Source organism: Dendrobates tinctorius, unplaced genomic scaffold (assembly GCF_039654945.1).
Source record: "Dendrobates tinctorius isolate UK_male_01 unplaced genomic scaffold, ASM3965494v1 ptg000388l, whole genome shotgun sequence".
Classification (NCBI taxonomy): Eukaryota; Metazoa; Chordata; class Amphibia; order Anura; family Dendrobatidae; genus Dendrobates; species Dendrobates tinctorius.
Window position 1 is genome coordinate 5,995,949 of NW_027362054.1, and position 72,089 is coordinate 6,068,037.

The window sequence follows — 72,089 nt, forward strand, 5'->3', positions numbered from 1 at the left end:
CACTGGAATACAGTGGATATGATCCCAGAAGGAAGAAAGCATGTTGAACCCTTCTTTGTGAATGAATGGGCTTGGGAGAGGCTCCTTGAGGCTGCTCAAGACACGGCTACTACCACCTCCTAGAGATCGTACTGTCCTTGGGGTTCCTCACTTCCAATGTATGAGCAGCCAATGATGCAGGAGACACAGGGGGCTGTTTCCCATTTCTAAAGGTCGGGGTCTCTGGCACTACCTGAAGCCAGGTAACTTACAGCCCTGGCACCTGGAAATATGGCTCCTGGAAATAAGCAGGTGGAGGCAGACCCTCAGCCTCAAGAGGGAGGAGAAGAAGTGGACAGCACACCAGAAAAGGATTATTGTATTACCCTGTATAGAATTTTTTCCTGGCTTCATGCTTTGTGCAAAGCCTTTATGAGTGTTGGAGTACAGCAAGTACACTTTTAAAATATTTGAATAATACCTGCCAATTCTTGCCTTTCAAACGTCTATGGATGACCCTCCTTATAAATTTTTTACTGGCTTCGCATTTTGTGCAAATCCTTTATGAGTGTATAAGTACATAAAGTACACTTTCAAAATATTTAAATTCTAATTCTTTTATGGATTCAATAAGTCATCTTTACAGTTTAACACGGTTATTAGTGATGGGTGAGCACTACCATGCTCGGGTGCACGTTGCTCGAGTCGAGCATATTGGAATGCTCAGATGAACAGCATAGGGAAGACCCCTGGAATTTGGTTATCCCATACTGTTTCTCTATGCAGTGAATGCAACACCTGCCCCAAATGAGGACACACCCCAATAACCATTTGAACAGACGTAAATGAGTGCCACCTGAAAGCAATGTTCCTATTATTAGGAAGTTGGAACTCCCATACTGTTTGCCCATGAAGTGAATGCAAGGCCTTCCACAAATTTAGACGCACCCCAAAAATCATTTGAACAGAAGTACAGGATGGCCACCTTAAAGCAATGTTCCCATCATTAGGAAGTTGATACTCCCATACTGTTTGCCTATGCAGTGAATGCAACACCTGCCCCAAATGTGGTCGCATCCCAATAACCCTTTGAACAGACGTAAATGAGTGCCACATGAAAGCAATGTTCCCATTATTAGGAAGTTGTACTCCCACAATGTTTGCAAATGAAGTGAATGCAAGGCCTGCCCTGGCCAAAATTTAGATGCACCCCAATAACCCTTTGAACAGACGTATATGAGTGCCACCTGAAAGCAACGTTCCCATTATTTGGAAGTTGATAGTCCCATTCTGTTTGCCCACGAAGTGAATGCAAGGTTGCACCCCAATAACCCTTTGAACAGACGTAAATGAGTGCCACCTGAAAGCAATGTTCCCATTTTTAGGAAGTTGGTACTCCCATACTGATTGCCCATGAAGTGAATGCAAGGCCTTCCACAAATTTAGACGCACCCCAAAAATCCCTTCAACAGATGTACAGGATGGCCACCTGAAAGCACTGTTAACATCATTAGGAAGTTGATACTCCCATACTGTTTGCCTATGCAGTGAATGCAACACCTGCCCCAAATGTGGTCGCATCCCAATAACCCTTTGAACAGACGTAAATGAGTGCCACCTGAAAGCAATGTTCCCATTATTAGGAAGTTGGTACTCCCACACTGTTTGCGCATGAAGTGAATGCAAGGCCTGCCCTGGCCAAAATTTAGATGCACCCCAATAACCCTTTGAACAGACGTATATGAGTGCCACCTGAAAGCAACGTTCCCATTATTTGGAAGTTGATAGTCCCATTCTGTTTGCCCATGAAGTGAATGCAAGGTCGCACCACAATAACCCTTTGAACAGACGTAAATGAGTGCCACCTGAAAGCAATGTTCTCATTTTTAGGAAGTTGGTACTCCCATACTGATTGCCCATGAAGTGAATGCAAGGCCTTCCACAAATTTAGACGCACCCCAAAAATCCTTTCAACAGATGTACAGGATGGCCACCTGAAAGCACTGTTCCCTTCATTAGGAAGTTGATACTCCCATACTGTTTGCCTATGCAGTGAATGCAACACCTGCCCCAAATGTGGTCGCATCCCAATAACCCTTTGAACAGACATACTGTAAATGAGTGCCACCTGAAAGCAATGTTCCAATTCTTAGGAAGTTGGTACTCCCACACTGTTTGCCCATGAAGTAAATGCAAGGCCTGCCCTGCCCAAATTTCGACAAACCCCAATAACACTTTGAACAGACGTACAGGATGGCCACTTGAAAGCAATGTTCCCATTATTAGGAAGTTGATACTCCCATACTGTTTGACTATGCAGTGAATTGCAGTGTTGAGGCTTAAGAACCTGCAGTGGAGAATTGCAGTGTTGAGGCTGAAGAACCTGCATTGGAGAATTGCAGTGTTTAGCCTGAAGAACCTGCACTGAAGAATTGCAATATTGAAGCTTAAGAACCTGCAGTGAATTGCAGTGTTGAGGCTGAAAAAGCTGCATTTTGAGAATTGCAGTGCTGAGGCTGAAGACCCGGCAGTGGAGTATTGCAGTGTTGAGCCTGAAGAACCCGCAGTGGAGAATTGCAGTGCTGAAGCTGAAGACCCGGCAGTGGAGAATTGCAATGTTGAGCCTGAAGAACCTATAGTGGAGAATTTCAGTATTGAGGCTGAAGACCCGGCAGTGGAGAATTGCAGTGTTGAGCCTGAAGAACCTGCAGTGGAGAATTGCAGTGTTCAGGCTGAAGACACGGTAGTGGAGAATTGCAGTGTTGAGCCTGAAGAACATGCATTTGGAGAATTGCAATATTGAAGCTGAAGAGCATGCAGTGAATTGCAGTGTTGAGGCTGAAGACCTGGCAGTGGAGAATTGCAGTGAGGAGCCTGAAAAACCTGCAGTGAAGAATTGCAGTGTTCAGGCTGAAGAACCTGTAGTGGAGAATTGTGGTATTCAGGCTGAAGACCCGGTAGTGGAAAACTGCAGTGTTGAGGCTGAAGAACCTGCATTTGGAGAATTGCAATATTGAAGCTGAAGAACTTACAGTGAATTGCAGTGTTGAAGCTAAAGACCCAGCAGTAGAGAATTGCAGTGTTGAACCTGAAGAACCTGCAGTGGAGAATTGCAGTGTTCAGGCAGAAGAACCTGCAGTGGAGAATTGCAGTGTTCAGGCTGAAGACCCGGTAGTGGAGAATTGCAGTGCTGAGCCTGAAGAACCTGCAGTGGAGAATTGTAGTGTTGAGGCTGAAGACCCCACAGTGGAGAAATGCAATATTGAAGCGGAAGAACCTGCAGTGAATTGCAGTGTTGAGGCTGAAGAACCGTCACTGGAGAATTGCAATATTGAAGCTGAAGAACCTGCAGTGAATTGCAGTGTTGAGGTTGAAGAACCTGCATTTGGAGAATTTCAGTGTTGAGGCTGAAGACTCGGGAGTGGATAATTGCAGTGTTGAGCCTGAAGAACCTGCAGTAGAGAATTGCAGTGTTGAGGCTGAAGACCCGGCATAGGATAATTGCAGTGTTGAGCCTGAAGAACCTATAGTGGAGAATTTCAGTGTTGAGGCTGAAGAGCCGGCATTGGATAATTGCAGTGTTGAGCCTGAAGAACCTATAGTGGAGAATTTCAGTGTTGAGCCAGAAGACCTGCCAATGGAGAATTGCAGTATTGAGCTTGAAGACCCGGCAGTGGAGAATTGCAGTGTTGAGCCTGAAGAACATGCAGTGAATTGCAGTGCTGAGGCTGAAGAACCTGCACTGAAGAATTGCAATATTGAGCCTGAAGAACCTGCAGTGGAAAATTGAAGTGTTGAGGCTTAATACCCAGCAGTGGAGAATTGCAGTGTTTAGCTTGAAGAACCTGCAGTGTTGAGGCTGAAGACCCAGCAGTGAAGAATTGCAGTATTGAAGCTGAAGAACCTGCAGTGAATTGCAGTGTTGAGGTAGAAAACACGGCATTGGAAAATTGCAGTGTTGAGCCTGAAGAACTTGCAGTGGAGAATTGCAGTGTTGAGGCTAAAGATCCGGCAGTGGAGAATTGCAGTGTTGAGCCTGAAGAACCTATAGTGGAGAATTTCAGTGTTGAGACTGAAGAACATGCACTGGAGAATTGCAGTGTTAAGACTGAATACCCCGCAGTGGAGAATTGCAGTGTTGAGGTTGAAGAACCTGCAGTGTATTGCAGTGTTGAGGCTGAATAACCTGCACTTGAGAATTGCAATATTGAAGCTGAAGAATCTGTAGTGCAGAATTGAACAGATGAAGGCTTTCCAGACATTGCTTGAAAGGGTCGCTGAGAGGGAGAAATTCCAGCCTGAGCAGTGGACAGAGGTATTGGCACCATACTTTGACGGGGGAACCCCAGAAAGCATACTATGCTTTAGCTTTGCAGGACGCCAAAGAGTATGGCAAGCTAAAAGCGAAGATTCTTGCATGCTTGGGGTAACAATGACTATCAGGGCACAGTGGGTTCACCATTGGGCGTATCACTGGGACAAACCACCACACTCCCAAATGTTTGACCTGTTGCACCTGGTCTTAGAAGTGGATGCAGCCAGAGTTCTCTATGCCTGCGCAGATGGTAGAACTGGTGGTGATGGACCGGTTTGCGCACTCCCTGCAGAGGATCATACACACTTGGGCTGCCCAGGGTGATCCCCGGAATACCAATGAACTGGTCGGACTGGTCAAGAGAAACCAAGAGATGGACGGTTCTGTAGGAAGGCAGCACACTCCATACTGGGGGTCCAACAGGGGGCAGAGGGCCAAAAGGGGGTGGGGCACCCATACTGTTTGCTTATGCAGTGAATGCAAGAGCTGCCACATATTTTGACACACGCTAAAACCCCTTAAAAGAGATGTGGAGGAGGGCCTGATAAAAAAGTTTGCCTAAGCAGTTAATACAAGGGTTGGCAAAAATTTTGAGCCACTCCAAAGCCTCTTTGAAGTGACGTAGAGGGGGGCCTCATGAAAAAAAAGTTTCACATTTTAAAGGAGCAGGTCTCCTATACTTATAATGCCCATACACTAAGTGGAAAAGTCTCAGCCCCCTTATACAAGATCTTTAACCAATTTACAAACCTCCCAGGCAGACCGTACTTCAAAAGGACAGACCAGAGGTACTCGTGATTCGTCTGGTCAAAGTCCTTCGCTTGGTCTAAGGACAGTATGTACCCCTTCCAGCGACCCACCCTGCCTGCTCCACTGCCTCCCGGACACCGAGTACAGTCCTAAAGTACTACGGCCTAGAACAGAGCATTGCTGGGCCCCCGAAAAGAGCCGGGTTGCAAACTTCCCCAACCGATTAAACAGCACCTTCGCCAGAACCTTTCGGTCCGTATCGAGAAGCGCTATGGGAGGCCAATTCTCATTACGGGACGTGTCCTTATCCTTTGATAGGATAATCAGGGCTAACCTCCTCATTGATCTGGGAAGAGAGCCTGAGGAAAGGCACTCGATAAACACCTCAGTCAAGAAGGGAACCTAGGAGTCCCTAAAGGTCTTGCAAAACTCGGATGTTAAGCCATCCGGACCTGGTGATTTTTTGGGTCGAAGCCCATCAATCCCCAGTCTAACTTCCTCTTCCCTGATTGCCTCTACCAAAACATGGAGAAGGGTCATTCCCTGGCTCAGGAATGGTCTCAGCCAAGAAAGCCGACATCCCATCTCGATCCAGATCCCTACTTCCTAAGAGGTGTGAGTAAAAGGATCTGACCACCAGGATCCCTGATTTGGATTGATCAGTCCTGTCACCACCTTACAACTCACTGACATTTTACAGTTTCTGTAGGGGTCAGGTGAGCGGTACCTCCCGAAGTCCCTCTCAAAAACTAAAGATGTGTGCCTATCACACTGACACCTTTTGAGTAAAGACTTCACCTTGGAGATTTCCTCACGGTCACCCCCAGTCGAGATGAGTTGCTCGAGTTTCCTTCTCAAAGCTTGATACAAGCGGTGCCTGTTCAGACTTCTGAGGATCGAGAGCTGACGGAAGAACCCCACCACCCTCTCCTTGAAAATCTCCCACCACCCAGACTGACTAGTACAAAGATCCAAGAGCGGTACCTGGCTCTGAAGAAAGGCCTCAAAGAATTGTCTCACCTCCGCTTCTTCTAGAAGGGATGAATTTAGCTTTCACAGCCCTTTCTCCATCTAGGGGGTCTCTGCAACATTCAGAGAAAAGAAAATCAAACAGTGATCGGAGAACTCTGCCTCAACGGCGGACACTGCAGAAAAGATGGCATCCTCCTTAAAAAAAAACTATATCCTAGACCTACTGCTACCTCTATGAAAGGTGAATCCCCTGTGACCTGGGGTGTGCCGGATGTGGACAACCACCAGGTGAGCTTCACTAGCTATGCTATTTAAGGCTAGCTGTCATAAGCCAGGCAGCCTCCGGAACCTCCCCTATCACGGGATCTCGTAATGGTGTTGAAATCCCCACCGAAGACCACCTGCTGGCTCATAAAAAGCAAGGGCTTGATCTTCATGAAGAGACACTTACGGTCCCACCTAGACTGTGGGCCATAGATGTTTATGAGCTGAAGCTCCTGTCCCCTCATGAAGATGTCTAACACCAGGCACCTCCCCATTTCTACCTCAATAACCCGTCGGCATTCCACCTCAACGGTTTTAAAAAGGACCACCACCCCGCTTTACGGCTCGGCCGCAAGAGACCAGTATAAGGGCCCACACCTCCACTCCCTCCTGGCTTTATGAATGGCCCCCGTCTCTGTTAGTCTGGTCTGCAATGACAAAATTTCAGCCTCAATTCGGGTGAAAAAAATCAAAGGCCGCAACTCTAGCCGCATCAGACTTTATACTGGCGACATTAATTGACGCCAGAGTCAACGGGTTGAGTTTCGCCATCATAGTTGATTAAGTTAGATGGCCTTCTTCTTCCCCACCCTGTCTTCCTTATTTTTCCCCTCCGAAAAGGGTCTGGCCCTTTCCTCTTTAAGGAAGATGTGGTATCCATTTTGATGGTCTCCTCGCCTCTGGGCTCCGGGTCAGTCCCTCACCCCCGGAGGAAACAGCACCCTCCGGGGGACAGACTCCTTCATCCCCTGAAAGCCCCCCAGGTGCTTCCCTGGCCCTTCACCCCCGACCTCCGTCTCAGCAGAGTCATCAAGGATTTGTAACCGGTTAGAGAGGATGAACAGAGTGGAGCCGGTGAGCTCTTCCGTTGGCATACTTACGGCCGGGGGAGGGGGTGGAGGCTTGGAAGGCTTACCAAACTTCTTCCTCCTCTTTGTCCTGGTACACTGAACACCCTTCTTTACTGTAGGCTGATCCATGACCTCCTCATCCACACTTTCATACTGGGAGGAGTTGTTGGAGTCAGCCATGTTTTCCTCCCTCTCCATCCTCCCGATCTCCTCGTACACCTCCTCCTCCCCCGGGGCCTCAGAGACACAGGCCACCGCCCTCGGGGGGGGGACAGACATCACCCCAGTTACCCAAGGCTCCCCCTGCCCCTCACCTCCATGGCGCCTTGCCTGCCTCCTTTGATAGGAGGCATTTTTGGCTTTGTCCTTCCTCACTGTCTCCTAAGCCCCTCTCCCGCCACCACCACCTGCCGCAGCAGAGGTGGCGCCACCAGGGGTCTCCCCCTACCTGGCCTGTAGCGGCAATGGTGAAGAAGCAAGGGCAGTGGCTGTATGGGTGACCTAGATCACCACACAGGTGGCAACGAATGTCCTTACAAGTAGCGGCGAGATGACCTACCCCACCACACAAGGCACATTTATGCACCTTGCAGCTTGCGCTGAAGTGGCGGGGATCACCACACTTGTGACAGACCTTCGGCTGCCCCTGTTAGAAGACCAGGATCCTGTCCCTCCCTAGGAACGCCAAGGAAGGGATGTGGGTGATGGTACCCCCTGAGACTTTCAACTTCATCATGAAGGTCCAGCCCCCCGACCAGATGGCAAATTCATCCCCTTTTTTTCGGGACGTCCTTGACCTCCCCATAACGGAAAAGCCACGTTAAGATGTCAACTCCAGAAAGTGACTCATTACAAGTCACAACGGTCACTTTCTTCACACCATTTTGGCGAGACACCGCCTGTACAGTGAAGTCTAGCCACCCGGGCTCCCCTTCACCAGCTCGCAATTTGACCAGAAGAGCTCATTGCCTCCCTGAGAGGAGTATTGCTGTGAACTACTGTTTAGTAAAAACTGTTAACCCTTCTCTGTCTCCGGTTACTCACTGCATCAGATGAACTGCTTTCTCCTCTTACACTGGGACCCTACCTATCACTCTCCTGGGGGTACTCTTGAAGGTAGAGAAGCTGAAGTATCTGACCTTACAATGCTCCTGTTAAACCCTGATCTGTCCCCTCCCTCACCCCATGAGGCATGGGACAAAAATGTAATGTAAACAAAACACAAAGACAAAATGGGGACAACAGAAAACCTATCATGCAAAAGCACTAACCAACAATAGGGAGGAGGATTGGGACAGGAAGGAATAAACTAAATGAGAACAGGGACCAGGAGATAAACACACATGCTCTACAGCAAACCACAGAACACTTCTACAACTCTACTCCAACCACTTAGCTTCAGCATACAGCACAGGATGATGAATCTATCACTGGCAGAGACAACAAGGTCTGACCAGTTTATATAGGAAAAGGTAATGACCAGATCAGAAGTAGCTGAAATGGAGCTGCATGTTTCTGACCAGCATAGAAAGGGTTGTTAACCTCATCCACACCAGAAGACACTAAATCCATTTAATATGGGACACAAATCACACCATATCTAAAGAAGACCTCCGATTCATTACCTGATGTGACCGTCTAATTCTAGGTTTTCCAGACAGATATTACACCCTTGTGACTCTTCTCCAGTGTTAGCTACCCCTTCTAGCTTTGCTTCATCTGCAAATTTGATTAGTATACCTTCAGTTCCCTTATCTAGATCATTTATAAAAATGTTGAACAACACTGGGTCCAAGACACAGCCTTGTGGTACCCCACTTTAAACACTCTTCCAGTTGGATGTGCAGCCATTATTATTATTTATTTATATAGCACATTGATTCCATGGTGCTGTACATGAGAAGGGGTTAAATACAAATTACAGATACCAATTACAGTAAACAAACTAACAATCACAGACTGATACAGAGGGAGATGACCCTGCCCTTGCGAGCTTACATTCTACAGGATGGTGGGGAAGGAGACAGTAGGTTGGGGGTTCCAGCAGCTCCCTTGTTGGTGAGGCAGTATCTCCGGTAGTGGTGAGGAGGCAGAGGGGTCATTGCAGGTTGTAAGCTTTCCTGAAGAGGTGGGTTTTCAGGTTCTGTCTGAAGGATCCGAATGTGGTTGATAGTCGGACGTGTTGGTGCAAAGAATTCCAGAAGATGGGGGATATTCGGGAGAAGTCTGGGAGGCGGTTGGGTTTGGAGCGAATAAGTGTGGAGGAGAAAAGGAGGTCTTGGGAGGACCAGAAATTACATGAGGGAAGATATCAGGAGATTAGTTCAGAGATATAAGGAGGAGACCGGTTATAGATGGCTTGTAGGGCAGCATTAGTAATTTGAACTGGATATGCTGAGGGAATGGGAGCCAGTGAAGCGATTTGCAGAGGGAAGAAGCAGAGGAGCAGTGAGGAGAAAGATGAATTAGTTGGGCAGCAGAGTTAAGGATGGACTGGAGAGGTGCGCGGGTGTTAGCAGGGAGGCCACAGAAAAGGATGTTGCAGTAGCCGAGGCGGGAGATAATGAAGGCATACAAAAGCATTTTAGTATATTGAGGGTGGAGGAAAGGACAGATTCTGAAAATATTTTTGAGCTGTAAGTGACAGGAGGTGGAAAGAGCTTGGGTGTGCAGTTTGAAGGACATGGCAGAGTCAAGAGTTACTCCGAGGCAGCGGACTTCCGGTACGGGGGAAAGCGTGATGTCATTAATTGTGATAGATCAGGTAAGGAAGATATGCGAGATGGAGGAAAGATGATGAGTTCAGATTTGTCTACATTGAGTTTGAGGAAGCAAGAGGAGAAGAAGGAGGATATGGCTGATAGACACTCCGGGATTCTGGACAGCAGAGAGGTGACGTCTGAAACAGAGACATAGATCTGAGTGTCATCAGCATAAAGGTGGTACTGGAATCCGTAGGACTTTGAGTTGCCCCAGGCCAAGTGTATAGATTAAGAAGAGTAGGGGTCCTAGAACAGAGACTTGGGGGACTCCAACAGAGAGAGGGTGGAATGAAGAGGTAGTGTTGGAGTGGGAGACATTGAATGTGCGGTTGGAAAGGTATGAGCAGATCCAGGATAGGGTGAGGTCTTTGATGCCAATGGAGGAGAGGATCTGTAGTAGGAGGCAGTGGTCAACTGTGTCGAAAGTAGAGGACAGGTCTAGAAGGAAGAGTATGGAGTATTGTCTGTTAGCTTTGGCTGTAAGTAGGTCATTAGTAATTTTGGTCAGGGCTGTCTCAGTGGAGAGATGAGGGTGGAAACCAGATTGTAGATTGTCAAAGAGCAAGCTAGATGAGAGGTGGGAGGAAAGTTCAGCGTGGAGGTGCTGCTCCAGGAGTTTGGAAGCGAATGGGAGCAGCGATGTTGGGCGATAGCTGGACATAGCAGTCAGGTCAAGGGTTGGCTTTTTAAGGATAGGCGTGATTGTGGCATGTTTGAAAGCAGAAGGAAAGGTACCAGAAGTTAGAGATAGGTTGAAGAGGTCGGTTAGGGATGGGATAAGTGTGGTGGAGAGTAGAGATGAGCGACTTTGCCTTTTTTCGGGTCGAGTCGGGTTTCATGAAACCCGGCTTTCGCAAAAGTCAGGTCGAACGAAATCGGCCAATTATCGTGAAAAGTCGAAGGCCGACGAAACCCAATGCAAGTCAATGGGGAAGAAAAGTCGGCAGTGAGTGGAGGACAGGAAACACACCTACAGTGCCCATTTTAATGCCAAAAACATCCATTCTTATTACTTAAGCATGTCAACCTTAATTTACTTTATAATAATAGCTAGGCATTGAACACTGGGGGTTATTTGGCTAAAGTTGGGGGGGGTAGGGCTGGCTTCAGATTTTCATGGGCCCAGGGCCAAAGAGTGTCAATGGGCTCCTTTAACATATGCCACAATTCATGATCCTCTGATACGGCAGAGAAATAGCGGTATGTATAGTACAATGAAAAATACTTCACTTCTTATATCACATGACTGATATCCATTTTAAATTCTCCAATATCTCCAAAAACGGATACTCCATACAGTATTATGGCCACCGCATAGTGCACTATACAGAGTAATGAGGCCCATATATTTCTCCATACAGAATCATTGGTCCCATATAATGTTCGATACAGTATATGATGAGCTCCACATAATGCTACAGTATATGTTGGTCCCCATGGATGAAGCTCCACTGTCTTATGGGCCCAAATAATGCTCCATATATAATGGGCCCCATTTCTAATGCTCCAGTGTATAATGGGCCCTGTAAATGCTGCTCCAGTGTCTGATGTCCACCTTTGGAATGCTCCAGTGTATGGTGGGCCCCCCCACCTGCTCAAGGAACCTGCACTTTCATCTGCACCTTCCTCTTTGTCATCGTGTAAGGTGATATAGTATGCGGGAAGGGGAACCTGAGTTTCATCAGGGTCACATTCTGGCTGTGTAGAGTGTGAGGGGAATGTAGTGGTCTGGGTCAATGTACCAGCAGAATCATCTAGCAGTGGCTGGGCATCAGTGCACTTGTGGCATCCCCAGGAGTACGGTTGCCACAGTGGCATTACCTTCCTCCTAGGTAGTGTGATGTCATGCTTGGGAGGAACGAAGGATCTCTCTAGCAGTTAAACCAACACACAACACAGTTCCCACTCCAGGCCAGCAGGGAGAGCTCTGAACCTGACTGCTGAGGAGCTGCTCTCTGTGGTCTGGAGGAGGGAAGTTAGGGCAGTCTGTGAAGGGAAGGGGAAGTGTGTGGACGTGAGAAGGGGAGCTGGAGGATGAGCAGAGTTAAGGCTCACTCCTAGCTGGAGCGCATGGTCCGGATTCCGGTCTCCGAGTTTGTAGGGACACTGACGGTCCTGCAGCAGAAATTGGAGGAAGTAGCAGCTGTAAATGCTCTGTTCCCAACTAAGGCTCGGAGGCCCCAGCAGCAACTTGTGTGAGCCAGAAGGAAAAGGCTATGGCTGCCTGCCGTACGAGAAAGTTTCAAAAGAGAGTTAACAGGGGGAACTTCAGTGAACTCAGTACTGCGAGTACCTCAGATAAGCGCTAGAACGGAGGCCACACTACCTATCTGCAGAGAGAGAATTCCTAATTTGCTTCCAGGCTGACCAACTCCTTCTCCATCTGTACTCTGGGTCCTGGACGGCACTTACCAAGTACAGGTAAAGGAACGACTGTGTCTGTCATCTTTCTACTGCGCCTAGCGCACGGCTCTGCTACATCCGGCACTGCACACCATCTACCAACTCTTTCATCTGCCCTGCGACTACGGCCATACCTGTGCAGGGCTTCTACATCTTAGCTGCACCACAACTTCTGTCCCAGAGAAACGACACTGCAGCGCTGGTCAATCTGATCAGAAACCACAGGTGGCGTCACGTATCATTCACCTATAAACGTTATTCACCCCTTTGCATGGACGCCCAGGCCCACGGACAGGGTCACCACCACCATGACACATCCCTCTGAGACACCGGACCGTACCGATTAGCCCCACTGCCCTGGCAGGCCACCCACACTCCATGTCAGATTCATCTTGGACTGGGGAATTCACGATTTGACTTGATAACCCAGGCATGGTATGTGAGAAAGAGCTACATGGACTAATGTGAAGTGTGGCCTGCAGCATCATTCACGATATAAGCCAAAACCAGTTCCTGATGCTCCAGTGTTATGATTGAGTCACCGGAGGAGGAAAAAACAAAAACACAAGCTAAGTCCAGAAAACCGGAGAGGTTGGTAGCTAGCGGATTGCAGACCCCTGATCCTATTCACCACAACTAACAGTAGCCGTGGGGGGTTCCTACGGTGCCCTAGACCCCTCGTCACAGCCGGAGAGCTAAATAAGCATAAAGAAAGAAAGGGGAAATCTAAACTGCCCCAGAGCAGACCCCAAAGCAATAGACAGCCCCCAACATGTATTGTCGGTGAAAAACAGATGAAAACACAAACACAGACAGAAAGACAGGCAGAGCAAATGATGGGGCCCAACTAACTAGATAGGGAAGGACAGAAAAGATGCTGGCTGCAATCACGCAAAAAACCCTGCCAAAAATAATGTCCAACACGTCTGATAGAAAAGGCCCTGAAGTCACTAGACTTCAAAATCACTATATCAGCACTCAGGTATATTCTGAAGACAGAGCAAAGAGAGCAACTGATCAGAGACAAAAATGAAGTTCAGCCCGTCCCAACCAGGGCAGGCTGAACACAAACACTAAGTAAACAGGCAAAATCTCATGAAAAAATAGCAGAGCAAAAACTTAGCTTTTAGTAGACAGAAACTAAACTGGATGCCAGAGCTCAGAGCAGAAAGGATCACCAGCAACCCTTGAGGGCGTTGGCTGCCTTATATCTACTCAGAAATTCTGGATGTCCAATCACACTCCACCTGTTCAGATGACAGGTTCTTCCCATCCAGATCAATTTCACTACCTCCTTTCACCAGCAGAGGGAGTTCATCAGACATCAGAGGTGAAGGGGAAAATGAACTCATAACACTCCGGCTTTAAAAGCAGTTAACCTACTCCCAGAAAAGGTAGCCTTCCAGGCGTTCCGGAGCCAGACCATGACGCAGGCTCAACACCTCCTGCCTTAGCTGCTATTGTGCTTTTGCCACTACCAGCAGATGCACCACCACCATCAGTACCAGCTGGCCCCCCCACGCCCACGTACGTGGCCTCTTCCACCATACTTCCAAATTTTGGAGAAAATGTACCCAAAATAACATCAGATATATGGTACTGTATCAGAAGCGTACAGCTCTATACAGTCAAAGGATAATTGTCAATCTCCCTATATATTTCATGAGACAGTCTAAGTGCACACGTACCGGAACTCTCGCAGAAATTACCGCGAGAATTCCGGAATTCCATTCCACGGGAAAATCACATTTTAAATTCCCGCGATTTTCCCGCGGAAAAACTAGCATTTTGCAAGCGTATTTAGCTTGCAAAATGCTAGCGTTCTCCAAGTGATCTGTAGCATCGCTTGGAGAACTGATTGACAGGTTGGTCACACTCGTCAAACATAGTGTTTGATGAGTGTGACCAACTTTTTACTACTGAGGCCGCCTATGCAGCATCAGTAGTAAAAGATAGAATGTAAAAAAAAATAAAAAATGGTGTTATTCTTACCTTCCGACGTCCCGCGCATCCGTTCCCAGTAATCCTTTGCGAAAATGCCCGCGATGACGTCCGTTCTCGCGGGATCGCGATGCCTTGCGGTTATTCGCGATGACGTCGCGCGAATGACCGCAAGACTTCGTGATCCCGCGAGAACGGACGCCATCGCAGGCATTTTCGCAAAGGCTTACTGGGAACGGGAGCGTGGAGAGAGGCGGGAATACTGTGCGGGACGCCGGAAGGTAAGAATAACAATATTTTTTATTTTAAATTCTATTTTTTACAGGGATATGGTACCCAAAGCCCGGAGGACAGTCTCCTCTCCTCCGGACCGTGGGTACCATCCGCAAATGTTCGGCTTACTTTCTGCATGGTGTGCACAGCCACATGCGGGAAGTAAGCGGAACAATGCATTCCTTTGGGTGCGGGATCGCCGCGATTCCGCAAATTAATGAGCATGCTGCGTTTTTTACCGCGAAGCGATTCCGCCGTGGTAAAAACCGCAGCATTAGCACAGCATTGCGGAATCCCATAGGAATGCATGGGATGCTTATTTTTCGCGTTTTCGTGGCAAAATCGCGCGGTTAAAACCGCCACGGAAATGCGAAAAAAACGCCACGTGTGAACTCACCCTCACACACAGAGACGCTCACAGGCTCAGTATGGATTAGACAAGAATATAAAAAGTAGAAAAAGGGTACAGTATCATCAGATACCAGGTATATATAGTATAGTTTAAACATTCTAAATCGCCGTATATATTTCAGGAGGCAGACACAGATGCTCTCAGGCTCAGTATGGATTACAACACAATATAAAAAGTTGTAAAACGGTAATGGATCTGAAGCGTACAGCTGTACACAGTGTAGGGGTCATTGTCAATCTCAGTCTTTATTTCCACAGTCAGAAACAGACTCTCACTTGGCCAGTTTGGATTAGACCAGAATATAAAAAGCAGTAAATGGGTAATGTATCACAAGCGTAGAGCTGTATACAGTGTTGGGGAAATTTTTAAACCTACATATAAATTGCAGGAGTAACCCACAGACTCTCACACGCTCAGGATGGATCACACCACAATATAAAAAGAAGATCCGCAAGAAATAATCACACATGTGGGCCAATGTTCCAGGTGTCAATGATACATTTAGAGTGGTGGGTGGAGGACTTCCTGGCAGAAAGGGTACAGTATCACCAGATACCAGGTATATATAGCATAGTTTAAACATTAAAAATGTATGTCTATATATCAGGAGTAGTGTTGAGTAGAGTTGAGCGAAACGGGTCGAAAAAATTCAAAAGTCGCCGACTTTTGGCAAAGTCGGGTTTCATGAAATGAAACCCGACCCTAGGATGAGGTCGGCCACGGGGTCGGCGACTTACGCGCCAAAGTCGCGTTTCAAAAGTTTGTTTTGCGCTCTTTTTCAGCCAATCAGGATCCACGGACACTGTGGGCAACGTGATGACATAGGCACGGGTCACCACCATCTTTCAGAAGGGCATGCAAGTGATTGGCTTGCTTTGGTGGGCGTCACAGGGGGTATAAAAGGGCGTGCACGCCGACCGCCATCTTACTTCTGCCGATCTTAGTATAGGGAGAGGTTGCTGCTGATTCTGTAGGGAGAGCGTTAGGCAGGGAAGAAGACAAAAAAACTGCTTCTGCTGCTAGCGATTTGGCCTGCACAACACACAAGTCACTGTGTGTGCAGTGCAAGGGGAGGCTATATTGTAGTGTATCAGTGGTGTTGGTTGTTGGGCTGCCTTTTAAGGCTTCCTGACACGCTGGCATTGCTGTTTACCCACTGCTCCGCAAACTGCTTTTTTAAAAGCAATCCAATCTCCCTTATCCTCTCGTCACTTTGGTCACAGGCAGCTGTGCCATCGAGCGTATCACATAGCGCTCAGATATCAGTGGGCCGCACACAATCCACAAGTGTCCACTGTCCACAAGTGTACGCAGAGATTCAAAATCTCCATTATCCTCTCGTCACTTTGGTCACAGGCAGCTGTGCCATCGAGCGTGTCACATAGCGCTCAGATATCAGTGGGCCGCACACAATCCACAAGTGTCCAGTGTCCAAAAGTGTACGCAGAGATTCAAAATCTTCATTATCCTCTCGTCACTTTGGTCACAGGCAGCTGTGCCATCGAGCGTGTCACATAGCGCTCAGATATCAGTGGGCCGCACACAATCCACAAGTGTCCACTGTCCACAAGTGTACGCAGAGATTCAAAATCTCCATTATCCTCTCGTCACTTTGGTCACAGGCAGCTGTGCCATCGAGCGTGTCACATAGCGCTCAGATATCAGTGGGCCGCACACAATCCACAAGTGTCCACTGTCCACAAGTGTACGCAGAGATTCAAAATCTCCATTATCCTCTTGTCACTTTGGTCACAGGCAGCTGTGCCATCGAGCGTGTCACATAGCGCTCAGATATCAGTGGGCCGCACACAATCCACAAGTGTCCAGTGTCCAAAAGTGTACGCAGAGATTCAAAATCTCCATTATCGTCTCGTCACTTTGGTCACAGGCAGCTGTGCCATCGAGCGTGTCACATAGCGCTCAGATATCAGTGGGCCGCACACAATCCACAAGTGTCCAGTGTCCAAAAGTGTACGCAGAGATTCAAAATCTCCATTATCCTCTCGCCACTTTGGTCACAGGCAGCTGTGCCATCGAGCGTGTCACATAGCGCTCAGATATCAGTGGGCCGCACACAATCCACAAGTGTCCACTGTCCACAAGTGTACGCAGAGATTCAAAATCTCCATTATCCTCTCGTCACTTTGGTCACAGGCAGCTGTGCCATCGAGCATGTCACATAGCGCTCAGATATCAGTGGGCCGCACACAATCCACAAGTGTCCACTATCCACAAGTGTACGCAGAGATTCAAAATCTCCATTATCCTCTCGTCACTTTGGTCACAGGCAGCTGTGCCATCGAGCGTGTCACATAGCGCTCAGATATCAGTGGGCCGCACACAATCCACAAGTGTCCAGTGTCCAAAAGTGTACGCAGAGATTCAAAATCTCCATTATCCTCTCGTCACTTTGGTCACAGGCAGCTGTGCCATCGAGCGTGTGACATAGCGCTCAGATATCAGTGGGCCGCACACAATCCACAAGTGTCCACTGTCCACAAGTGTACGCAGAGATTCAAAATCTCCATTATCCTCTCGTCACTTTGGTCACAGGCAGCTGTGCCATCGAGCGTGTCACATAGCGCTCAGATATCAGTGGGCCGCACACAATCCACAAGTGTCCAGTGTCCAAAAGTGTACGCAGAGATTCAAAATCTCCATTATCCTCTCGTCACTTTGGTCACAGGCAGCTGTGCCATCGAGCGTGTCACATAGCGCTCAGATATCAGTGGGCCGCACACAATCCACAAGTGTCCAGTGTCCAAAAGTGTACGCAGAGATTCAAAATCTCCATTATCCTCTCGTCAGTTTGGTCACAGGCAGCTGTGCCATCGAGCGTGTCACATAGCGCTCAGATATCAGTGGGCCGCACACAATCCACAAGTGTCCACTGTCCACAAGTGTACGCAGAGATTCAAAATCTCCATTATCCTCTCGTCACTTTGGTCACAGGCAGCTGTGCCATCGAGCGTGTCACATAGCGTACAGATATCAGTGGGCCGCACACAATCCACAAGTGTCCAGTGTCCACAAGTGTACGCAGAGATTCAAAATCTCCATTATCCTCTCGTCACTTTGGTCACAGGCAGCTGTGCCATCGAGCCTGTCACATAGCGCTCAGATATCAGTGGGCCGCACACAATCCACAAGTGTCTAGTGTCCAAAAGTGTACGCAGAGATTCAAAATCTCCATTATCCTCTCGTCACTTTGGTCACAGGCAGCTGTGCCATCGAGCGTGTCACATAGCGCTCAGATATCAGTGGGCCGCACACAATCCACAAGTGTCCAGTGTCCAAAAGTGTACGCAGAGATTCAAAATCTCCATTATCCTCTCGTCACTTTGGTCACAGGCAGCTGTGCCATCGAGCATGTCACATAGCGCTCAGATATCAGTGGGCCGCACACAATCCACAAGTGTCCACTGTCCACAAGTGTACGCAGAGATTCAAAATCTCCATTATCCTCTCGTCACTTTGGTCACAGGCAGCTGTGCCATCGAGCGTGTCACATAGCGCTCAGATATCAGTGGGCCGCACACAATCCACAAGTGTCCACTGTCCACAAGTGTACGCAGAGATTCAAAATCTCCATTATCCTCTCGTCACTTTGGTCACAGGCAGCTGTGCCATCGAGCGTGTCACATAGCGCTCAGATATCAGTGGGCCGCACACAATCCACAAGTGTCCACTGTCCACAAGTGTACGCAGAGATTCAAAATCTCCATTATCCTCTCGTCACTTTGGTCACAGGCAGCTGTGCCATCGAGCGTGTCACATACCGCTCAGATATCAGTGGGCCGCACACAATCCACAAGTGTCCAGTGCCCAAAAGTGTACGCAGAGATTCAAAATCTCCATTATCCTCTCGTCACTTTGGTCACAGGCAGCTGTGCCATCGAGCGTGTCACATAGCGCTCAGATATCAGTGGGCCGCACACAATCCACAAGTGTCCAGTGTCCAAAAGTGTACGCAGAGATTCAAAATCTCCATTATCCTCTCGTCACTTTGGTCACAGGCAGCTGTGCCATCGAGCGTGTCACATAGCGCTCAGATATCAGTGGGCCGCACACAATCCACAAGTGTCCAGTGTCCAAAAGTGTACGCAGAGATTCAAAATCTCCATTATCCTCTCGTCACTTTGGTCACAGGCAGCTGTGCCATCGAGCGTGTCACATAGCGCTCAGATATCAGTGGGCCGCACACAATCCACAAGTGTTCACTGTCCACAAGTGTACGCAGAGATTCAAAATCTCCATTATCCTCTCGTCACTTTGGTCACAGGCAGCTGTGCCATCGAGCGTGTGACATAGCGCTCAGATATCAGTGGGCCGCACACAATCCACAAGTGTCCACTGTCCACAAGTGTACGCAGAGATTCAAAATCTCCATTATCCTCTCGTCACTTTGGTCACAGGCAGCTGTGCCATCGAGCATGTCACATAGCGCTCAGATATCAGTGGGCCGCACACAATCCACAAGTGTCCAGTGTCCAAAAGTGTACGCAGAGATTCAAAATCTCCATTATCCTCTCGTCACTTTGGTCACAGGCAGCTGTGCCATCGAGCATGTGACATAGCGCTCAGATATCAGTGGGCCGCACACAATCCACAAGTGTCCACTGTCCACAAGTGTACGCAGAGATTCAAAATCTCCATTATCCTTTCGTCACTTTGGTCACAGGCAGCTGTGCCATCGAGCGTGTCACATAGCGCTCAGATATCATTGGGCCGCACACAATCCACAAGTGTCCAGTGTCCAAAAGTGTACACAGAGATTCAAAATCTCCATTATCCTCTCGTCACTTTGGTCACAGGCAGCTGTGCCATCGAGCGTGTCACATAGCGCTCAGATATCAGTGGGCCGCACACAATCCACAAGTGTCCAGTGTCCAAAAGTGTACGCAGAGATTCAAAATCTCCATTATCCTCTCGTCACTTTGGTCACAGGCAGCTGTGCCATCGAGCGTGTCACATAGCGCTCAGATATCAGTGGGCCGCACACAATCCACAAGTGTCCAGTGTCCAAAAGTGTACGCAGAGATTCAAAATCTCCATTATCCTCTCGTCACTTTGGTCACAGGCAGCTGTGCCATCGAGCATGTCACATAGCGCTCAGATATCAGTGGGCCGCACACAATCCACAAGTGTCCACTGTCCACAAGTGTACGCAGAGATGCAAAATCTCCATTATCCTCTCGTCACTTTGGTCACAGGCAGCTGTGCCATCGAGCGTGTCACATAGCGCTCAGATATCAGTGGGCCGCACACAATCCACAAGTGTCCACTGTCCACAAGTGTATGCAGAGATTCAAAATCTCCATTATCCTCTCGTCACTTTGGTCACAGGCAGCTGTGCCATCGAGCGTGTCACATAGCGCTCAGATATCAGTGGGCCGCACACAATCCACAAGTGTCCAGTGTCCAAAAGTGTACGCAGAGATTCAAAATCTCCATTATCCTCTCGTCACTTTGGTCACAGGCAGCTGTGCCATCGAGCGTGTCACATAGCGCTCAGATATCAGTGGGCCGCACACAATCCACAAGTGTCCAGTGTCCAAAAGTGTACGCAGAGATTCAAAATCTCCATTATCCTCTCGTCACTTTGGTCACAGGCAGCTGTGCCATCGAGCGTGTCACATAGCGCTCAGATATCAGTGGGCCGCACACAATCCACAAGTGTCCACTGTCCACAAGTGTACGCAGAGATTCAAAATCTCCATTATCCTCTCGTCACTTTGGTCACAGGCAGCTGTGCCATCGAGCGTGTCACATAGCGCTCAGATATCAGTGGGCCGCACACAATCCACAAGTGTCCACTGTCCACAAGTGTACACAGAGATTCAAAATCTCCATTATCCTCTCGTCACTTTGGTCACAGGCAGCTGTGCCATCGAGCGTGTCACATAGCGCTCAGATATCAGTGGGCCGCACACAATCCACAAGTGTCCAGTGTCCAAAAGTGTACGCAGAGATTCAAAATCTCCATTATCCTCTCGTCACTTTGGTCACAGGCAGCTGTGCCATCGAGCGTGTCACATAGCGCTCAGATATCAGTGGGCCGCACACAATCCACAAGTGTCCACTGTCCACAAGTGTACGCAGAGATTCAAAATCTCCATTATCCTCTCGTCACTTTGGTCACAGGCAGCTGTGCCATCGAGCGTGTCAAATAGCGCTCAGATATCAGTGGGCCGCACACAATCCACAAGTGTCCACTGTCCACAAGTGTGTGCAGAAATTCTAAAACTCCCCTGTCCTATAGACACCTTGTACCTTGTTTTACATTACTATATAGTTTGTTGGATTTTGTCTACATTTCTACCAAAAATGAGGAAGGCTGGTGGAAGAGGCCGTGGAATTGGGCGGGGGTTGGCAGCTGGTAATGATGGTGTTGGTGGTGGATCTGATGGTAGTGGCAAGAGCAAAATAGGACCGAATGCAGGAGGTGCTGACCCTGCGTCATCGTCTGGCTACATAAGGCCTCGAACGCTTAGTTTTCTAGGAGTTGGCAAACCGCTTTTAAAGGCAGAGCATCAGGAAAAAGTTTTGTCTTACATTGCTGACTCAGCCTCCAGCTCTATCGCCTCCTCTTCTTCAGTTGTAAAAAGTAAAAGCACTGAGTCGTCATTGGAGGCTCATGTTCATGAACCACACCTTTCCTTGTGTCCTTCACCCCAACCAAGATTGAAGGATGACGCAGGCCATACTACTGATTACTCCATGGAGCTGTTTTCACATACCATGCCTGGATTATCAAGTCAAATGGTGAATTACCCAGGCCAAGATGAATCTGACATGGAGTGCACTGATGCACAGCCGCTGATGGATGATTCTGCTGGTACATTCACTCAGAGCACTACATTGTCCTCGCAGTGTACAGAGCCAGATTTTGACCCTGATGAGACTCAGGTGCCCCTTCCCGCACACTATACCACCATACATGGTGACACAGAGAAAGGTGCACATGACATAGAAGAGGAGGTGATGGATGACCCAGTTGTTGACCCAGATTGGCATCCATTGGGGGAAGAGGGTGCTGCTTCCAATAGCTCAGATGAGGAGCATCCACAGCAGACATCGACATCGCAACAGCTGTTATCTGGCAGGCCCGGAGCACTCCAAAGACAGGTTCCAAACATCAAAAGAGTTGCTGGACAGCTTGTCCAGAGGGTCAAAAGATCACAGCGTGCTAGGCCGCAAAATGTCTGCCAAAGTAGGAAGAGTGCAGTGTGGCACTTTTTTGAACAAAATCCTCATGATCAGGCCAAGGTTATCTGTAAGAAGTGTGCAAAGACCTTTAGCCGAGGGAAAAATCTGAAAAATTTGAATACCAGTTGCATGCTTAGACATTTAACCAGCATGCACTTGCAAGCGTGGACACAACACCAAACCTCAAGTGCCACATGTGCAACTGATCACAACGAAGGTAGTCAGCAACGCTACATTGTTTCCCCCACTGTAAGCCCACCGGTTAGCACAGCAGCAAATGTTGAGGTGTCGTTGCAAGGCCACAGCAGTCAGGGAATCCCACTGTTATATCAACGAAAGACTGATTCTAGGCCATCAGAAAGAACACCAACTCCATCACAATCATCAACCCTCTCTCAGTCCGCCCTGTCCACCGCAACTTCCACCATATGCAGCTCTCAAGTCCAGCTCACCCTCCCAGACACTATGAGTAGGTCAAGAAAGTACTCAGTCTCTCATCCGCGTACACTGGGTTTGAACGCCCACATTGCCAAACTAATCTCGTTTGAGATGATGCCCTTTCGGTTGGTGGAAAGCACAGCTTTCCGCGAACTCATGGCCTATGCAGTACCACGCTATGACCTACCCAGTCGCCACTTCTTCTCTCGCAAAGCCATCCCAGCCCTCCACCATCATGTGAAAGACTGCATTGTCCATGCACTCAAGCAGTCAGTGAGCGGAAAGGTGCACCTCACAACTGATGCATGGTCCAGTCGGCATGGCCAGGGCCGTTACGTGTCCATCACTGCGCACTGGGTTAATGTGGTGGATGCAGGGTCCACAGGGGACAGCGGTGGTGGGACAGTGCTGCCTAGCCCACGGTATAGGAAACAGTTGGCTGTAGGCGTTCGACCCTCCTCCTCCTCCTCCTCCAGAAGCGACAGCTCGTCCACAGAGCGCAGTCGTACGAGCACTCCATCTGCAGCTGCCACTGTTGCACACGATGTGTCCCCCTATCGAGCAGCTAGTGGAAAGCGTCAGCAGGCTGTGTTGCAGATGATGTGTTTGGGCGACAGACACACCGCCGAGGTGCTGGCCGAGTACTTGAAGCGACAAACTGAGTCATGGCTGGGCAGTGTACATCTTGAGGCAGGCAAGGTAGTTAGTGATAACGGCCGTAATTTTGTGGCAGCCATAGCCCTTTCAAAACTCAGCCACATACCTTGCTTGGCTCACACCTTGAACCTGGTGGTGCAGTGCTTCCTCAAAAATTATCCGGAGTTAACAGCCCTGCTCCAGAAGGTGCGAAGACTGTGCGCGCACATCCGCCGGTCGCCTGTACACTCCGTTCGTATGCAGAAGCTGCAGCGATTGCTCCACCTTCCCAACCACCGCCTCATTATCGACATTGCAACAAGGTGGAACTCCACCCTGCACATGGTGGAGCGGCTGTGCGAGCAGAGGCAGGCCATAATGCATTTGTGGGAGGATACACGGCCAGGCACTTTGAGAGCAGATATGGAGTTGACAGGCGTGCAGTGGTCGAAGCTGAAAGACCTTTGTAAAGTCCTTCAGTGTTTTGAGGAATGCACACGGCTGGTAAGCGCAGATGACGCCATCCTAAGCATGAGCATCCCACTTATGCGTCTGCTCATGCAAACTTTGACGCACCTTAAGGAGCAGGCGTCTGCAGCCAATGTTGATGAGGAGGAAGAGGAGGAGGGAATCCTTGATGACATTCAGCCATTGTCTGCTCAGGGACCTCTCCTGGACGAGGTGGAGGAAGAAGAGGAGGAGGAGGAGGAGGATGATGGGGATGATTACTTAGGGGAGGAGGATGCATCTCGTGGGGCAAGTGAAAATGTTGGCGTGGCAAGGTCTGGTACAGGGTTTGTGCGTGACTGGAGGGATGTGGATTTGCCAGAAAGTGCTCCTCCACCCAGCACTCGCAGTGCATCATTGACACCGGGAACATTGGCCCACATGTCAGATTATGCCTTGCGGATCCTAAAAAGGGACCCCCGCATTGCCAAAATGATGAACGATGACGACTACTGGTTGGCCAGCATCCTGGATCCACGCTATAAAGGCAAATTACAAAACATCATGCCACAGGAGAACCTTGACCTAATATTGGCTAATAAACAAGCAACTCTGGTAAATCGGTTGCTTGAGGCATTCCCAGCACACAGCAGCGGTGATGGTTCTCACACGAGCCGTACGGGCCGGGGGCAGCTTGGCAGAGGTGTTCGTGGTGCACACAGCAGAAGTGGCGTTGGAGACAGTGGTTTCATGACAATGTTGTGGACTGATTTTTCAAGTACCGCTCACACAACTGGTAATACTGCATCGATGGAAAGTGACAGGAGACAGCAGTTGTCAACTATGGTTACAAACTACTTTTCCTCCCATATCGATGTTCTCCCACACAGGTCATCCCCCTTTGACTATTGGGCCGCTAAACTGGACACCTGGCCTGAATTGGCCCAATATGCCTTACAGGAGCTCGCTTGCCCAGCTGCAAGTGTGCTATCGGAAAGAGTCTTCAGTGCAGCTGGATCAATCCTGACAGAAAAAAGGACCCGTCTGTCAACCCAAAATGTGGATGATCTAACCTTCATTAAAATGAACCACGCATGGGTTTCCAAGGATTTTGTCCCACCTTCCCCTGATGACACATAGGGTGACAGAAAAATGGCTTGCTTTGGTCCACCTCTTCCTGGTACTTCACCTATTTCGCCTTTTGCATCAGTTGAATGTCCAACATCAACATATGCCACTTTCTAAAACTCCCTAACTGTGCTGCCTCCCCCCCCATGGCCGGGGTCACCACCTAGCGCACGACACCGTGCGAGTGCCGTTGCCCTGGACAGGTGGGTAGGCCGACTCTTGGGCGCGGGCACTGGCACAGGGTCCCTCATAGTGCAATCAAGTGTCTCTGACGGTGGTGGTGCACACCCGCCGTCAGACACACCGCTGTACTATGAGGGGCCCAGTGCCAGTACCGACGCCCACGAGTGGGCCCCCCTTGCTTGGCCAGGGCCCCAGCATTTGCAATCTTTACCTCTCCCTGCTCCTCCGCTGTGTAATCTGGGCCGTCAAATCCATACTGTGCCTGACACCGTCTGAGCCTGCCTCCTGAGACATATATTTTGAATGTGTACGCTATCCATACATGTTATCCGGGGATACGGTACCCCTTCTAACCTTTGTGCAATAACGTGCAATCCATACTGGGCCTAACACCGTCTGAGCCTGCCTCTTGCTGTATAGACATATATTTTGAATGTGTACGCTATCCATACATGTTATCCGGGGATACGGTACCCTTTCTAACCTTTGTGCAATGACGTGCAATCCATACTGGGCCTAACACCGTCTGAGCCTGCCTCATGCTGTATAGACATATATTTTGAATGTGTACGCTATCCATACATGTTATCCGGGGATACGGTACCCCTTCTAACCTTTGTGCAATGACGTGCAATCCATACTGGGCCTAACACCGTCTGAGCCTGCCTCATGCTGTATAGACATATATTTTGAATGTGTACGCTATCCATACATGTTATCCGGGGATACGGTACCCCTTCTAACCTTTGTGCAATGACGTGCAATCCATACTGGGCCTAACACCGTCTGAGCCTGCCTCATGCTGTATAGACTTATATTTTGAATGTGTACGCTATCCATACATGTTATCCGGGGATACGGTACCCTTTCTAACCTTTGTGCAATGACGTGCAATCCATACTGGGCCTAACACCGTCTGAGCCTGCCTCATGCTGTATAGACATATATTTTGAATGTGTACGCTATCCATACATGTTATCCGGGGATACGGTACCCCTTCTAACCTTTGTGCAATGACGTGCAATCCATACTGGGCCTAACACCGTCTGAGCCTTCCTCATGCTGTATAGACATATATTTTGAATGTGTACGCTATCCATACATGTTATCCGGGGATACGGTACCCTTTCTAACCTTTGTGCAATGACGTGCAATCCATACTGGGCCTAACACCGTCTGAGCCTGCCTCATGCTGTATAGACATATATTTTGAATGTGTACGCTATCCATACATGTTATCCGGGGATACGGTACCCCTTCTAACCTTTGTGCAATGACGTGCAATCCATACTGGGCCTAACACCGTCTGAGCCTGCCTCATGCTGTATAGACATATATTTTGAATGTGTACGCTATCCATACATGTTATCCGGGGATACGGTACCCCTTCTAACCTTTGTGCAATGACGTGCAATCCATACTGGGCCTAACACCGTCTGAGCCTGCCTCATGCTGTATAGACATATATTTTGAATGTGTACGCTATCCATACATGTTATCCGGGGATACGGTACCCCTTCTAACCTTTGCGCAATGACGTGCAATCCATACTGGGCCTAACACCGTCTGAGCCTGCCTCATGCTGTATAGACATATATTTTGAATGTGTACGCTATCCATACATGTTATCCGGGGATACGGTACCCCTTCTAACCTTTGTGCAATGACGTGCAATCCATACTGGGGCTAACACCGTCTGAGCCTGCCTCATGCTGTATAGACATATATTTTGAATGTGTACGCTATCCATACATGTTATCCGGGGATACGGTACCCCTTCTAACCTTTGTGCAATGACGTGCAATCCATACTGGGCCTAACTCCGTCTGAGCCTGCCTCATGCTGTATAGACATATTTTGAATGTGTACGCTATCCATACATGTTATCCGGGGATACGGTACCCCTTCTAACCTTTGTGCAATGACGTGCAATCCATACTGGGCCTAACACCGTCTGAGCCTGCCTCATGCTGTATAGACATATATTTTGAATGTGTACGCTATCCATACATGTTATCCGGGGATACGGTACCCTTCTAACCTTTGTGCAATGACGTGCAATCCATACTGGGCCTAACACCGTCTGAGCCTGCCTCATGCTGTATAGACATATATTTTGAATGTGTACGCTATCCATACATGTTATCCGGGGATACGGTACCCCTTCTAACCTTTGTGCAATGACGTGCAATCCATACTGGGCCTAACACCGTCTGAGCCTGCCTCATGCTGTATAGACATATATTTTGAATGTGTACGCTATCCATACATGTTATCCGGGGATACGGTACCCCTTCTAACCTTTGTGCAATGACGTGCAATCCATACTGGGCCTAACACCGTCTGAGCCTGCCTCATGCTGTATAGACATATATTTTGAATGTGTACGCTATCCATACATGTTATCCGGGGATACGGTACCCCTTCTAACCTTTGTGCAATGACGTGCAATCCATACTGGGCCTAACACCGTCTGAGCCTGCCTCATGCTGTATAGACATATATTTTGAATGTGTACGCTATCCATACATGTTATCCGGGGATACGGTACCCCTTCTAACCTTTGTGCAATGACGTGCAATCCATACTGGGCCTAACACCGTCTGAGCCTGCCTCATGCTGTATAGACATATATTTTGAATGTGTATGCTATCCATACATGTTATCCGGGGATACGGAACCCCTTCTAACCTTTGTGCAATGACGTGAAATCCATACTGGGCCTAACACCGTCTGAGCCTGCCTCATGCTGTATAGACATATATTTTGAATGTGTACGCTATCCATACATGTTATCCGGGGATACGGTACCCCTTCTAACCTTTGTGCAATGACGTGCAATCCATACTGGGCCTAACACCGTCTGAGCCTGCCTCATGCTGTATAGACATATTTTGAATGTGTACGCTATCCATACATGTTATCCAGGGATACGGTACCCTTTCTAACCTTTGTGCAATCACGTGCAATCCATACTGGGCGTGAGAACGGCTGGCGAGCTGTTAAGCAAGCTACAGCACCTGTCCAGACAAGTACAGGGATTCCCTAGCGAGGAGACTTATTTGATTGTTTTCTATGTTGGGACAGCAATTTTTGGGGAGCACTATACTCTGGAGAATGATAGATGGGGCCCACCATACACTGGAACATTCCAAAGGTGGACATCAGACACTGGAGCAGCATTTACAGGGCCCATTATACACTAGAGCAGTAGAAATGGGGCCCATTATGTTTGGAGCATTATTTGGGCCCATAAGACAGTGGAGCTTCATCCATGGGGACCAACATATACTGTAGCATTATGTGGAGCTCATCATATACTGTTTCAAACATTATATGGGACCAATGATTTTGTATGGAGAAATAGATGGGCCTCGTCATGAGATGTAAAAAGTGAGGTATTTTTCATTGTACTATACCGCTATTTCTCTGCCGTATCGGAGCATGATGAGTTGTGGTATGTGTTAAAGGGGCGCTCTTTCGCCCAGGGCACATGAAAACCTGCAGCCAGCCCTCCCCCCCCACAAATTTAGCCAAATAACCCCCATTTTTCAGTGCGTAACTTGTATTATGAAGTTAATTAAGGTTGACAAGCTTAAGTAAGAAGAATTGATGCTTTTGGCATTCAAATGGGCACTGTAGGTGTGTTTCCTGTCCTCCTCTCACTGCCGACTTTTATTCCCCATTGACTTACATTGGGTTTCGTGTTTCGGGACGACCCCGACTTTTCCCTATAATCGGACGATCTTGCTCGACCCGACTTTTGGAAAAGTCGGGTTTCACGAAACGAAACGCGACCCTAAAAAAGCAAAAGTCGCTCAACTCTAGTGTTGAGCCACCCCACTAGTGTTCGAGTTCGGTTCGGTTCGTCGAACAGGAGGCAAATTCGTCAAATGTTCATCGAACGTTCGACGAACACCGTCGAACCCCATTGAAAACAATGGCAGGCAAATACAAACACACACAAACACATAGAAAACAATTACAAAACACCTCAAAAGGTGTCCCAAAGCAGACAAAATGCTCAGAAGACAAAAATAACATAAGGAAAAGGGCAATTACATATAGAAAAGAGGGGGAGGAGTAAAAGGAGGAGGAGACACAGATAAAAGCATGTCATGCCCTTATAAAGTCAAGAAAGGCTGGACTAAAAATCTAAAATAAAAAAAATCTAAAATTCTAAAATCAAAGACGATCATATACCGTTGGACTTCCCACCATAAATTATGTCAACAGCCAATCAGGCGGCGTTATTCCCACGACCCTCCGAACAGCGTCCATGAAGGCAAAGTGTTTGGTTTCCGGGTGCAGTATGGTTGCAAAGCTGAACCTTAAAGGAATGTCCAAAAGGGCACCACCAGGAGTGGAGCCTGCGGCTTAATTGGACTCCACACGGGCAACCTCAACCATGCCAGCCACGGAAAAGATGGACAGATTGCAAGCTTTGTCGATTCTGTGGGTGGTGGTGCATGGCCATTTTTAGTTGTGCTAGCGATTTGTCAGCTTAATTCCGTTAACGAACGAGACTCTGGCATGTCCCCCGCAGTCCGCGTCCAGCTTACTAGAGGGACACGCGAGGCTCTGGCACGCGAGATCAAGCAATAACAGGTCTGTCATGCCCTTACATGTCTGGGGCTGCATGCGCGCTACACTGAAAGAACCAGCATGTGTCGCTTACAGGTGCGGATAACCCGCTGAACCCCGTTAGTGATGGGGATCTGGGATTCCAATTCTTCCCCGCAAACGAGGATTTCCCAGTAAGTGCAGGTCAACCGGAATTCCGGAATTAGGCCTAACCGACATTCCAGAAAGAATGTGAAAAAATTAAGTGTCCAAACCAGAGGTGCTGTAGCTTGCTTAACAGCTGGGCTCCTCTGCTGAGTAGCACGCAGTTCTTACATAAACAGGCGGCATAGCTTGGTTCACGGGTGGGCAACTCTGCTGAGTAGCAGACAGTGCTTACATAAACAGGCGGCATAGCTAGGTTCACGGGTGGGCTCCTCTGCTGAGCAGTAGACACAGGTACTAGGCCCAAAGTATTCACTGGGCTAAATGGAGTTAAAAAATGGTTCTTACATAAACAGGCGGCATAGCTAGGTTCACGGGTGGGCTCCTCTGCTGAGCAGTAGACACAGGTACTAGGCCCAAAGTATTCACTGGGCTAAATGCAGTCAAAAACTGGTTCTTTCATAAACAGGCAGCATAGCTAGGTTCACGGGTGGGCTCCTCTGCTGAGTAGCAGACAGTGCTACAAGGCCCAAAAGGATTTTCTGGACAAGATGCAGTAAAAAATTATTAGAAACACACACAGTGTAGCTCCTTGACAGGTGTACTACACCGCTGGCTACCAGACACCGCTACTATGTCATGAAACTGTCTATTAACATTGAAAACCATTATTAATGTGAAAATAAAGTTACGCTTTTGGTGAACGAACCGTTCTCGAATGGAACCTCGAACAGCCGAATTTTAAGCAAAGTTTTCAAGTTCGATGAACAGCTCGAACACCGTCCAAAACAGCTCGAATTTGAACTTGGCGAACAGGTCGATTCGAACACCGCTCATCTCTAATCAGGAGGCAGACTCAGACGGTCTCAGGCCCAGTATGGATTCGACAAGATTGTAGAAATGTGAAAAAGGGTACAGTATCACCAGATAACAGGTATATATGTAGCATAGTTTACACATTAAAAATCTATGTCTATATATCAGGAGGCAGACTCAGACGGTCTCAGGCCCAGTATGGATTCGACAAGATTGTAGAAAGTTGAGAAAGGGTACAGTATCACTGGATACCAGGTATATATAGCATAGTTTAAACATTAAAAATCTCCGTGTATATTTCCGGAGTCCGACAAAGACACTCACAGCCTCAGTATGGATTAGACAAGAATCTAAAAAGTAGAAAAAGGGTAATGTATTCGAAGCGTACACCAGTATACACTGTTGGGGTATTTTTCAATCTTCATATATATTTCAGTCTCAGTAAGACAGTCCAGACTCTTCGCAAGAGGAAACGAGATGGATACAAGTACAGACGGAAAGTCGAATGATTGCAGAAATTTTGGAATTACTAATCACGGGAAAACTCCCGGGAGAATTCTCAGAGGCAATGCTGACCCTCAATTACTTTGTCTGTGGAGACAGCAAAAACAGTTCTTGTGAAGAAAGGTTTGCTGTATGGCAGTACCATGGATCCCATCACAGTTACTCATCTCCATCAAATTGTGATCACAGGGAGAGATGTAGACATTGTCCTCACTGCCTATCATGATCTGTCAGGTAACTTTGGAGTGCAAAAGACAGAAGCCACAGGCCGTAGGCGATTCTATTGGATTGGCATGAGAGGACACATTTAAATATGTGGGCAGGAATGTCACACGTCTGTGAGTAGGAAAACCATGAAAGCTGATGGTAAGCCACCACTGCATCTCATTGTGAGTCGACGTCCATAACAAATGGAAGCCATTGATCATCTGAAGATAGAGCCCAGCAGGACAGGGCATAGCTACATCTTAACCATCATCTATCAGTTCACCAAATTTGTATTGGCAGTCTCAGTGAAGGATTTAACAGCCCAGACTACGCAGCGGTGGAGCAGGGAGAGATAAGTATTGCAAGTGCTGGTGCCCTGAGCAAGCAGGGGGGGCCACTCGCGGGCAGCAGTACTGGCACAGGGCCCCTCATAGTACGCCGGTGTGTCTGATGGCGGGTGTGCACCCCCACCGTCAGAGACACTTGATTGTACTATGAAGGACACTGTGCCAGTGCCGTCGCCCAAGAGTGGGCCTACCCACCTGTCCAGGGCAACGGCACTCACACGGGTGCGTGCACCAGGTGGTGACCCCGGCCCTCGGGGGGAGGCAGCCCAGTTAGGGAGGTTGAAAAAAATGGCATATGTTGATGTTGGACATTCAGCAGCTGCAAATGGAGGAATTGGAGAAGTCCGAGGAAGAGGAGGACAAAAGCGAGCCATTTTTCTGGCAACCTACGTGACAGCAGGGGAAGGTGGACAAAATCCTTTAAAACCCATGCATGGTTCATTTTAATGAGGGTTAGAGCATCAACATTTTGGGTCAACAGATGGGTCCTTTTTTCTGTCAGGATTGACCCAGCAGCACTGATGACTCTTTCGGATAGCACACTAGCAGCAGGGCAAGCGAGCTCCTGTATGGCAGGGGTCCCCAACCGCCGGTCCGCGGCCCAGCACCGGGCCGCTGCAGTGCCCTTGCCGGTCCATGGACACAAGGGGAGCCAGGGGCGGTCAGTGGCGTAGCGGGGGCTGGGGCGGCGCGCAGCAGTTCTTATCGGCGTGTGTAGCAGTGGCCAGGGAGCGATCCAAGCAGCTCTGCTGCCTGCAAGAGGGAATAGCAGGAGCGGAGCTGCAAGGACCCATCCACTGCGTCCAGCTTCCTGCCCGCCGCCCGCACTTCCTGTCTCTGACTGACACAGAGAGGAGCGCGCCGCTGCTGTGTCAGAGCGAGGAAGCGCGGGCGATGCTGCGACAGGTGAGAGGAGAGAGGTGGTGTCTGTGTATATATAATGTGTGTGTGTGTGTGTGTGTGTGTGTGTGTGTGTGTGTGTGTGTATATGTCTGTCTGTGTGTGTGTGTGTGTGTGTGTGTGTGTGTGTGTGTATGTGTGTAGCCTGGCCCTGGAGGAGATGGGGACATGAGGAGAAGGCCATGAGGGGAGTGATGGAGAGATGGCAGTGATGGGGTGAAGGCAATGATGGGGAGAGGGGAGTGATTGGGTGAAGGCAATGATGGGGAGAAGGCAGTGATGGGGTGAAGGCAATGATGGAGAGACAGCAGTGATGGGGTGAAGGCAATGATGGAGAGACAGCGATGGGGTGAAGGCAATGATGGAGAGACAGCAGTGATGGGGTGAAGGCAATGATGGAGAGAAGGCAGTGATGGGGTGAAGGCAATGATGGGGAGAGGGGAGTGATGGGGTGAAGGCAATGATGGGGAGAGGGGAGTGATGGGGTGAAGGCAATGATGGGGAGAAGGCAGTGATGGGGTGAAGGCAATGATGGGGAGAAGGCAGTGATGGGGTGAAGGCAATGATGGGGAGAGGGGAGTGATGGGGTGAAGGCAATGAAGGGGAGAAGGCAGTGATGGGGTGAAGGCAATGATGGGGAGACAGCAGTGATGGGGTGAAGGCAATGATGGGGAGAAGGGAGTGATGGGGTGAAGGCAATGATGGGGAGAAGGGAGTGATGGGGTGAAGGCAATGATGGAGAGAAGGCAGTGATGGGGTGAAGGCAATGATGGGGAGAAGGGGGTGATGGCAATGATGGGGAGACAGCAGTGATGGGGTGAAGGCAATGATGGGGAGAAGGCAGTGATGGGGTGAAGGCAATGATGGGGAGAGGGGAGTGATGGGGTGAAGGCAATGATGGGGAGAAGGGGGTGATGGCAATGATGGGGAGACAGCAGTGATGGGGTGAAAGCAATGATGGGGAGAAGGGAGTGATGGGGTGAAGGCAATGACGGAGAGAAGGCAGTGATGGGGTGAAGGCAATGATGGAGAGACAGCAGTGATGGGGTGAAGGCAATGATGGGGAGAAGGGAGTGATGGGGTGAAGGCAATGATGGAGAGAAGGCAGTGCTGGGGTGAAGGCAATGATGGGGAGAGGGGAGTGATGGGGTGAAGGCAATGATGGGGAGACAGCAGTGATGGGGTGAAGGCAATGATGGAGAGACGGCAGTGATGGGGTGAAGGCAATGATGGGGAGAAGGGAGTGATGGGGTGAAGGCAATGATGGGGAGACAGCAGTGATGGGGTGAAGGCAATGATGGAGAGATGGCAGTGATGGGGTGAAGGCAATGATGGGGAGAAGGGAATGATGGGGTGAAGGCAATGATAGGGAGAAGGGAGTGATGGGGTGAAGGCAATGATGGGGAGACAGCAGTGATGGGGTGAAGGCAATGATGGAGAGATGGCAGTGATGGGGTGAAGGCAATGATGGGGAGAAGGGAATGATGGGGTGAAGGCAATGATGGGGAGAAGGGAGTGATGGGGTGAAGGCAATGATGGGGAGAAGGGGGTGATGGAGCACTCATTCAAAACCTATGGTGAGTTGAGTCACATTATAAATGTTATTTAATTATAAGTATGCACTGCTACACTACAACCGTGTCCATAGCCCCACCCCTTATGACCAAAGCCCCGCCCCTGCCACACCTCCATCCCCGCCCTGCCGGGCCATGGAAGAATGGTCTTGCTTGAAACCGGACCCTGGTGCAAAAAAGGTTGGGGACCACTGCTGTAAGGCCGGTTTCACATTAGCGCTTTTTAAGCGCACGCACGGCCAGGGGTAGCTCCGCCCCCGAGCCGGCTCTCTGCCCGGCGTGCCCGCCCCTTGCTTGTAGCGCCGCCTCCTAGCGGACAGCGGCGCCTGCGATCGGCGCACCCTATCTTTAGCATAGGGTGCGCAGATCGTGCGCAGGCCGTGCGCTAGTTGCGCTTTGACCTGCGCTGCGCACTTTTGACGGTGCGCCGTGTGCGCCAAAATCCGAAAAGTTCGATTTTGGCGCGCACGGCGCACCGTCAAAAGTGCGCAGCGCAGGTCAAAGCGCAACTAGCGCACGGCCTGCGCACGATCTGCGCACCCTATGCTAAAGATAGGGTGCGCCGATCGCAGGCGCCGCTGTCCGCTAGTAGGCGGCGATACAAGCAAGGGGCGGGCACGCCGGGCAGAGAGCCGGCTCGGGGGCGGAGCTACCCCCGGCCGTGCGTGCGCTTAAAAAGCGCTAATGTGAAACCGGCCTAAGGCATATTGTGCCAATTCAGGCCAGGTGTCCAGATTACAGGCCCAATAGCCAAAGGGGAATGACCTGTGAGGGAGTACATCGATATGGGAGAAGTAGTTTGTAACCATCATTGACAACTGCTGTCTCCTGTCACTTTCAATCGATGCAGTATTACCAGTCGCGTGAGCGGTACTTGAAAAATCAGTCCACAACATGGTCATGAAACCCCTGTGTCCAACGCCACTTCGCTGTGTGCACAACCAACACCACTTCCATGTTGCCCCCTACGGCTTGTGGGAGAACCACCATCGCCGCTGTGTGCTGAGAATGCCTCAAACAAACGGTTTACCAGAGTTGCTTGTTTGTTAGCCAATATTAGCTCTAGGTTCTCCTGTGGCATGATGTTTTGGAATTTGCCTTTATAGTGTGGATCCAGGATGCTGGCCAACCAGTAGTCATCATCGTTCATCATTTTGGCAATGCGGGGGTCCCTTTTTAGGATCTGCAAGGCATAATCACACATGTGGGCCAATGTTCCAGGTGTCAATGATGCACTGCGAGTGCTGGGTGGAGGAGCACTTTCTGGCAAATCAACATCCCTCCAGTCACGCACAAACCCTGTACCTCACCTCGCCATGCCAGCATTTTCTCTTGCCCCCTGAGAAGCATCCTCCTCCCCTAAATAATCATCCCCATCATCCTCCTCCTCCTCCTCTTCTTCCTCCACCTCGTCCAGGAGAGTTCCCTGAGTAGACAATGGCTGACTGTCATCAAGGCTTCCCTCCTCCTCTTCCTCCTCGGATGCAGATGCCTGCTCCTAAATGTGCATCAAAGTTTGCATGAGCAGGCGCATAAGTGGGATGCTCATGCTTATGATGGCGTCGTCTGCGCTTACCAGCTGTGTGCATTCCTCAAAATACTGAAGGACTTTACAGAGGTCTTTCTGCTTCGATCACTGCACACCAGACAACTCCATGTCTGCCCTCAAACTGCCTGCCCGTGTATCCTCCCACAAATGCATTACAGCCTGCCTCTGTTCGCACAGCCTCTCAACCATGTGCAGGGTGGAATTCCACCTTGTTGCATCGTCGATAATTAGGCGGTGCTTGGGAAAGTGGAGCAATCGCTGCAGCTTCTGCATACGACTGGAGTGTACGGGCGACCAGCGGATGTGTGAGCACAGTCTTCGCACCTTATGGAGCAGGGCTGTTAACTCCGGATAATTATTGAGGAAGCACTGCACCACCAGGTTCAAAGTGTGAGCCAGGCAAGGTATGTGTCTGAGCTTTGAAAGGGCTATGGCTGCAACAAAATTCCGTCCGTTATCACTAACTACCTTGCCTGCCTCAAGATGTAGACTGCCCAGCCATGACTCAGTTTGTCACTGCAAGTAGTCGGCCAGTACCTCCGCGGTGTGTCTGTTGTCGCCCAAACACATCATCTGCAACACAGCCTGCTGACGCTTACCACTAGCTGTTCGATAGTGGGACACCTCATGTGCAACACTGGCAGCTGCGGATGGAGTGCTCGTGTGACTGCGCTCTGTGGACGAACTTTCGCTTCTGGAGGAGGAGGAGGAGGGTTGAACGCCTGCAGACAACTGTTTCCTATACCGTGGGCTAGGCAGCACTGTCCCACCGCCGCTGTCCCCTGTGGATCCTGCATCCACCACATTAACCCAGTGATGGACACGAAACGGCCCTGGCCATGCCTACTGGACCATGCATCTGTTGTGAGGTGCACCTTTCCACTCACTGATTGCTTGAGTGCATGAACAATGTGGTCTTTCACATGCAGTTGGAGGGCTGGGATGGTTTTTCGAGAAAAGAAGTGCCGACTGGGTAGGTCATAGTGTGGTACTGCGCAGGCCATGAGCTCGCGGAAAGCTTCGCTTTCAACCAACCGGTAGGGCATCATCTCTAACGAGATTAGTTTGGCAATGTGGGCGTTCAAACACTGTGTACGCGGATGAGAGGATGAGTACTTTCTTGTCCTACTGAGAGTCTCTGGTAGGGTGAGCTGGACTTGAGAGCTGCATATGGTGGAACTAGCGGTGGACATGGCAGACTGAGAGAGGGTTGGTGATGGTGTTGGTGGTCTTGCTGATGGCCTAGATTCAGTCTTTCGTAGCAATAACATTGTGATTCCCTGACTGCTTTGGCCTTGCGATGACACCTCAACATTTTCTGCTGGTGGTGTGCTAACCGGTGGGCTTACAGTGGGGGAAGCGATGTAGCGTTGCTGACTACCTTCATTCGGAGCAGGTGCACATGTGGTACATGAGGTTTGGTAGTCCGTCCATGCTTGCAAGTACATGGTGGTTACATGTCTAAGCATGCAACTGGTATTCAAATTTCTCAGATTTTTCCCTCGGCTAAAGGTCTTTGCGCACTTCTTACAGATAACCTTTGCCTGATCATTAGGATTTTGTTCAAAAAAGTGCCACACTGCACTCTTCCTACTATGGAAGACATTTTGAGGCCTTGCACGCTGTGCTAATTTGACCATCTGGCCAAGCTGTCCTGCAACTCTTTGGGTTTTTGTAAACCGTTTTTGGACTGCTATGGGCCTGCCAGATAACAGCTGTTGCGATGTCGATGCCTGCTGCGGATCCTCCTCCTCTTCTGAGCTATTGGCAGCGGCACCCTCTTCCCCCAATGGATGCCAATCTGGGTCAACAACTGGGTCATCCATCACCTCCTCTTCAATTTCATGTGCACCTTCCTCTGTGTCACCGTGTAAGGTGGTATAGTATGCGAGAAGGGGCACCTGAGTTTCATCAGGGTCAGATTCTGGCTCAGCACACTGCGAGGACAATGTAGTGCTCTGAGTGAATGTACCAGCAGAAAAATCTAGCAGTGGCTATGCATCAGTGCACTCCATGTCCGATTCATCTTGGACTGGGGAATTCACGATTTGACTTGATAACTCAGGCATGGTATGTGAAAAGAGCTCCATGGAGTAATCTGTAGTGTGGCCTGCCGCATCCTTCACTTTTGGTAGGGGTGAAGGACACAAGGAAAGGTGTTGTTCCTGACCAGGAGCCTCCACTGACGACTCAGTGCTTTTATTTTTTGAAACTTCAGAAGAGGAGGCGATAGAGCTGGAGGCTGTGTCAGCAATGTAAGCCAAAACTTGTTCCTGACGCTCCGGCTTTAAAAGCGGTTTACCTACTCCCAGAAAAGGGAGCCTTCGAGACCTTGTGGAGCCAGACGATGACGCAGGCTCAACACCTCCTGCCTTAGGTGCTATTGTGCTTTTGCCACTACCAGCAGATGCACCACCACCCCCACCACCATCAGTACCAGCTGGCAACCCCCGCCCACTTCCACGGCCTCTTCCACCATACTTCCTCATTTTTGGAAAAATGTACCCAAAATACCACCAGCTATATGGTACTGTAAAACAAGGCACAAGGTATATATAGTATTGGGGAGAATTGGACGCTCCCTAGAGATTTTAGGAGGCTGAACTATTATCTCAGGCCCACTATAGATTACACCTCAATTTAACAGGCTGAAATAGGCAGGTGTATGACCAGGCACAAGGTGTGTGTATACAGTATTGGGGAGAATTGGAAGCTCCCTAGAGATTTTAGGAGGCTGAACTATTATCTCAGGCCCACTATAGATTACACCTCAATTTCACAGGCTGATATAGGCAGGTGTATGACCAGGCACAAGGTGTGTATATAGTATTGGGGAGAATTGGAAGCTCCCTAGAGATTTTAGGAGACTGAACTATTATCTCAGGCCCACTATAGATTACACCTCAATTTAACATGCTGAAATAGGCAGGTGTATTACCAGGTACAAGGGTTGTATATAGTATTGGGGAGAATTGGAAGCTCCCTAGAGATTTTAGGAGGCTGAACTATTATTTCAGGCCCACTATAGATTACACCTCAATTTAACAGACTGAAATAGGCAGGTGTATGACCTGGTACAAGGTGTGTATATAGTATTGGGGAGAATTGGAAGCTCCCTAGAGATTTTAGGAGGCTGAACTATTATTTCAGGCCCACTGTAGATTACACCTCAATTTAACAGGCTGAAATAGGCAGGTGTATGACCAGGCACAAGGTGTGTATATAGTATTGGGGAGAATTGGAAGCTCCCTAGAGATTTTAGGAGGCTGAACTATTATCTCAGGCCCACTATAGATTACACCTCAATTTAACAGGGTGAAATTGGCTGGTGTATGACAAGGTACAAGGTGTATATAGTATTGGGGAGAATTGGAAGCTCCCTAGAGATTTTAGGAGGCTGACAATGATGCTCTCAGTCCAAGTATGGCAGCAGGCAGCCTAATAAGCAGGACTGCTGCACACAAAAGTGTGGAAAAATGAACGCTTGGTAACTGTGCAGAAAAGAGGAAGAAAAGCATTTTTGCTTTTAAAAAAGCAGTTTGCACAGCAGTGTGCAAACAGCAATGCAGCTATCAGGGAGCCTTATAAGGCAGCCTAATAACCAACAGAGCTGATGCACAAAAATATAGCCTCCCCTGTCACTGCACACAAACTGTTGTGTTGTACAATGGAAATCGCTACCAGCAGAAGCAGTTTTTTTGTCCTTCTTCCCTGCCTAACGCTCTCCCTTATTCAGAATCAGCAGCTGCAACCTCTCCCTAATGCTAATATCAGCAGAAGTAAGATGGCGGTCGGCGTGCACACCCTTTTATAGCCCCTGTGACACCACACAAAGCAAGCCAATCACTTGCATGCCCTTCTCAAAGATGGTGGTGACCAATGCCCATGTCATCGCGTTGCCCACAGTGTGCATCCTCCATCATTGGCTGAAAAAGGGCGCTGGAAGCATAATTTGAAACGCGACTATGGCGCTCTTGTTGCCGACCTCATGGCCGACCTCACGCTATGGTCCGGTTTCGTTTCACGAAACCCGACTTCAACGAAAGTCGGCGACTTATGAATTTGACCAACCCGTTTCACTCAACTCTAGTGGTGAGGTTGGGGAGGAGGTGGGATGGGATGTGATTGAGTGCACAGGTGATGAGGTGTGATTTGGACAGGAGACAATTAAGCTCACCTTCAGTGATGTTGGAGAGGGAGGTTATGGAGTTTGGGCATTGATCTGGTATACAAAGGGGTTGTGATGGTTGAACAATGAAGACTTGCCTTGTTTGGCCAATCTTATTTTTGAAGTGTGTGTGGCAAAGTTCTCAGCAGAGATGAAGGAGGTTGGATGGAGCAGTGGTGGGCGGAGGAGGGTGTTAAAAGTTTTGTTTTGAATAACTGTTTGGGGTTTTAGGATAGGGAAGATATGAGGGTTGTGAAGTAGGTCTGTTTAGCAGAGGTGAGGGCAAATTTGAAAGCGAGTGTTGCCTGTTTGAATGCAGTGAAATCGTCTTGCAAATTTGTTTTCTTCCAATGCCGCTCTGCAGCCCTGGAAACTTGCCGAAGCTTTTTAGTGGTGTTATTGTGCCAGGATTGTCTGTTGATACGTCGCACTCTGCCATGAGCGAGAGGGGCAACTGCGTCAATAGCTGATGCGAGCGTCGCTTTGTGGAAAGCAGTGGCACTATCTGTGTCGTGGAGTAAGGATATGGAAGCCAGTGGTAGAATAGAGTCAGAGAGCGTGTGGGTGTCTAGGTGTGCGAGGTTTCTGCGGGGGTGCTCATGTTGCTGGACATGGGTGAAGGGTGAGGATGACAGGGATGAGAAAGTGAGTAGATGGTGGTCGGATAGAGGGAGAGGGGAGGTGGTGAAGTTAGATAGAGAGCAGACACGGGTGAAGACCAAGTCTAATGTATATCCGTCTGTGTGGGTAGCTGAGGAGGACCACTGAGCAAGTCCAAAAGATGAGGTAAGAGACAGGAGTTTGGAGGCTGTTGACTGAAGGGTATCAGAAGGGATGTTGAAGTCACCCATGATGACAGTGGGCATATCAGTGGAAAGAAAGTGAAGAAGCCAGGTAGAGAACTGGTCAATAAAGGCAGTGGCCGGGCCCGGAGGTCGGTATATGACGGCCACTTGGCGACTACTTATCCTAGGTGCAGTTCCCTGACTGAGCTGAGGGAAAGGGGGGGCACCAGAGAGCTGCAAGTTGCTAAAGTGAACTGGAAAGTGTGATAGACAAGTAAATTCCTGACATATTATCACTTTTTCAGTATGATCACTGAGCCAGATATGAATCCACCTAATAGTAGCCTTGTCAATCACATACTTGATAATTTTTTCAATAAGAATAGTATGAAATACTTTATCAAATGTTTTGCTGAAGTCAAGATATACTATATCTACCTCATAGTTATGTACAATAGTCAATGTGTATGCTCCAAGTAAGAGACAATTTCCCTTCTTTAATAAACTTATTAAAAAAATAGAAGAAGCCAAGAGGGGAGAGCTACTAATTGTTAGGCGTCAGGTTTCTGCGTCTGCTCTGCAGGAATCCAGAGTCTCACATTCTGCGGTCTCCTGCTGTCTTTCTACTGCAGAGGAGATTGCTTTGCAGCAGACCGCTCCAGAGACTAAGTCCCTCTGTGCTCCTACTGGGCATGCTCACGAGATGATCTCCTATTGGAGATCGGGAGTCATGTGCCCAAGTCCTGTTCCAGATCTCATTGGTCCATCTCGGAGATCTGGAAGGTCCCGCACGGCTATAAAAAGTGCGCATGGCCGTTCCGCCATGCGCTAGTATAGACTATACTTGCTATGTGTGAATGGTGACGGATGCATGATTCTGGTGACTGACTCATTTGAAACCCCTTCCCTCTGATAATACGCATGTGGATAGGGAATTCGTTTCGCAGTCAGCGCCAGTCAGTGGCAAGTAGAGTTGACCGAAACGGGTCGAAAAATTTCAAAAGTCGCCGACTTTTGGCAAAGTCGGGTTTCATGAAACGAAACCCGACCCTAGGATGAGGTCGGCCACGAGGTCGGCGACTTACGCGCCAAAGTCGCGTTTCAAAAATTTTGTTTTGCGCTCTTTTTCAGCCAATCAGGATCCACGGACACTGTGGGCAATGTGATGACATAGGCAGGGGTCACCACCATCTTTCAGAAGGGCATGCAAGTGATTGGCTTGCTTTGGTGGGAGTCACAGGGGGTATAAAAGGGCGTGCACGCCGACCGCCATCTTACTTCTGCCGATCTCAGTATAGGGAGAGGTTGCTGCTGATTCTGTAGGGAGAGCGTTAGGCAGGGAAGAAGACAAAAAAACTGCTTCTGCTGCTAGCGATTTGGCCTGCACAACACACCAGTCACTGTGTGTGCAGTGCAAGGGGAGGCTATATAGTGGTGTATCAGTGGTGTTGGTTGTTGGGCTGCCTTCTAAGGCTTCCTGACATTCCTGCATTGCTGTTTACCCACTGCTCCGCATACTGCTTTTTTAAAAGCAATCCCAATTTTTTTTTTTTTGTCCTGCTGAGAAGAAAAAAAAACTGCTTCTGCTGCTAGCGATTTGGCCTGCACAACACACCAGTCACTGTGTGTGCAGTGCAAGGGGAGGCTATATTGTGGTGTATCAGTGGTGTTGGTTGTTGGGCTGCCTTTTAAGGCTTCCTGACAGGCTGGCATTGCTGTTTACCCACTGCTCTGCAAACTGCTTTTTTAAAAGCAATCCAATCTCCCTTATCCTCTAGTCACTTTTGTCACAGCTGTGCCATCGAGCCTGTGACATAGCGCTCAGATATCAGTGGGCCTCACACAATCCAAAAGTGTCCAGTGTCCACAAGTGTCTGCAGAAATTCAAAATCTCCCTTATCCTCTCGTCACTTTTGTCACAGCTGTGCCATCGAGCCTGTGACATAGCGCTCAGATATCAGTGGCCCTCACACAATCCAAAAGTGTCCAGTGTCCACAAGTGTGTGCAGAAATTCAAAATCTCCCTTATCCTCTAGTCACTTTGGTCACAGCTGTGCCATCGAGCCTGTGACATAGCGCTCAGATATCAGTGGCCCTCACACAATCCAAAAGTGTCCAGTGTCCACAAGTGTGTGCAGAAATTCAAAATCTCCCTTATCCTCTAGTCACTTTGGTCACAGCTGTGCCATCGAGCCTGTCACATAGCGCTCAGATATTCATTGGGCCTCACACAATCCAAAAGTGTCCAGTGTCCACAAGTGTGTGCAGAAATTCAAAATCTCCCTTATCCTCTAGTCACTTTGGTCACAGCTGTGCCATCGAGCCTGTCACATAGCGCTCAGATATTCATTGGGCCTCACACAATCCAAAAGTGTCCAGTGTCCACAAGTGTGTGCAGAAATTCAAAATCTCCCTTATCCTCTAGTCACTTTGGTCACAGCTGTGCCATCGAGCCTGTCACATAGCGCTCAGATATTCATTGGGCCTCACACAATCCAAAAGTGTCCAGTGTCCACAAGTGTGTGCAGAAATTCAAAATCTCCCTTATCCTCTAGTCACTTTGGTCACAGCTGTGCCATCGAGCCTGTCACATAGCGCTCAGATATTCATTGGGCCTCACACAATCCAGAAGTGTCCAGTGTCCACAAGTGTGTGCAGAAATTCAAAATCTCCCTTATCCTCTAGTCACTTTGGTCACAGCTGTGCCATCGAGCCTGTCACATAGCGCTCAGATATTCATTGGGCCTCACAATCCAAAAGTGTCCAGTGTCCACAAGTGTGTGCAGAAATTCAAAATCTCCCTTATCCTCTAGTCACTTTGTTCACAGCTGTGCCATCGAGCCTGTCACATAGCGCTCAGATATTCATTGGGTCTCACACAATCCAAAAGTGTCCAGTGTCCACATGTGTGTGCAGAAATTCAAAATCTCCCTTATCCTCTCGTCACTTTTGTCACAGCTGTGCCATCGAGCCTGTCACATAGCGCTCAGATATTCATTGGGTCTCACACAATCCAAAAGTGTCCAGTGTCCACAAGTGTGTGCAGAAATTCAAAATCTCCCTTATCCTCTCGTCACTTTGGTCACAGCTGTGCCATCGAGCCTGTCACATAGCGCTCAGATATTCATTGGGTCTCACACAATCCAAAAGTGTCCACAAGTGTGTGCAGAAATTCAAAATCTCCCTTATCCTCTCATCACTTTTGTCACAGCTGTGCCATCGAGCCTGTGACATAGCGCTCAGATATCAGTGGCCCTCACACAATCCAAAAGTGTCCAGTGTCCACAAGTGTCTGCAGAAATTCAAAATCTCCCTTATCCTCTCGTCACTTTTGTCACAGCTGTGCCATCGAGCCTGTGACATAGCGCTCAGATATCAGTGGGCCTCACACAATCCAAAAGTGTCCAGTGTCCACAAGTGTCTGCAGAAATTCAAAATCTCCCCTACATTACTATGTAGTTTGTTGGATTTTGTCTACATTTCTACCAAAAATGAGGAAGGCTGGTGGAAGAGGCCGTGGAATTGGGCAGGGGTTGGCAGCTGGTAATGATGGTGTTGGTGGTGGATCTGATGGTAGTGGCAAGAGCAAAATAGGACCGAATGCAGGAGGTGTTGAGCCTGCGTCATCGTCTGGCTACATAAGGCCTCGAACGCTTAGTTTTCTAGGAGTTGGCAAACCGCTTTTAAAGGCAGAGCATCAGGAAAAAGTTTTGTCTTACATTGCTGACTCAGCCTCCAGCTCTATCGCCTCCTCTTCTTCAGTTGTAAAAAGTAAAAGCACTGAGTCGTCATTGGAGGCTCATGTTCATGAACCACACCTTTCCTTGTGTACTTCACCCCAACCAAGATTGAAGGATGACGCAGGCCATACTACTGATTACTCCATGGAGCTGTTTTCACATACCATGCCTGGATTATCAAGTCAAATGGTGAATTACCCAGGCCAAGATGAATCTGACATGGAGTGCACTGATGCACAGCCGCTGATGGATGATTCTGCTGGTACATTCACTCAGAGCACTACATTGTCCTCGCAGTGTACAGAGCCAGATTCTGACCCTGATGAGACTCAGGTGCCCCTTCCCGCACACTATACCACCATACACGGTGACACAGAGGAAGGTGCACATGATATAGAAGAGGAGGTGATGGATGACCCAGTTGTTGACCCAGATTGGCATCCATTGGGGGAAGAGGGTGCTGCTTCCAATAGCTCAGATGAGGAGCATCCACAGCAGACATCGACATCGCAACAGCTGTTATCTGGCAGGCCCGGAGCACTCCAAAGACAGGTTCCAAACATCAAAAGAGTTGCTGGACAGCTTGTCCAGAGGGTCAAAAGATCACAGCGTGCTAGGCCGCAAAATGTCTGCCAAAGTAGGAAGAGTGCAGTGTGGCACTTTTTTGACCAAAATCCTCATGATCAGGCCAAGGTTATCTGTAAGAAGTGCGCAAAGACCTTTAGCCGAGGGAAAAATCTGAAAAATTTGAATACCAGTTGCATGCTTAGACATTTAACCAGCATGCACTTGCAAGCGTGGACACAACACCAAACCTCAAGTGCCACATGTGCAACTGATCACAACGAAGGTAGTCAGCAACGCTACATTGTTTCCCCCACTGTAAGCCCACCGGTTAGCACAGCAGCAAATGTTGAGGTGTCGTTGCAAGGCCACAGCAGTCAGGGAATCCCACTGGCCAGGTCCGTTACGTGTCCATCACTGCGCACTGGGTTAATGTGGTGGATGCAGGGTCAACAGGGGACAGCGGTGGTGGGACAGTGCTGCCTAGCCCACGGTATAGGAAACAGTTGGCTGTAGGCGTTCGACCCTCCTCCTCCTCCTCCTCCAGAAGCGAAAGCTCGTCCACAGAGCGCAGTCGTACGAGCACTCCATCTGCAGCTGCCACTGTTGCACACGATGTGTCCCCCTATCGAACAGCTAGTGGAAAGCGTCAGCAGGCTGTGTTGCAGATGATGTGTTGGGCAACAGACACACCGCCGAGGTGCTGGCCGAGTACTTGAAGCGACAAACTGAGTCATGGCTGGGCAGTGTACATCTTGAGGCAGGCAAGGCAGTTAGTGATAACGGCCGCAATTTTGTGGCAGCCATAGCCCTTTCAAAACTCAGCCATATACCTTGCCTGGCTCACACCTTGAACCTGGTGGTGCAGTGCTTCCTCAAAAAATATCCGGAGTTAACAGCCCTGCTCCAGAAGGTGCGAAGACTGTGCGCGCACATCCGCCGGTCGCCTGTACACTCCGTTCGTATGCAGAAGCTGCAGCGATTGCTCCACCTTCCCAACCACCGCCTCATTATCGACATTGCAACAAGGTGGAACTCCACCCTGCACATGGTGGAGCGACTGTGCGAGCAGAGGCAGGCCATAATGCATTTGTGGGAGGATACACGGCCAGGCACTTTGAGAGCAGACATGGAGTTGACAGGTGTGCAGTGGTCGAAGCTGAAAGACCTCTGTAAAGTCCTTCAGTGTTTTGAGGAATGCACACGGCTGGTAAGCGCAGACGACGCCATCCTAAGCATGAGCATCCCACTTATGCGTCTGCTCATGCAAACTTTGACGCACCTTAAGGAGCAGGCGTCTGCAGCCAATGTTGATGAGGAGGAAGAGGAGGAGGGAATCCTTGATGACATTCAGCCATTGTCTGCTCAGGGACCTCTCCTGGACGAGGTGGAGGGAGAAGAGGAGGAGGAGGAGGATGATGGGGATGATTACTTAGGGGAGGAGGATGCATCTCGTGGGGCAAGTGAAAATGTTGGCGTGGCAAGGTCTGGTACAGGGTTTGTGCGTGACTGGAGGGATGTGGATTTGCCAGAAAGTGCTCCTCCAACCAGCACTCGCAGTGCATCATTGACACCGGGAACATTGGCCCACATGTCAGATTATGCCTTGCAGATCCTAAAAAGGGACTCCCGCATTGCCAAAATGATGAACGATGACGACTACTGGTTGGCCAGCATCCTGGATCCACGCTATAAAGGCAAATTACAAAACATCATGCCACAGGAGAACCTTGACCTAATATTGGCTAATAAACAAGCAACTCTGGTAAATCGGTTGCTTGAGGCATTCCCAGCACACAGCAGCGGTGATGGTTCTCACACGAGCCGTACGGGCCGGGGGCAGCTTGGCAGAGGTGTTCGTGGTGCACACAGCAGAAGTGGAGTTGGAGACAGGGGTTTCATGACAATGTTGTGGACTGATTTTTCAAGTACCGCTCACACAACTGGTAATACTGCATCGATGGAAAGTGACAGGAGACAGCAGTTGTCAACTACGGTTACAAACTACTTTTCCTCCCATATCGATGTTCTCCCACACAGGTCATTCCCCTTTGACTATTGGGCCGCTAAACTGGACACCTGGCCTGAATTGGCCCAATATGCCTTACAGGAGCTCGCTTGCCCAGCTGCAAGTGTGCTATCGGAAAGAGTCTTCAGTGCAGCTGGATCAATCCTGACAGAAAAAAGGACCCGTCTGTCAACCCAAAATGTGGATGATCTAACCTTCATTAAAATGAACCACGCATGTTCGCCTTGCTACACTTGTAAGGAGAGCTTTAAACTAGAACAACATGGGAAGGGAAGCAAAAGACCAGAAAAAGCCATACACCTGACAAATGCTATTGAGAACTCTGCTATTAGAAGTGGAAAGGAAGAACAAAGACGAAAGAATCTAATTAATAAAAATATTGGAGAAAGAGAAACCAATCACAAACTAAAATGTTTCTATACTAATGCACAAAGCATGGGCAACAAACAAGGAGAATTGGAACTACTAACACAGGAACAGAAATATGATGTAATTGGAATCACTGAAACTTGGTGGGACAATACACATGATTGGAATACAAGACTAGAAGGATACAACTTATTTGCAAGAAACAGACTTGATAAACGAGGAGGGGGTGTCGCATTGTATGTTCGAAATGCGTATATCTGCACAGAGATTGACGCTTCAGAGACTGGGAGTTCTGTGGAAACTGTTTGGGTAAGAATACAAGGACAGAACAATGGAAAGGACACCATTGTAGGCATTTACTACAGGCCGCCTGTGCAAGCCGAATATATAGATGAACTCTTTATGCATCAGATGGCCAAGTTCTCCAAAAAATATGACATAGTTGTCATGGGAGATTTCAACTATCCAGACATTTGTTGGGAATCTCTCTCAGGCAAAACTAACAGGTCAAGGAAATTCTTATCCTCTCTTGCTGACAACTTTATCTTCCAAAAGGTAAGGGAGAAAACAAGGGGAACTGCTACCTTGGATCTAATCCTTATAAACAGGGAGGAAATGGTTGAGGAGGTAAAAGTGGCTGGGACCCTAGGAGGTAGCGACCATGCTATTTTAGAATTTTGGATTACTAGAGGTGGAAGACCTGTGAAGACTCAGACGTCAAGGTTAGATTTCAGAAAGGCAGATTTTAAGGGATTCAGAAAGAGAATTGGAGGGATCCAATGGCTGGATATCCTTAAAGACAAAAATGTCCAGGAAGGATGGGAAATCTTGAAAAATGAAATTCTCAAAGCACAGTTGTTAACAATTCCGAAAAGAGGGAAGAATAGGAAGCATTTAAGGAAACCAGGATGGATGAACACAGAACTTAAGCACATGCTAAAAAGGAAGAAAAAAATGTTTATAAAATGGAAAGAGGGAGGCATATCTAAAGAAGAATATAATGCTGTCTGCAGAACCTGCAGGGCACAAATCAGATTAGCTAAAGCTGAAAATGAACTGAGGCTTGCAAGAGATGTCAAAAGCAATAATAAAGGATTTTGGGGATATGTCAAAAGTTAAAGAAAAGTCAAAGATGCTATAGGATTTTTACAGGATGAAAATGATGAAATGGTAAGACAGGATGTTGAGAAGGCTGAACTTTTAAATTCCTATTTTGCATCTGTTTTCTCTCAGAAAGGAAATGCAACATCAACTGTTATTCACTGTCCTATTAAGGGAATAGAAGAATCCAGGATATCTATAAACAGAAAGATAGTGAGGAAACACTTAGCTAACCTAAATGAATTCAAGTCTCCAGGTCCAGATGAATTACACCCCAGAGTACTGAAGGAGATAGCAGAAGAAATTTTTGAACCCCTCTCCATAATCTTTGAAAATTCTTGGAGAACAGGAGAAGTGCCAGAAGACTGGAGAAGAGCAAATGTTGTTCCTATCTTCAAAAAGGGGAAGAAGGTGGACCCAGGCAACTATAGGCCGGTGAGTCTGACTTCTATACCAGGAAAGATCTTTGAACAAATTATTAAACAACATGTATGTCAATACCTGGATAAGAATGAAGTGATTAAACAGAGTCAGCATGGGTTTCTAACTAATAAGTCATGTCAGACTAACTTAATTTCCTTCTATGACGGTATCACTGATTGGGTGGATCAAGGAAATGCTGTAGATATAGTATATCTTGACTTCAGCAAAGCATTTGACAAAGTCTCTCATACAATCCTTATTGAAAAAATGACTAAGTATGGAATGGACAAGGCAACTGTTAGGTGGATTCATAACTGGCTTAGTGATCGGACCCAAAGAGTGGTCGTAAATGGCTGTACATCCAGTTGGAAGAATGTCTCAAGTGGGGTACCACAGGGCTCTGTCCTGGGCCCTGTATTGTTCAACATCTTTATCAACGATTTAGATGAAGGAATTGAGGGTAAACTGATTAAATTTGCTGATGACACAAAGCTAGGAGGGATAGCTAATACTAGAGAAGAGAGAGAGAGGATTCAAAAAGATTTAAATAAACTGGAGAAGTGGGCAGCAACTAACAGAATGGTTTTTAACAGGGAGAAATGCAAAGTACTACATCTGGGCAATAAAAATGAAAAAAGCATATACAGAATGGGAGGAATAGGGCTAAGTGACAGCACATGTGAAAAAGACTTGGGTATACTAATAGATCACAGACTGAATATGAGTCAACAGTGTGATGCAGCAGCAAAAAAGGCAAATGCAATTCTAGGATGTATTAACAGAAGCATACAGTCTAGATCACGTGAAGTCATTATTTCCCTCTACTCCTCTTTGGTCAGACCTCAACTGGAATATTGTGTCCAGTTTTGGGCACCACATTTTAAAAAAGACATCAACAAACTGGAGCAAGTTCAGAAAAGAGCGACCAGAATGGTGACCGGTCTGCAAACCCTGTCTTATGAGGAAAGGTTGCAGGATTTGGGAATGTTTAGTTTGCAAAAGAGAAGACTGAGAGGAGACTTAATAGCTGTCTACAAATATCTAAAGGGCTGTCACATTGTAGAAGGATCAACTTTATTCTCATTTGCACAAGGAAAGACTAGAAGCAATGGGATGAAACTGAATGGGAAGAGACACAGATTAGATATTAGAAAAAACTTTTTGACAGTTAGAGTGATCAATGAGTGGAACAGGCTGCCATGAGAAGTGGTGAGTTCTCCTTCAATGGAAGTCTTCAAACAGAGGCTGGACAGACATCTGACTGGGATGATTTAGCGAATCCTGCTTTGAGCAGGGGGTTGGACCAGATGGCCCAGGAGGTCCCTTCCAACTCTACGATTCTATGATTCTATGATTCTATGATCTTTGGGTTTCCAAGGATTTTGTCCCACCTTCCCCTGATGACACATAGGGTGACAGAAAAATGGCTTGCTTTGGTCCACCTCTTCCTGGGACTTGACCTATTTCACCTTTTGCATCAGCTGAATGTCCAACATCAACATATGCCACTTTCTAAAACTCCCTCACTGTGCTGCCTCCCCCCCCATGGCCGGGGTCACCACCTAGCGCACGACACCGTGCGAGTGCCGTTGCCCTGGACAGGTGGGTAGGCCGACTCTTGGGCGCGGGCACTGGCACAGGGTCCTTCATAGTGCAATCAAGTGTCTCTGACGGTGGTGGTGCACACCCGCCGTCACACACACCGCCGTACTATGAGGGGCCCAGTGCCAGTACCGACGCCCACGAGTGGGCCCCCCTTGCTTGGGTAGGGCCCCAGCATTTGCAATCTTTACCTCTCCCTGCTCCTCCGCTGTGTAGTCTGGGCCATCAAATCCATACTGTGCCTGACACCGTCTGAGCCTGCCTCCTGATGTATAGACATATATTTTGAATGTGTACGCTATCCATACATGTTATCTGGGGATACGGTACCCTTTCTAACCTTTGTACAATCACGTGCAATCCATACTGGGCCTAACACCGTCTGAGCCTGCCTCCTGATGTATAGACATATATTTTGAATGTGTACGCTATCCATACATGTTATCCGGGGAAACAGTACCCTTTCTAACCTTTGTGCAATCACGTGCAATCCATACTGGGCCTAACACCATCTGAGCCTGCCTCCTGATGTATAGACATATATTTTGAATGTGTACGCTATCCATACATGTTATCCGGGGAAACGGTACCCTTTCTAACCTTTGTGCAATCACGTGCAATCCATACTGGGCCTAACACCGTCTGAGCCTGCCTCCTGATGTATAGACATATATTTTGAATGTGTACGCTATCCATACATGTTATCTGGGGATACGGTACCCTTTCTAACCTTTGTGCAATCACGTGCAATCCATACTGGGCCTAACACCGTCTGAGCCTGCCTCCTGATGTATAGACATATATTTTGAATGTGTACGCTATCCATACATGTTATCTGGGGATACGGTACCCTTTCTCACCTTTGTGCAATCACGTGTAATCCATACTGGGCGTGAGAACGGCTGGCGAGCTGTTAAGCAAGCTACAGCACCTGTGGTTTGCATACGTAAATTTTTCATTTTTTAAGGAATGACGGTTAGGCCTAATTCCGGAACTGCGGTTGACCTGCACTTACTGGGAAATCATTGTTCGCGGGTAATAATTGTAATCAGTGATCCCCATCACTAACATTGTTCAGCGGGTTATCTGCACCTGTAAGCGACAAACGCTGGCCTTTTCAGTGTAGCGCACATGCAGCCACGGACATGTAAGAGCATGACACACCAGTTATTGGCCAATCTCATGTGCCAGAGCCTCACATGTCCCTCTAGTAAGCCGGACTCGGACCACGGGGCATGACGGAGTCTCGTTCGTTAACGGAATTAAGCTTGCAATGTGTGCATCTGTTCTGTAGCTGGCATGGTTCAGGTTTCCCAGGTGGAGTCGAATTTAACCGTAGGCTCCACTCCTGGTGGTGCCCTTCTGGACATTCCTTTAAGGTTCAGCTTTGCAACCATACTGCCCACGTAAAACAAACACTTTGCCTTCATGAACGCTGTTTGGAGGGTCATGACTCGTGGGAATAACGCCGCCCAATCAGTTAACCTGCTAGAGAGATCGTCCGTTGCTCCCAAGCATGACATCACACTCCCTAGGAAGAAGGTAATGCCACTGTGGCGACCGTACTCCTGGGGGCGACACAAGTGCACTGATGCCCAGCCACTGCTCGATGAATCTGCTGGTACATTGACCCAGACCACTACATTCCCCTCGCACGCTACACGACCTGAATCTGACCCTGATGAAACTCAGGTTACCCTTCCCATATACAGTTCCATCTTACACGGTGACAAAGAGGAAGCTGCAGATGAAAGTGCAGGTTCAGCCCACCCGCCATCAGACACACCACCGTACTATCAGGGATTCCCTAGCGAGGAGACTTATTTGATTGTTTTCAATGTTGGGACAGCAATTTTTGGGGAGCACTATACTCTGGAGAATGATAGATGGGGCCCACCATACACTGGAACATTCCAAAGGTGGACATCAGACACTGGAGCAGCATTTACAGGGCCCATTATACACTAGAGCATTAGAAATGGGGCCCATTATGTTTGGAGCATTATTTGGGCCCATAAGACAGTGGAGCTTCATCCATGGGGACCAACATATACTGTAGCATTATGTGGAGCTCATCATATACTGTTTCAAACATTATATGGGACCAATGATTCTGTATGGAGAAATAGATGGGCCTCGTCATGAGATGTAAAAAGTGAGGTATTTTTCATTGTACTATACCGCTATTTCTCTGCCGTATCGGAGCATGATGAGTTGTGGTATGTGTTAAAGAGGCGCTCTTTCGCCCAGGGCACATGAAAACCTGCAGCCAGCCCTCCCCCCCACAACTTTAGCCAAATAACCCCCATTTTTCAGTGCGTAATTTGTATTATGAAGTTAATTAAGGTTGACAAGCTTAAGTAAGAAGAATTGATGCTTTTGGCATTCAAATGGGCACTGTAGGTGTGTTTCCTGTCCTCCTCTCACTGCCGACTTTTATTCCCCATTGACTTACATTGGGTTTCGTGTTTCGGGACGACCCCGACTTTTCCCTATAATCGGACGATCTTGCTCGACCCGACTTTTGGAAAAGTCGGGTTTCACGAAACGAAACTCGACCCTAAAAAACCAAAAGTCGCTCAACTCTAGTGGCAAGCCTTAAGCCACTGTGCTCACCGCACCACTACGCTAGCATCCGACATCACGCTTGCTTTCTGCTTTGTCGTCGAGCTGCAGTGTCCTACGCCGCGTTGCAGTTGCAGCCCTCCTTGGCATCCGCAGAAGCAACGCCGCACACACGGTAGGTCTAGAGGGACGCATCTCCTCTGTCTTGGGTCCTGCTCCTGTGACCAGATACTGTGTGTGCATCTACAGTTGTGGCCAAAAGTATTGACACCCCTGCAATTCTGTCAGATAATACTCAGTTTTTTCCTGAAAATGATTGCAAACACACATTCTTTGGTATTATCTTCATTTAATTTGTCTTAAATGAAAAAACACAAAAAGAATTGGATATAATTCCAAATTGGATATACACTGTGTTCCAAATTATTTTGCAAATTGGATTTAAGTGTCATAAAGATGTTATTTTTTGTTTTTCAAATAAACTCATAGATGGTATTGTGTATCAGGGCTCTTTGGATCACTGAAATCAATCTCAAAAGCCTGTGATAATTAGTTTACCAGGTGAGCTCAATTAAAGGAAAACTACTTAAGAATGATGTTCCACATCATTAAGCAGGGCACAAGTTTCAAGGAATTTAGGAAATAAAAAGGATCTCTCTGCTGCTGAAAAGCATCAAATAGTGCAATGCCTTGGTCAAGAGATGAAAACATTAGATATTTCCCAAAAATTTAAACGTGATCATTGTACTGTTAAGAGATTTGTGGTTGATTCTGAGCACAGACATGTTTGTGCTGATAAAGGCAGAATGAGGAAGGTTTCTGCCAGGCAAGTTCATTGGATTAAGAGAGTGGCTGCTAAAAAGCCATTACAAACCAGCAAACAGATATTTAAAGCTGCTGGTGCCTCTGGAGTCCCTTGAACCTCAAGGTGTAGGATCCTTCAAAGGCTTGCTGTGGTGCATAAACCAACTATTCGGCCACCCCTAAACAGTGCTCACAAGCAGAAACGGTTGCAGTGGGCCCAGGCATACATGAAGACTAATTTTCAAACAGTCTTGTTTACTGATGAGGGTCGAGCAACCCTGGATGGAGTAGTGGATGGAGTAGTGGATGGTTGGTGGATGGCCACTATGTCCCAACAAGGCTGCGACTTCAGCAAGGAGGTGGAGGAGTCATGTTTTGGTCCGGAATCATGGGGAAACAGCTGGTAGGGCTCTTTAAGGTTCCTGAAGGTGTGAAAATGACCTCTGCAAAGTATATAGAGTTTCTGACTGACAGCTGTCTTCCATGGTATAAAAAGCAGAAACATGCCTTCAGGAGCAAAATCATCTTCATGCATGACAATGCACCATCTCATGCTGCAAAGAATACCTCTGAGTCATTGACTGCTATGGGCATAAAAGGAGATAAACTCATGGTGTGGCCACCATCCTCCCCTGACCTCAACCCTATAGAGAACCTTTGGAGTATCATCAAGCAAAAGATCTATGAGGGTGGGAGGCAGTTCACATCAAAACAGCAGCTCTGGGAGGCTATTCTGACTTCATGCAAAGAAATACAAGCAGAAACTCTCCAAAAACTCACAATTTCAATGGATGCAAGAATTGTGAAGGTGACATCACAGAAGGGTTCCTATGTTAACATGTAACTTGGCCTGTTAAGCTATTACTCCAAAATATCCTTTTTGTTCAGTGAATGTGACCTCCTAATGCTGCAAATTCCACAAATGAGCATTTTCAGTTCTTTAAAACATATCAAATGTTTAGAAATTCTACTGTGCCTAATAATTTGGAACAGTGCAATTTGAGTTTTTATTAATTTTGGAGATTATACTGTTATTATTGGGAGGTTTCTTCAATAAAATTTGATGTATACTCTAACCGGTGATGACTTTTATTAGACTGACTGTCATTTGTACCGACTATTTAGGAAAATCAGAGAAAAATATCATTTGCATAATAATTTGGAACACAGTGTAATTCCACACCAAACATAAAAAAGAGGGTGGACAAAAGTATTGGCACTGTTCAAAAAATCATGTGATGCTTCTCTAATTTGTGTAATTAATAGCACCTGTAACTTACCTGTGGCACCTAACAGGTGTTTGCAATAACTAAATCACACTTGCAGCCAGTTGACATGGATTAAAGTTGACTCAACCTCTGTCCTGTGTCCTTGTGTGTACCACATTGAGCATGGAGAAAAGAAAGAAGACCTGTCTGAGGACTTGAGAAACCAAATTGTGAGGAAGCATGAGCAATCTCAAAGCTACAAGTCCATCTCCAAATACCTGAATGTTCCTGTGTCTACCGTGCGCAGTGTCATCAAGAAGTTTAAAGCCCATGGCACTGTGGCTAACCTCCCTAGATGTGGACGGAAAAGGAAAATTGACAAGAGATTTCAACGCAAGATTGTGCGGATGTTGGATAAAGAACCTCGACTAACATCCAAACAAGTTCAAGCTGCCCTGCAGTCCGAGGGTACAACAGTGTCAACCCGTACTATCCGTTGGCATCTGAATGAAAAGGGACTGTATGGTAGGAGACCCAGGAAGACCCCACTTCTTATCCCGAGACATAAAAAAGCCAGGCTGGAGTTTGCCAAAACTTACCTGAAAAAGCCTAAAACGTTTTGGAAGACTGTTCTCTGGTCAGATGAGACAAAAGTAGAGCTTTTTGGGCAAAGGCATCAACATAGAGTTTACAGGAGAAGAAAAGAGGCATTCAAAGAAAAGAACATGGTCCCTACAGTCAAACATGGCAGAGGTTCCCTGATGTTTTGGGGTTGCTTTGCTGCCTCTGGCACTGGACTGCTTGACCGTGTGCATGGCATTATGAAGTCAGAAGACTACAAACAAATTTTGCAGCATAATGTAGGGCCCAGTGTGAGAAAGCTGGGTCTCCCTCAGAGGTCATGGGTCTTCCAGCAGGACAATGACCCAAAACACACTTCAAAAAGCACTAGAAAATGGTTTGAGAGAAAGCACTGGAGACTTCTAAGGTGGCCAGCAATGAGTCCAGACCTGAATCCCTTAGAACACCTGTGGAGAGATCTAAAAATGGCAGTTTGGAGAAGGCACCCTTCAAATATCAGGGACCTGGAGCAGTTTGCCAAAGAAGAATGGTCTAAAATTCCAGCAGAGCATTGTAAGAAACTCATTGATGGTTACCGGAAGCGGTTCGTTGCAGTTAGTTTGCCTAAAGGTTGTGCAACCAAGTATTAGGCTGAGGGTGCCAATACTTTTGTCTGGCCCATTTTTGGAGTTTTGTGTGAAATGATCAATGTTTTGCTTTTTGCTTCATTCTCTTTTGTGTTTTTTCATTTAAGACAAATTAAATGAAGATAATAATACCAAAGAATTTGTGTTTGCAATCATTTTCAGGAAGAAACAGTATTATCTGACAGAATTGCAGGGGTGTCAATACTTTTGGCCACAACTGTATCTGAGGCCTGTGTCACTAACAGGTTCAACGTTCTTTATGTTTTTTGTTGCGGCAACTCTGTGTGTGAACAGAGGCCGCTCTGCGCACTTCAGGTGAAGTTTAACCCGTGTACTTCTTACCGCCATATTGCTTGTCTGTCACCACTTAGCAGCAGTTATACCACCTACTGCATGGTGGACCCCGAGCGGCAAACGCACTTTATTATTATTTTATTTAGTGCGTTCCGCCGTTTCTAACACTAATAGTAGGGGATTTCAATGTAGTGCCAAATGGAAATATGGATTCCTCGTCTACCGTACGTCATTTGGCTCCAACTCTAAATAACTGGATCACCCAAAATGAACTTTTCGATGTCTTTAGATGTCTCAATTCAACCTCACGAGAATTTACACATTATTCAGATGTGCATAAAACATCATCCAGAATTGATCTCTTCTCAACTAATATTTTCTCATTACCTCAATTCATAAAGCTTGAAATACTAAACAAATCATTCTCTGACCACTCCCCAGTTATGGGGGAATTTATTCTAGGTCCCCCGATAAAAAATACATTTCTTTGGAAAACCAACCTGACATTGCTAAAAATCCCAGAATATAGAGAGATAATTAGAAATACTATTGATAACTACTTCCTTGAAAACTCCTCATCAGATGTTGACCCATTTATACTATGGAATGCGCACAAAGCTGTCATTAGGGGTTGCTTAATGCAACTCTCAGCTAGGCATAAAAAAAAAAAAGAAGGGAAAAAATTTCCAACCTGCAATCCCAAATAAAAATAAAAGAGGATCAGCAAAATAAATCTGACTATCCATCTCATGCCATTCCCTTATAACTGATGAAGCTAAGGCAGGAACATAGGGCGGAACTCATAACAGAGTATGACTCAATTATTCGGGCATCCAAATCTAATGCTTATACGTCCACGAATAAGCCGACTAGATACATGCTTAACCCCTTCACCCCCAAGGGTGGTTTGCACGTTCATGACCGGGCCAATTTTTACAATTCTGACCACTGTACCTTTATGAGGTCATAACTCTGGAACGCTTCCATGGATCCCGGTGATTCTGACACTGTTTTCTCGTGACATATTGTACTTCATGTTAGTGGTAAAATTTCATTCAAATAACTTGCGTTTATTTGTGAGAAAAACGGAAATTTGGCGAAAATTTTGAAAATTTCGCAATTTTCCAACTTTGAATTTTTATGCCCTTAAATCACAGAGATATAGCACACAAAAAACTTGATAACTAACATTTCCCACATGTTTACTTTACATCAGCACAATTTTGGAACCAAAATTTTTTTTTGCTAGGTAGTTATAAGGGTTAAAAGTTGACCAGCGATTTCTCACTTTTACAACACCATTTTATTTTAAGGACCACATCACATTTGAGGTCACTTTGAGGGGTCTATATGATAGAAAATACCCAAAAGTGACACCATTCTAAAAACTGCACCCCTTAAGGTGCTCAAAACCACATTCAAGAAGTTTATTAACCCTTTAGGTGCGTCACAGGAATTTTTTTGAATATTTAAAAAAAAATGAACATCTAACTTTTTTTCACAAAAAAAATACTTCAGGTTCAATTTTTTTTATTTTACCAAGGGTAACAGGAGAAATTGGAATGCAAAAGTTATTGTGCAATTTGTCCTGAGTACGCTGATACCTGATATGTGGGGGGGAACGATTGTTTCGGCGCATGGCAGAGCTCAGAATGGAAGGAGCGTCATTTGACTTTTTCAATGTGAAATTGACTGGAATTCAGATCGGACGCCATGTCACGTTTGGAGAGTCCCTGATGTACCTAAACAGTGGAAACCCCCTACAAGTGACCCCATTTTGGAAACTAGACCCCCCAAGGAACTTATCTAGATATGTGGTGAGAACTTTGAACCCACAAGGCCTTTACAGAAGTTTATAACGTACAGCGGTACAATTAAAAAATCATATTTTTTTCCACAAAAATGATCTTTTCACCCCAATTTTTATTTTCCCAAGGGTAACAGGACCCTAAAAGTTATTGTTCAATTTGTCCTGAGTACGCTGATACCCCACATGTGGGGGTAAACCACTATTTGGGCGCATGGCAGAGCTCGGAAGGGAAGCAGCGCCATTTGACGTTTTTGGCTGGAATTGAGATCGGACATCATGTCGCGATTGGAAAACCCCTGATGTACCAAAACAGTGGAAACCCCCCACAAATGACACCATTTTGGAAACTAGACCCCCTAAGGAACTTATCTAGATGTGTGGTGAGAACTTTGAACCCCCAAGGGCTTCACAGAAGTTTATAACATACAGCCGAACAATTAAAAAATCATATTTTTTCCACAAAAATGATCTTTTCACCCTCAACTCTTATTTTTCCAAGGGTAACAGGACCCTAAAAGTTATTGTGCAATTTGTCCTGAGTACGCTGATACCCCACATGTGGGGGTAAACCACTATTTGGGCGCATGGCAGAGCTCGGAAGGGAAGCAGCGCCATTTGACTTTTTGGCTGGAATTGAGATCGGACATCATGTCGCGATTGGAAAACCCCTGATGTACCTAAACAGTGGAAACCCCCCACAAATGACACCATTTTGTAAACTAGTCCCCCCAAGGAACTTATCTAGATGTGTGGTGAGCACTTTGAACCCCCCAGTGCTTCACAGAAGTTTATAACGCCCGGGCGTGAAAATAAAAAATTCGTATTTTTTCCACAAACATGATATTTTAGTCACCATTTTTTTTATTTTCCCAAGGGTACCAGGAGAAATTGGACCACAAAAGTTGTTGTCCAAGTTGTCCTGAGTATGCTGATACCCCATATGTGGGAGAAAACTACTGTATGGGCACACGTCGGGGCTCGGAAGGGAAGTAGTGACGTTTTGGAATGCAGACTTTGATGGAATGGTCTGCGGGTGTCATGTTGCCTTTGGAGAGCCCCTAATGTACCTAAACAGTGGAAAACCCACACAAATGAACCCATTTTGAAAACTAGACCCCCTAAGGAACTTATCTAGATGTGTGCTCACGCACTTTGAACCCCCAAGGGCTTCACAGAAGTTTATAATGCCAGGGCATGAAAATAAAAAAATCGTATTTTTTCCACAAACATGATCAATTAGTCCCCAATTTTTTTATTTTCCCAAGGGTAACAGGAGAAATTGGACCCCAAAAGTTGTTGTCCAATTTGTCATGAGTACGCTAACACCCCATATGTGGGAGAAAACTACTGTATGGACACACGTCGGGGCTCGGAAGGGAAGCAGTGACATGTTGGAATGCAGACTTTGATGGAATGGTCTGCGGGTGTCATGTGCGTTTGGAGAGCCCCTGATGTACCTAAACTATTGAAACTCCCCACAAGTGACCCCATTTTCGACACTAGGCCCCCCACGGAACTTATCTAGATGTGTGGTGAGCACTTTGAACCCCCAAGTGCTTCACAGAAGTTTATAACGCTCGGGCGTGAAAATAAAAAAATCATTTTTTTCCACAAAAATGATATTTTTGCCCCCAATTTTTTATTTTCCTAAGGGTAACAGGAGAAATTGGACCCCAAAAATTGTTTTGCAATTTGATCTGAGTAGGCTGATACCCTACATGTGGGGGTAAAACACTGTTTGGGCGCATGGCAGAGCTTGGAAGGGAAGGAGCACCATTTGACTTTTTCAACTCAGAATTGGCTGGAATTGAGATCAGACGCCATGTTGCATTTGGAGAGCCCCTGATGTGCCCAAACAGTGGAAACCCCCAATTCTAACTCCAACCCGAACCCCAACACACCCCTAACCCTAATCTCAGCCCTAACCCTAGCCCTAACCCTAACCCTAGCCCTAACCCTAGCCCTAACCCTAGCCCTAACCCTAACCGAAAAATGGAAATAAATACATTTTTTTTATTTTATTATTTTTCCCTAACTAAGGGGATGATAACGGGGGGTTTGATTTACTATTTATGGCGGTTTTTATGTTTGGCGGCTGTCACACGCTAAAAGGCGCTTTTTATTGTAAAAATAGTTTTTGCATCACCACATATTGTGAGCTCTAATTTTTCCATATTTTGACCCACCGAGTCATGTGAGGTCTTATTTTTTGTGGAACGAGTTGACGTTTTTATTGGTACCATTTTCGGGCACGTGACATTTTTTGATCGCTTTTTATTCCGATTTTTGGGACGCAGAATGAACAAAAACCAGCGTTTCTTGAATTTCTTTTGGGGGGGTGCGTTTACACCGTTCCGCCTGCGATAAAATTGATAAAGCGTTTTTATTCTTCGGGTCAGTACGGTTACAGCGATACCTCATTTAGGTCGTTTTTTTATGTTTTGTCGGTTTTATGCAATGAAAACTATTTTATATAAAAAATAATTATTTTTGCATCGCTTTATTCTGCAAGCTATAACTTTTTTATTTTTTTGCGGATGATGCTGTGTGGCAGCTCGTTTTTTGCGGGACAAGATGACGTTTTCAGCGGTACCATGGACATTTATATGCGTCTTTGTGTTCGCGCGTTATTACACTTTTTGATTGGCGGTATGATAATAAATCATTATTTTTTGCTTTGTTTTTTATTTTTATTTTTTAAAAGGTTTGCTAAAGGGGTTAACAAATGGGACAGTTTTATAGGGCGGGTCATTACGGACGCAGTGATACCTAATATGTGTACTTTTATTGTTTTTTTTTATTATTTCTAAAAAATGGATTTATTTGGGGGAATATTTTTTTTTTTTTCTAATTTATTTGGCGATTTTTTTAAATTTATTTTAACACTTTTTTTTATTTTTTTTTTACTTTATTAAATAGTCCCAGGTGGGACATCACTGTCCTGTGACAGATCGCTGATCTGTCACATCACAGATCACTGTGACAGATCAGCGATCTGTCACAGGCACTGCAGAAGGCTTCCTCATGCCTGCGCTTTGCAGGCACTGAGGAAGCCAGCTTCCTGCAGGCCCCCGAAGGCCTCCGTCGCCATCTTTGATTTGGGGGCCTGCAGGAAAGGAGCCCCCGGCAGCAGCGCTGCACATTGCGCTGCCGTGGGGGGCTCAGGGAAGCACGGAGGGAGCCCCCTCCCTGCCGATGCTTCCCTTTAACTCCCGGTACACCGCGATCATGTTTGATCACGGTGTGCAAGGGGTTAACGTGTCGGGGGCAGTCCGTGACCGCCCCTGACACATTGTGCCGGGTGTCAGCTGTGATAATCAGCTGACACCCGGCCGCGATCAGCGGCGCTCACCACGTGGGCGCCGCTGATCGCGGTAGACGTACTATCCCGTCCATGGGCATAGGGGCCCGGGTCCCATGGACGGGATAGTACGTCGGATGTCAGGAAGGGGTTAACAAACTAAAGCAAGAATGCATACATAGGAGAATAGAGAAAATTAGATCTTCCTCAGGAGATCTTAAACACCATCCTTCAGACATTGCAGATGTATTTGCAGAAGATTTTAGCAAGCTTTATAATCTAAAGTCTGACACTGCAATGCCTAGCCCAGATCAAGCTGCCATAGACTCTTTCTTCTCTGATCTAAACCTTCCACAGATAACTCCTTCAGATTTAGATCTATTAAATTCACCTTTCAGTGTGAAAGAAATAGCAGGCACTATAAACAAACTTAAATCACTGAAGTCTCCCGGCCCAGATGGGTTTATAAACGAATATTTTAAAATATTCTCAGATATTATTTCACCTCATTTGAAAACCCTTTTTGACCATGCCTCGAATTTAGGAGCATTCCCTGCACACATGTTGGAAGCATCTATAATAATGATACCAAAAGAAACTGGAGACATGGAAAAAGTCCAAAATTTCAGACCCATATCGCTAATAAATGGTGATATTAAGTTATATGCCAAAGTCCTTGCATAGCGTCTAAAAAATATCATGCCTTACCTGGTTAGAAAAGACCAAATTGGCTTCATTTCGGGCAGGCAGACCTCAGATGGGACGCGAAGAATTATAAATTTGCTTAATCTGATAAAGACATCAAACATCCTCTCTATGCTCGTAAGTCTAGATGCAGAAAAAGCATTCGATAGATTGAATTGGCAGTATCTAAAAACTTCTTTATTTAATTTTGGCTTTGATAATAAATCTATCTCCTCAATCTTTTCCCTGTATTCTCAACCGAATGCAAGAATTAATATTAACAACCATCTCTCTACGCAATTCCACATTTCAAGTGGCACTAGGCAAGGCTGTCCTTTATCACCCTTACTATTTGCCCTCGCGGTTGAACCCCTGGCTGAAAAAATTAGGACTCATAATTCTATATCTGGCATCAAAACACAGTAATGTCAGCATAAGATAACACTTTTTGCTGATGACCTTATCATTTCAATCTCAGATCCAATAAACTCAATAAAAGCTTTGACCCATGTCCTAGACCGATTCTCAAAAGTTTCTTACTTTAAGATCAATGCAGAGAAATCAAAAATTTTACCCTTCAATCTAAATAACACGGTAATTAAAAAAATCAAAAAGCAATCCAATTTTGTGTGGGAAGAAAAGGGAATTACTTATTTGGGTATCACTATTACCACTAAACTTAAATCCATTATCCCCAACAATGTAGATAACCTTATTAAAACTATTTCCAAAGATTTCCATAGATTCAAAACTCACGACCTGACCATACTAGGAAAAATTTTAGTGGTAAAGGTCTTCATCTTACCAAAAATTCTTTATTTATTTATAACTATCCCTTTAAACATACAAGTCTCGTTTATAACAAAAATTCAGAATTTAATTCAGCTCTTTGTATGGAAAAATAAAAAGGCAAGAATTTCAGCAGATATTTTATACAAAACAAAGAGACATGGCGGACTCGTTTTGCCCAATATCTGGTCATACTACCAAGCGACACTCATCAAACTCAGTCAGGATTGGTTCAAAGAGAGTTCGCATCCGGCATGGCTGGATATAGAAAGAACCCAAATAAATTATAATTCCACTCCAAAACTTCTTTTCAGTTACTTATTGGAAGCTCGGCAGAAGGAGCACCACCATCCAATCCTCCAGGCCATATTCTCGACCTGGAACATTTTGGCTAAGCTACATAGGAAAGAGAATAAGGAGGATATGATTAGAAGACTCCCTCTTTCCTTCTTGGCCCAGATTTACAATTTCTCAATACCAGATACCTGGGATGAGGTATGCATAAAAAAAGTTGGAGACTTATGGGATGGGAAAGAGTTTAGTACTTTTAGTGAGCTTAAATCCAAATATCATCTACCCTCGTCAGAAATATATTCTTTTTTCACGGTATAAGAGAATATAAAAAAGCTGTTACGCAGCAGGGCTAAGAATCTGGAAATTGTCTCTTCATTACTAGTTAATATTAATCAGAAGTTTAAATGGAGTATTAAAAATATCTACTCACTTTTTAACAAAGATACGTCCTTTTCAAAAAACAATTATATGCACAAATAGGAGCTTGATTTAAATATTATAGTTCAACCAGAACAATGGGAGTACGCCATTAGGTATACCTATAAGTCTACTATTTCTATGGCCTTACAGGAGTCCTTTTATAAAGTCATGAATAGATGGTACTATACGCCTATACGGCTATCCCATATTAATCAGGAGATCTCATCCCAATGCTGGAGAGGATGTGGAAACCCTGGCAATTTATATCATATCTTTTAGAGCTGTCCAAAACTAAAAATCCTCTGGAAGGAAGTCAAAATCCAGATTAATACTTTACATGATACTGAAGTTACTGTAACCCCGCAGATGGAACTTCTCTCTTTAGATCTGGAGAGTATCAATCCTTCAACCAAATATATAATGATTCACATCTTTCTAACTATAAAAAATTCATTAGCATTTTTTTGGAAAAAATCAGATATCCCTTCCTTCTCAGATATTCTAGACACATTACGTTTCCATAGCTCCACAGAAGAAAGATTTGCTTTTAATAGCAACTCTTTGAAAAACTATATCTACCTCACTTCCCTGATTCACCCAGTCAATAATTCCAACATAGAAGGAAATTAGATTAGTCTTGCATGACTTATTTGCCACAAAGTCACGCTGACTCTGTGTCATGATCCAGGACGGGGTTTCGCTTTGGCCCGTCCTGATCAGACTGGGGGTTAATTGTTCCGCCTCTCTCTGGCAGAGGGCGGCTATTTAATGCTCACTGGACCTAGGTCCAGTGTCAGTTATACTCCTGCCCTTGGCTGAGTTAGTTGACCTTGTGCGTACGTGTGCCTTGTGCCTGATATCTTGCTTGCTTGTTTGGTTTTGATCTGGTTCTGTCCCTGTTACGAGTTCTGCCTGTCCCTCTTGTACTGCGCTACCTCTCGTGTATGACTCTTTGCTTGTGACCCGACTTCTCTCTGCTCGTCCCCTTGGTACCACGTTGCCCTCTTGTGTATGACCTTTGGCTTTGTCTGACCACCCGTCTGTTTGTCCCTCCTGTGCCTCGTTTGCTCCTACTGTGTGTGACCTACGTTTTGCCTGACTCTGAGTTGTTGCATGGTGTCCTGTCATATCTGAAAGCAGGACACTAAGCCCCTCCCCCTTGCAGTCACATGACCATAGGTCCTGTGCCAGCTTGCTAACTTCAGCCTCCACAGGTCCGGTGCATCTTTACTTTCCGGCGCTGACAGGATTCTGACACCGATAGTTTGAAGCACACATTGTCACCTCTGCTGCCCTGCTCCACAGGTATCTTTTAGCACTGTTTCTGTACTCAGGACACGCACACTGGCTCAGTTTGCGAGTGTAGTGCGGTGTTCCTGACACTCTGGTTAATTACTGTATTCTTATCCAAGAACTTGCATATATGCTGTTTAATAATTTGTACAAAGATGTTTCGTGGTATAGAAGAAAGGCTCACTGGCCTGTAATTTCCTGGTTCCATCTTCTTTTCTTTTTGGAAGATAGCGACAGCATTTGCTCTTCTCTAATCTTCTGGGACTTCTATTCTCCAGGATTTTTCAAAGATTATGGCTAGTGATTGTGAAATTTCTTCTGCTATCTCTTTCAGTGCCCTGGATGTAATTCATCTGGAGAAGATTTAAATACATGTAAATTAGCTAAGTGTTCCCTCACAATCTCTGTTTAAAGATAGTGTGGATTCTTTTCTTCTTTTGATAGCACAGTGAAGATCAGTTGATGTTATATTTGCTTTCTTAGCAAACGCCGAAGCAAAACAAAAATCTAAAAGTTCAGCCATATCAACATCATTTTTTCATGAGTGTGTGACGCCAACCTGGGAGATCTGGGGGTAGAAGATCACTGTGTATTATTAATCATAGATCTTCCATTTAGCCTGTGTGTTTGGATCCCATATTAAATGATTTTGGTTTGCTTTGGTGCTGAATAAGTTAGTGATCCTTTCTATGCAGGTTAGAAATATGCTGCTTCATTTCAGCTGTTTCTGATCAGGTTGTTAAATCTTCCTATAAAACCTGGCCAGACCCTCTCTGTCTTGCCATTGAAAGCTCTTCTTTCTTGCTCTTAGGAGACACTGTGCTGAATAGGAGTTTGTTGTTGCTATTGGAGATTCGTCTTCCTGTGCGGTGTGCTTAAGCTAAACATTTTGGAAAGAAGTTGTTGTAGTAATGTTCTTTTGTTTGTTTGTGTTTATCTCCTGGTCCCTGCTTCCCATTTAGTTTAGTCATCCGAGTCCCCATCCTTCTTCCTATTATTGCTTAGTGCTTTTGTAGCTATTCTAACACTGCATTCCCCGCAGACAGCATTATATTCTTATTTAGATATGACTCCCTCTTTCTGTTTGATATACATTTTTTTTTTAACTGTTTTAGCAAGTGTTTAAGTTCTGTGTTCATCCATCCTGGTCTCTTTAAATGCCCTCCATTCTTCCTTCTTTTTCGGATTCTTACTGATAGTGCAGTGAGAATTTTATTTAGCAAAATCTCCTATCCTTCTTGGACATTTCTGTCCTTTACTGCATCCAGCCATTGGACCTTTCATACCCTCTTTCTGACTTCATTAAAATCTGCCTTTCTGAATTCCAACTTTAAAGTCTCACAGGTCTTCTTCCTCTTGTAATCCAAAATTTGACGATAGCATGATCGCTGTTTGTAAATTCCCAGCCACCTCTACTTCCTCAACCATTTCCTCCCTGTTGGTAAGAATTAGGTCTAAGATGACATATCCTCTCCTCTCTTTTACCTTTTGAAAGATAAAGTTGTCAACAAGAGAAGATAAGAATTTTCTGCACCCATTACTTTTGCCTGAGAGAGATTCACAACAAATGTCTAGATAGTGATCATGGAAGATTTTAACTATGTCATAATTTTTTATGAACAAAGATATCGAATGTAAAAAGAGTTCATCCATATCTTCACTCCGCCCAGGTGGCCTATAGTAAACACCTACAATAGAGTCCTGTCTGTTCTTCTTTCCTTGTATTCTTACCTATACAGTTTCTACAGACCTACCATTCTCTGAAGCTTGGATCTCTGTGGAGATATAATATTTTACTAACATAGAATTTAATACCTCCTCCCCTCTTGTTAAGCCTGTTATAGCCTTCATAGTTTGTATTTCAATCATGTGTATCATCCCACCAAGTTTCAGTGATGCCTATCACATCATATCTCTCATCCTGTCTTATGAGGTCCAGTTCTGCTTGTTTGTTTCCCACACTCTGTGCATTTGTATAGACACATTTTAGTTTGTAGTTGGTTTCTCTTGCTTTTCTATTTTCATTCAGAATTTGTTGTATTTGCTCTTTATTTCCACTTCTACTGTAAAAGCAGGGTTCACAAAATAATTCATTATCTGTGTACTTTTTCCTGGCTGTACATTTCCCATCTCATATTGCTCTAATTTAACCCTTTTGCGCCAGAGCCTGTTTTTACCTTCGTGACTGGCCGATTTTTTTCACTTCTGACCAGTGTCACTTTATGAGTTCATAACTCTAGAATGCTTCAACAGATCCCGGTGATTCTAAGAATGTTGTGTTGATTTGTTAAAAAAATGGAAATTTGGTGAAAATTTTAAAAATTTTGCAGTTTTCAAACTTATAATTTTTATGCCCTTAAATCAGAGTCATAACACACAAAATAGTTACTAAATAACATTTCCCATATGTTTACTTTACATCCGCACAATTTTGGAAACAAAAATTTTTTTGTTAGGAAGTTATAAAGGTTAAAAGTTGACCAGCGATTTCTCATTTTTAAAACAAAATTTGCAAAACCATTTTTTTTTAGGGACCACCTCACATTTGAAGTGAGTTTGGGGGGGTCAAGCAGAAAATACCCAAGGGTGACACCGATTGAAAAACTGCACCCCTCAAGGTACTCAAAACCACATTCAAGAAGTTTATTAACCCTTCAGTTGCTTCACAGGAATGAATGGATTGTGGAAGGAAAAAATAAACATAACTTTTTTTCATAAACATTTTACTTCAGAACAAATTTTACTTTCACAAGTGTAAAAAGAGAAAATGAACCATAACATTTTTTCTGCAATTTCTCCTGAATACGCCGATACCCCATATGTGGGGGTAAACTACTGTTTGTGCGCACGGCAGAGCTCGGATGGGACGGAGCGCTGTTTGACTTTTTCAATGCAGAATTGACTGGAATTGAGATCGGATGCCATGTCGTGTTTGGAGAACCCCTGATGAGACTAAACAGTGGAAACCCCCCACAAGTGACACCATTTTGGAAACTAGACCACTCAAGGAACTTATCTAGATGTGTGGTGAGCACTTTAGGCCCCAAAGTGTTTCACAGACGTTTATAACGAAGAGCCGTGAAAATAGACAATCATATTTTTTCCACAAAAATGATCTTTTTACCCCCAAATTTTTATTTTCCCAAGTGTAACAGGAGAAATTAGACCACAAAAGTTGTTGGGCAATTTGTCCTGAGTATGCTGATACCACATATGTTGGGGTAAACCACTGTTTGTGTGCACAGCAGAGCTTGGAATGGAAGGAGCGCAGTTTGACTTTTTCAATGCAGAATTGGCTGGAATTGAGATCAGACGCCATGTCACATTTGGAGAGCCCCTGATGTGACTAAACAGTGGAAACCCCCACAAGTGATGCCATTTTGGAAACTAGACCACCCAAGGAACTTATCTGGATGTGTGGTGAGCACTTTGAACCCCAAAGTTTATAATGTAGAGCCATGGAAATAAGAAATCATTTTTTTTTCCACAAAAATGATCTTTTAGCCCCCAATTTTTAATTTTCACAAGGGTAACAGGAGAAATTGGACCTCAAAATTCGTTGTCCAATTTGTCCCGAGTACGCTGATACTCAATATGTGAGGGAACAACTGTTTGGGCACACGGTAGGGCTTGGAAGGGAAGTAGTGATGCTTTGGAATGCAGACTTTGATGGAATGGTCTGCGGGCGTCATGTTGCATTTGCAGAGACACTGATGTGCCTAAACAGTGGAAACTTCCCAATTCTAATTCCAAACCTAACACCAACACACCCCTAACCCTAATCCCAACCATAACCCTAACCACAACCCTCACCCCAACACAACCCTAACCCCAACCCTAACCCTAGCCCCAACTCTAACCCTAATTTTAGCCTCAATCCTAACACTAACTTTAGCCTAACAGTAGCCCTAACTTTAGCCTAACTCTAACTTTAGCCTAACCCTAACCTTAACTTTAGCCTAACCCTAACTTTAGCTTAATACTAGCCCTAACTTTAGCCTAACCCTAACTTTAGCCTAACCCTAACCCTAACTTTAGCCTAACCCTAACTTTAGTCTAACAATAACCCTAACTTTAGCCTAACCCTAACTTTAGCCTAACCCTAACACTATCTTTAGACTAATCCTAACCCTAACTTTAGCCTAACAATAACCATAAATTTAGCCTAACAGTAACCCTAACCATAACAGTAACCCTAACAGTAACCCTAACCCTAACAGTAACCCTAATTTAAACCTAACAGTAAAACTAACCCTAACAGTAACCCTAACTTTAGCCTAACAGTAACCCTAATGCTAACAGTAACCCTAGCCCTAACAGTAATCCTAACTTCAGCCTAACATTAACCCTAACTATAGCACTAACCCTAACCATAACAGAAACCATAACTATAGCACTAACCCTAACAGTAACCCTAACTCTAACAGTAACCCTAACTATAGTACTAACCCTAACCTGCCATATCTGCTTTTTTTACTTTATGACAATGATGATTAATAAAACCGGTAAGAGAACTGCGATGAACTCACCGCTGAACCATCACACTTTCTAACTGTGCTAGTCGTGCAATGACACATGATGCCCGGCACCCAATCATCGCTGGCATCTCTGTCTCCACCTTCAGACAAACTGAACACGAAGAAGTCCGAGTTGCAGCTGATGCCTGATTGATGTGCATGTGATAATTAGGTATCACCATGAAAGGAGGAACACTTTAGTCCTATTTTTAACTTAACCATTCTATAGTTACATGGTAAAACTCAATCTGAGCAGATCTACCATTTTGTGTGTATTTCGAACAATTGGCATAGTTGATCAAAGCTTGCACTTGTAAAGGCAGGTCTGAACTTTGATGCCCACCTGTATTAAATCCTTCATTTAGGATGGATTGCTTGCAGCTACATTTTTAGATAAAATATAGAGATGAAAAAGATATGGATCAATCTGTCAATATTCATATCTCCAATTTTCTCCAGCATCAGGCTAAGTAAACAGATTGAAATTAATATGTCAACAGATGGATGAATAGATTCATGTGTATCACAGTATAGCTGCGGATGTAACAGAGCGTTGCTTGTGAAATAATTACTTACTGCCAACATATAAGATAAACACAAGACAAGGATTTATGTATACAGACATAATAGAAGAAAGACACGCATCCAAATATAAACTTATTAAATACACTACATATATATGATTTCTTACTTACTTTTACTTTATTGTTAAAATTGTCTGATGAATAGCTGATCATGATGGTCTAGAAACTGAAAATGGCTTTTTTCATTCAGGAACCCAATGATGGTGAGATTACTTCCTTGAGTGTTCCTGTAGGGGACTATCAACATTATATACAGCAATGACCCGTTGTCAGAATCTTTAAAGGGAATGTCACCCCCCCAGTACGTATATAACCTGTGTGCCAATTTTAATAGTTTTGATAGATTCCCTTTAAAGGGAACCTGTCACCCCATGGGACGTGAATAACCTATTACTATGGGCATACAGGTGATAGAAATGTTAGACTAGTCGTACCTGTATGCCTCATAGCTGCGGTCTTGTTGTGGAGAAATCGTATTTTATTTCTGTATGCTAATGATTTCTTCCAGGTTCCTGGGCGGGCGGTGTCTGGAGGAAATCTCTGCCTCCTGTCTTCATTATCATACCATACCCCTCCCATCAGTGTCACAGTTCCCTGTGACATGTAGGGGTAGCCTACGGATCCCGCACCTGCGATAGCATGATTATACAGTACCTATTCCGCCCTTCCATGGACATTGGCTTTAGCGTTCTTCTGCGCAGGCTCCGGCGTGCGCGGCGATAAGGTGATCTTCCCATTTCTTTCCTCCCTGCATAGCTAGGAACCATAGAGTTTCCGATGCCCCTGTCACCCATGTATGCATGGCGGGGAGAGCACTTTATCACCGCGCACGCCAGAGGTCAGTTTACAGTTTGGCTTCACTCATTTCCAGTACCTATATAGCTATATTTAAAATATCAGCATTACCGAAAATTCTTAAGTTTCCAATTCAAATTATCTTTAAAGGGTATTCAACCTAAAACATTAGTCACCTATTCCCATGGTCGGAGGTACAGGGTGACAGGGTTTCTCATTTTTAAAAAATTGCTTAGGGCCAGGAAATTAGGCTCCCACTAGTCTATATTATATAGTCAATGGAAAGTTAATACTTAATTTGGGCCAGAGTATCCTTTTGAATCTTGTCTGATTTATCATTGAAGCTGATTTATATTTCAGCTATGATTTTTTGGGGTCCATATGACTTATTCTACAGGAGGAATCTATTCTGTATTTATTATATATTATTGTAATATTATTAAAGTAATATTTAATTTAATCATTTAAAGGGGTTATCCACAACTTAGACAACCCCTTCATAAATATAGTTGTGGCCAAAAGTATTGACACCCCTGCAATTCTGTCAGATAATACTCAGTTTCTTCCTGAAAATGATTGCAAACACAAATTCTTTGGTATTATTATCTTCATTTAATTTGTCTTAAATGAAAAAGCACAAAAGAGAATGAAGCAAAAAGCAAAACATTGATCATTTCACACAAAACTCCAAAAATGGGCCAGACAAAAGTATTGGCACCCTCAGCCTAATACTTGGTTGCACAACCTTTAGCCAAAATAACTGCGACCAACTGCTTCTGGTAACCATCAATGAGTTTTTTACAATGCTCTGCTGGAATTTTAGACCATTCTTCTTTGGCAAACTGCTCCAGGTCCGTGATATTTGAAGGGTGCCTTCTCCAAAATGCCATTTTTAGATCTCTCCACAGGTGTTCTATGGGATTCAGGTCTGGACTCATTGCTGGCCACCTTAGAAGTCTCCAGTGCTTTCTCTCAAACCATTTTCTAGTGCTTTTTGAAGTGTGTTTTGGGTCATTGTCCTGCTGGAAGACCCATGACCTCTGAGGGAGACCCAGCTTTCTCACACTGGGCCCTACTTTATGCTGCAAAATTTGCTTGTAGTCTTCAGACTTCATAATGCCATGCATACGGTCAAGCAGTCCAGTGCCAGAAGC